Raw genomic sequence first — 72,089 nt, forward strand, 5'->3', positions numbered from 1 at the left:
CTGTATTGACGATGACATCCCAAAGTTTTAAAAGAAATGAAATACATTTCTTCATAAATGCTTTGATAACACATTTATCATGTTTTTTTAGGAACAAATTCCGCAACATTTTTATAAAAAGGGTACTCTGATTTTTTAAATAAAGCATAAACAAATTGGTCTTTTCTGGCTGTAAAAATGGGGATGTCACATGTTCCCACTTCCACATGGGAAACTCCAAAGGTTGCAGTTTGCCATTCGGCCTCTGGTGCTCGGTCTTGACCATCCTACTGGTCAAGAACCTATCAACGTAGTGAGAGGTACCAAGCTATCTCTCTCTTCATACACAACCACCAGTAACTTAGTATCAAATCCCGATACATCTTGGTAGCTCGCAGGTGTATCGAAAAGCAAGACTTATGTGCCTCCTACAAAATTGTATGTCTGACCCCACCAGAAACCGGAATCCAAACCCGACTGCACCGGGTCAACAATCCTCGACTATCGGTGACAAATCTATCGATCTCGCCCCTGATTCACTCATGTTTCTAGTTCTCCTTCTTGACTTCTTCTGCCTGTGCCCCTCTGATCGAATCCAAAAGTGGAGAATCAATGGATATCCTCATATACATATCCCTAGCTGAAGATCCAGCCGATTTGTGGCTCAAAGCATCTGCGACCACATTCGCTTCACCTGGATGGTAAAGGATCTCGCATTCATAATCCTTGACCACGTCAAGCCACTTGCGATGCCTCATGATCAGGTTCGGCTGGTCCATAAAATATCGCAAACTCTTATGATCCGTGTAGATATTACATCGGACCCCATACAAATATGCCACTAAATCTTGAGAGCAAACACTATTGCCCCCAACTCCAGATCATGAGTAGGATATCGTGCCTCATGTGGCTTCAGCTACTGGGAAGCATACACAATCACTCGTCCCCTCTGTATAAGAACCGCCCCCAAACCTTTGATGGATGCATCACAAAATACAACGAAATCCTTGACACCCTCCGGAAGGGTCAACATCGGGGCCTCACAAAAGTTCTGTCGTAGTGTCTCAAACGTCGTCTACTTCTCAGACCCCCAAAGGAAATCCACGCCCTTCCTCGTCAGACGAGTGAGGGGTACAATAATCTAGGAGAAATCCTGAATAAATCTTTGATAATACCCTACTAAACCCAAGAAACTCCTTATATCAGAAGGAGACTTCAGGACCTCCCACTACATAACCGCCTTGATCTTGGTTGGATCAACCAAAATCCCATCCTGGTTAACGAGGTGCCCCAAGAACTAGATGTCTCATAACCAAAACTCACACTTCGAGAACTTGGCGTATAGCTATTCTCGCCTCAAAACTCCAAGAAGCTCTCAAAGGTGCTCGGCCTGCTGCTCCCTAGTCTTGGAATATACCAAGATATCATCAATGAACACAATAAATAATCGTTCGAGCATCGGCCTACACTCCATAAACACCACAGGCGCATTGGTGAGCCCAAATGGAATCACCACGAACTCGTAATGACCATAACGAGTCTAAAACACGATTTTCTCCATGTCTTCCTCATTCCTCTCTAACCTTCAGTTGATGATACCCTAACCTCAAATCGATCTTGGAGAACCAAGATGCACCATGTAACTGATCAAAAGGGTCATCAATCCGCAGAAGGGGATAATGGTTCTTCACTGTCAACTTGTTCAACTCCTGTTAATCAATGCACATCCGATGTGAATCATCCTTCTTCTTGACAAACAATATCGATACTCCCGACGACGAATTGCTCTGTCTGATAAACTGCTTTGCCTAACAGCTCCTGAAGCTGAGAGGATAATTCTGTTGGATTAGTGTCTAAGTCCATAACAATTTTGGTATGTACTTGACCCGATTATGAGCATGGTCCTTTTGGGTTGCCTTCACCATAGCAATATGTAGGATGAATTAAGGAGAGAAAGGATTAATTATGATTTATTAATATATTATAAGAATAATATATTAAAGGAGAAATCATATTATTTAATTAATATTAGTCAAAAATTAATTAATTGTTAATTCTGTGACTAAAAGAGATTAATTAAACTTAGGGGACTGGAGTTGTAATTATAAGATAATTACAATTGGGCTATTGATCACCTAATAATATATAGGTTGGACGAATTCTATGGGAAGCCCATAAGGAATTCGTCCAAGGGATATGTTAAAGTTGTCTATGGGCTGCTTAGGGCCTAAGCAGTCAGATTAGGGTTTCCTAGTTGCAAACCCTAATAGCCTACATGTATATAATTGACCCCTATGCCCCAAAAACGTGGCTAAGTGTTCCTTTAGGGTTTCCAGCCGTTTTTGGTGCCTCCTCTCTCCTCCCTCTTCATCCAAGTTGCTTAGTGGTGTTTGTGACTCCATTAGATGTGCAGCACTTAAGGCACTAAGCTTTTTGAAGCCAAGGATTGATTATTATTGCTATATAACAATCAAAGGTAAGATCTAAACCCTAATTTCAGTTATAATTTATTAGATCTAGGGTTTATGAGCTTTGGATAATTTACATGTACAATTAGATAAACCTAGATCCAAAGTTTAGGGTTTTGCATGTGCACCATAAGATTGATGATTTGCTCTAAACCCATCAGTGGTATCAGAGCCTAGGGTGTTCTTCTATTGTATTTGATGCAAAATTAGGTTTTCAAAGCTAAAAATTTGCGAATTTCAAATCTGACCTGATTCACATCGTGAACACAGTGTGTTCACCTCGTGAATTAAGTCTAACAGCAGATTTTCGAATTAAACCAGACTCATGTCGTGAACACAGTGTGTTCACCTCGTGAATTCAGTCTGACAGCATGATTTCAAAAAATTTTCCTTAATTTGATTTGGATAATTACGATAAATTGTTTTTTCAAATAAAAATCAGATTTTTCAAGTTTGGTAATTGATATCCTAATCAAATTAATATATAATTGTCAAATTTAAGATAATTACTTGTTTTATATGATAAAGATTAATTATTTGTATTTTTTATTTGAATTATCTTGTAAGAAATTAAATTAGGTCAAATTAGATAATTCAAATTATTTGATTAATTTAATTATTTGTAATTTGATCTAGATAGTTTTAAAAAGTTTCAAAACTTGCCCTCAAGTTTTGGAATTTAAATTTTTTATTATAAAGTTTAATTTTGAAATATTTAAATTCTAAACCCTAATGATTTGAAATGTTTCAAAACTTGCCCTTAAGTTTTGGAATTTAAATTTTGATTAAAAGGTTTAATTTTAAAATGTTAAATTCTAAAACCCTAATTTTGAAAAATTCAAATTACACCCTTATGATTTTATTAAATTAATTAAGTGTATAATTAAAAGAGAATTAATAAATCCATAGCGATATGGTTTACATTTAATTAAATTAAAAGTATAATTTATTAAATTAGACCACCTAGTATTTTAAAAGTACAAAATACACCCTGTACTATATATATGTAACATTAAAGGTCTAATATTATATATATATATATATATATATATATATATATATATATATATATATATATATATATATATATGAGTAAAGAGTCAGTCTTACCGTAATTAGTAGGCCTCATTCACGAAGCTGGTCTATAAGGGGTGTTTAAGAAAATTGCCTATAAAATGGCGATTGAATAGGTATCCACTCTTACCCACCGCACTCTTGACTAGTGGAGGGTCGTTAGCTGAACGGGTAGGATAGGACAGAAACCTTCCATTATAAGTATAATGAAGTACAAAGTAACTAAATGTTTTTCAAATTCCCAAATCATAGTTACTTTAGGCAAAATGTGAAATTGTATGCTAATCCATGGAATTACACTTCGTACCCTTGTCAAACATTAGTGGAGCGTGTGTGGTTAACTAGCAAACTAATTTAGGTTTGGCATTGGTAGCAAAGGGTGACTCGATGTTTATCATAGATCAATGGAGTGTGTGTGGCTAACCGGCACATTGATTAGGTGATAGTAGCATTGAGTGCACCAGGTGATTCGCATGGTTATTCACACCTTGTTTGTGATCATCGGCATCCCAGTCGCAAACTTGAAGGGCATAATCAAGATTAAACATGTCATTGAAAGGTTCGATGAATCTCAAAAGATCTAGGAGTTTCAATTCATTTAAAACCTAAATTTCTTTTTTGTTTTTCATGGTGGAAATTGGTAAATCATCATTTACCTACCTTCAAATATTCTGCAACTAGATTACGTCATCCCTCTTCTAGGTTGTAGAGTATTGTGTTAGATCCTAGCTTTGATGTTTCTTTTGGGTGTTACATCAAGGGTTCTAATCAACTAGACTTGAATTTCTCCCGTTTTGTAGATGTGTGAATCTAACAATGGTCTTCCCAAATCCCATGGAACAAGTTTTCCAAATGGAGATGATATTCCACGATATGATTGAGGAACCAGAGATCATGCTTCACTTCCTCCACCTCCTCCAATTATTCTCCTTGACCCACAAGTTCGAAGGCTTGAAAAGTTCAAGCTCACTCAAGCCCTTTTGGCAAGTAAACACAAGGATGGGAAACTTGTGTGTGCACACGTCTTAGAGATGAAGTCACACATTGACAGGTTAAGGATGTAGGGTGTTGAGATTTCAGGTGAGTTGGCTGTTGACTAGGTTCTTCAGTCGCTTCCTAAATCATATAGTGAGTTCGTTACAGAGTACTATATGATGGATCATGACGTGACCCTCATTGATCTCACCTATTTGCTTATAGCTGCTAAATCAGCAATGATTTGGCGTGCTGGTCAAGCAAATTTTTCTGGTGAATCAAACTCCCAAACTACAATGGACACTGGCAACATTGGAAGTCCAGAAAGGACTAAGTATGAGATTATCTCATGTGCTGTGCCAAAGGATTCCAATTGCTTTTATTGCCAAGAGCAGGGGCATTGGAGACGAAGCTGCCCAAACTACCTGAGAGATCTAAGAGATGGCAGAGTCAAGACGTATGGCTCTACTTCAGGTAAAATCCAATAACTAACTCTATAAGTTCCTATTCTTTGATTTTCAATACATGATGTGATAAGATTACATTTTGATGTTTTGTAGGATCAAAGAAAAGAGAGGAAGCTTAAGGGAAGAAGTAAGTTGAATCTGATCATGAAGAAATGGATTTCGATCGCATTGCTTGAAGATCGGATTTTTGAGCTACTACTTTAGAGTTAGAATAGGTTGCTTAGAAATTGAAATAGCATAGTTTTCATTTGAATTCATTGTAAGGACAAGTTTTTCCGCAATAAAAATGAATTTTGATTTCGTCTTATTTATCCTTGCAATGGCATATGTGAAAATGGATGTTTATGTATTTCTAATTTTACCAATGTTGAATTGGATGTGATTCTTGATTATGTTATTTGTGAAATGTCAAGAATTTACCAAATAGGCAGAGTTTCTCATCGCACGAGTTTCAATTGGACAGAAACTTGGAATCATGCAACATGCATTGCGTGATGAATGAGAAACTTCATATTTGGAAATTAGACTAAATCTTTGGCAAAGTGTCAAGTGAAGGACTAAGAGATCGAGTACACTAGGTTGTACGTTAATCAAGTCCACCACAAGAGTGATAAATATTCGTCATGATTTTCTAAAGTTTAGTAAATATGATTATACTTATAAGATTAAGTGTAATTCTGAGTTGGTTGAAAGACTTTCAATGAAGAGCAGAACGAATAAAAAAGAATCAAGTAGGCAGAAAGATAAAAGTTTCTCCATTCTAAGAAGAAGGGAAAGTACCTTTTATTGTGTTTTATGATAAGTCTTAATGATTAAGAACCATATCTCAATTGATCCTCTAGACGAGTCTTAGTGCGTTTGTATGTCTAAGAAGAGGAATCGAGAATTATGGAAATGGTTAAATCAAGAAGTCAATCATACATCATTCCAATATCAAGTCTTAGAGTTATACTCCAAGATTGTGAATTGAGTAACACGTCTTTAGTAGGTTTATAACACTCAAAAAATGTGGAATTGGAAAAAGTATTCTTATTCCTGCACATTTGATATTGGTAAGTTGTGATGTCTTGGATAAGACAAAGACCAACTAAAACGAATTTTGTGAAGTAATAGTCTTGATAAAAACTACACTAACTCTTGAATATTTGTTTTGTCAATGAATGTTTCTTGACAAGAGAATCTTATATGTCAAGGAATCAGTGGGAGTCTTAATGGTCTTGAAAGGTTTCAAGAACAAATAAAGAGTTAAACCTAGTTGATCATCACTAGCACACTACTTGAGGTTTAAAGCCTATCGTGGATGACATAATCCTTTTCTGTGCCATTCCAGTTGAGTTAATTATGCATGTGAGTTCTATGATTTCTCATATGAATGCACAAAGACAAAGCATCTTGATCAATGGAAAGTATATTGATATGAAAGGGTGAGTTCCTTGGAAGACATGGTGGGCATTCATGTTACCATGAGGCAAGAAATCGAGACTGAGCACGTTCGGTCCATATGAGTTTGGATTTGTCGCAAACGTTGGTTTTGGCAAATTCACATGGATAGGAACACATACACTTTAAAATCTAAGTGTCATGAGGTTTCCCTCCTTCATGAAAATGATTGTAACGAAATGCTTTCACTAACAAATATTTTAAGAAGATTGCAATTGTGAAAATTGTATTCTCAAATTCGATTATGATTACGACATCCCTCTTCATAGTTCGAATTGTGAGATTTGGCAATTAGTTTGAACATTTGGAACTTAGTAACATAAGTTCTGAATTTCTTTAGACACACATGTGAGCTTTCTAAGGCAAAGGTGTATGAGGTTAAGAAGCTTAGATAAAGGCTTATCAAAGCCTCAGGTATTTAGAAATATGAACTTAAGGAATTCAATAAACATTGTTTTCTGGAAGTTCAGATGTTTTCTGAATATATGTCAAAGCTAGTGAGAGCATAAGTGTATTGCAAGTTAGCAATATTAATTATAGAAAACAAAGATTCAGTTTGCCAAGTTGTAGGGGTTGAAAAGTTGTTTTTCTATTATTAAGGGAGAAAATATTATACTTCATTTCAAATCTAAAGGCTTAGATTGTGGAATTTTAATCAAATTTAGTCAAATATATATGAATGTTGTGTTGGAATGGTTCAACATGAGGAAATTCAATATATGGAAAGGATAATTGCATTCTCAAAATTTGGTTATGATTACGACATCCCTTTTCATAATCAAAATTGTGAGAACATGGCAATTAGAAATATTATATCAGAAGACTGGTAAAGTATCACGTCTTCATGTGAGACTATGAATTGTGTTCCATACGCCTCGGGTATAGGATCGATTGCATATGCTATAATGTTTGGACGTTCTAAAATTTTCCAAATGATTAGCGTATTAAGAGGGAAAAAAGGACTAGAACGGTTTTGGCTAAAATAACTAAACAACTATCAAAGGACGATCTAAGGTTCGCCAAGGATTTGTTGCTTGTGAGTACTTGGAAGTATAGTTTTGGATGGACCATATCGACATTATTATGAATAGATAAGATTCTATTTAGAATGAGTTGTCATTTGGCAAATATGGAAATGTTTCCATATTGGGAGTTGGATATTGAGAGTCTATGTCTAGATTAGAAACTTTTATGCAAGAAGGATGTTCAAAGGAATGTACTTTGAATGTGAGACTCCGCGTCTATGGAATTGTCTTGTAACAATTTCCGATAGAATAACTTCTAATTTCATTGGCCAAGTCTTGGTGACTTTTGTGCTATGACTTTGCGAAAGGGTCGTTGCATAAAATGTTAGAGTCTAACATATTCTAGTAGTGGCAAGAACCTTGTGTTCTTACACTAATGATAAGGATTGGGAATTGTGAAATGAGTTTCATTGGAAAAGTTTTCAATTGATCTATTTCACAAAGCATGGACCATAGGAAACATAGTGTGCATGCTCGAAGCATGGGACAACTATTGTTGTAATTCAAGTAATAAGTTGCTTATCCGAAACATTAAACAATGAATAATGAGTAGTCAAAATGGTGTTTAAATAAAAGTGTTTTATTTACGCTCAAAATTTTTGGAGCCATATAGGATTAATATTATTATTGCGTTTCACTCTGCATGTTTTGACTTCCAGAATAACTGGTCTAACGACCCACTTTTCACGTCCAAAAATTACTTTTTTGATTAAATGATTTGCAAAACATTTGTAACAAAATATCATCCGATCATGTCATTTAATAAAAACATGTCTCGTATCTAAAAACCGAATCGTAAAAACATAATAATGTCAGAGTACAAATCCCAGAAACTCATAGTGCGGAAATCAAAGAGTGTGTGTATAATGTGCCGCTACCGCACCAGCTCCTTCCCCTTCGCTGAAGAGGTACCTGAAACCAAAACTATAAACTGTAAGCACGAAGCTTAGTAAGTTCCCCCATCGTACAACATACCATACAATCACATAGCATACATACTGCCAGGCAATTCTGGGGTGCCTGACCTACCCGGTACGGCCATTCGGGGATGCCGACCTACCCGTGCGGCCATTCTGGGGTGCCGTCCTACCCATGCGGCCATTTTGGGGTGCCGTCCTACCCATGTCAAGCCATACTGGGGTGCTGACCTACCCATCGGTCCTAACAACCGACCCTCGGGGACTGTTCCACCCCCTACTGCTACTATCACATATATCATAACATAAACATATTATCAGACATATTCGGGGTGTCCGAACTACCCTTCGGTCCTAACAACCGAACTTGGGGACTATTCCCCTCCTACTACTACTATCACATATAACATATCATGCCAGCATATAAACATATCATCACATACTGCCAGACATATCTGGGGTGTCTGACCTATCCTTCGGTCCTAACAACCGAACTCTACTACTATCACATATAACATATCATGCCAGCATATAACATATCAGGTAGTAGCCAACCTAGATGATATCACAAAGACAATCATCTAACATATAACTCCTATTGGTGGGTCGGCATTGTGGCCGTAGACCCACCGCTACTGGAAGGTAACTCACCTCGTAGTAGCTGTTGAACTGCGCGGGAATCCTCTAACTGCTGCCGATGCTACTCCGGAAATCCTCCGGCTATAATTCCCACAAAACACTTAGTCATACACTGCTAACTGCTCTTAGGGTAAAATGACCATTTTACCCTTGACCAAGTCAAAGTCAAAGTCAACTTCCAGTTAACCTGACTCGCCGAGTTGGCTTGCCAACTCACCGAGTCCCTATCCTTCCATTTGTCCTTATGCTCGTCTATACTCGTCGAGTTAGGCGATGACTCGACGAGCTTTCCTTCTAAATGAACATCGACTGAATCCTCATCCGACTCGCCGAGTTGTATGAACAACTCGTCAAGTTCATCTTCAACTGATACACAAGTCATGTCCTTGACTCGCCGAGTTGTATGAACAACTCGTCGAGTTCATCTTCATCCTTAGAAGATTTCCTTGGAATCGCCGAGTCCGTTCATGCACTCGCCGAGTCCCATGAACTTCTAGAACAATGGCCTAGTCCAGAACGTTGGGTCACTCCCCGGGACCCTCCTAAAACCTTTCCATACTCAACTGGGTCCTTTAACCCTCATTGATATGGGACAGAACCCTTGGACTCGCCGAGTCCCAGAATGGACTCATCGATTTGGTCACAACCACTCACTGAATCTTCAATTTCTGACGTACAACCTTTGTTCAAAAGATAGATCTATGCTTCTACAATCGATCTAGCACGTAAAGTTACAACCTTTACGTGCTTGCATGGGACTTTGAGCTTAAAAGGTCATTAAACAAGCCCTCTCAAAGCATGGGGCCTTCTTTGAGTGCAAGAGCCACTCCTTTCTGCCTTGTAACCCCTCTAAGGGCCTAGATCTAAAACATCAACTCCAAACCATGCTTGCAATCATGGTTTGTGACCAAAATGGCTTAGAAAAGCCCTAAAACTTCACAAAATGGGATCAAGCAAATGGAAGAGCAAGGTACAGGCTTTTTACCTTCAATGAGCTGAAAATGGTGCACAAACTCGGATCCCTTTAGCCTCCTCTTGTTCCTTCAAGCTTTTCCTTCCCTCCTTGGATCACAAAAGCACCAAAGTCACTCCAAATGCCTTAGATTTCTTCAATAACGGCTAGGGTTTGCTATGGGGGTATTCTGGGAGCAAATGGTACGAAGGAGGTCGAGTTAAGGTGTTTAAATAGGGTGCAAACCCTCGGATTAGGGTTTTTGTCTAGACAGAGCCTACTCGCCGAGTCCGGGACCCGACTCGTCGAGTCCACTGCTTAAACCCTGCGTCTCATCCCGCTTCTACTCAGCGAGTTGGTCCTTCAACTCGCCAAGTCCAAGGCCAAAATGCAAAACATTTTAAAGAATTAATAAAATAATACGTACCAAGAACCAGGTGCTACAAATCTCCCCCACTTATTTTAGACTTCGTCCTCGAAGTCTGTTGCTCGATCCTGGAACAGCTCGGGGTAATGCTCCATCATATCGTCCACCGGCTCCCAAGTCCACTCCGACCCCTTCCGGTGCTGCCATTGCACCTTCACGAGTTCCATTCTTTTGTTCCTCAGATCCTTTGACTTCCGATCAAGGATCGCTACAGGCCACTCGATGTAATTCAGGATGTCATCAACCTGAATGTCCTCCAAGGGTACCACTGCTGAGTCGTCCACCAGGCACTTCCGCTGTTGAGAGACGTGGAAAGTGGTGTGGATCTGTCTGAGCTCAGCTGGCAGATCCAACCGGTACGCCACCTTGCCCACCCGGGCTACCACCTTGAAGGGTCCAATGTAACTGGGGCCCAACTTGCCCTGCTTACTGAATCGGATGACGCCCTTCCATGGCGACACCTTCAGGAGAACCATATCCCCGACCTGGAACTCCAGGTCTGATCGGCGCTTGTCGGCATAACTTTTCTGCCGACTCTGAGCAGTCTGAAGCCTGCTCCAGACCTGCTGAATCTTCTCTGTCGTCTTGAGCACTACTTCGGTGCTCCCCATGACCCTCTAGCCAACCTCACCCCAGCATATCGGGGTCCTGCACCTCCTCCCATACAACATCTCGAAAGGAGGACGGTCAATACTTGCATGATAGCTATTATTATACGAGAACTCTTCCAACGGAAAGTAGGTATCCCAGCTACCTCCGAAGTCTAAAACACATGCCCGCAGCATATCCTCTAATGTATGGATGGTTCTCTCGCTCTGACCATCTGTCTGCGGTTGAAAGGCTATGCTAAAATGCAGACGAGTACCCAGCTCGTCATGAAACTTCCTCCAAAACCTGGAGGTGAACCGCACATCCCTGTCCGTAATCACCGAAACTAGCACTCCATGCCGCACCACCACCTCCCTGATATAGATATCGGCCAATTTCTCGGCCGAGATGCTCTCCTGAATCGGGATAAAGTGGGCGCTCTTGGTTAATCAATCAACGATTACCCAGATCGAATCCACTCCCCGCGCGGTCCTGGGAAGCTTGGTGATAAAATCCATCGTAACATCCTCCCATTTCCACAGCGGAATATCCAACAGCTGCATCTTGCCGTGTGGTCTCTAATGCTCGACCTTGACCTTCCTGCAGGTCAAGCACCGCTCCACATACGATGCCACATCCCGCTTCATGCAGGGCCACCAATAGTCCAGACGAAGATCCCTATACATCTTCGTCACCCCAGGATGAATGGAGAATCAGGATTTGTACGCCTACTCCATCAGAACTTGGCGCACACCCCCATGATACGGCATCCACACTCTACAGTGTAGTGTCAACAGCCCTCGGCTATCATAATCGAAGGAGGAAACTTGCCCTATAATCTGATCGCTCTTTCGATGTTCCTCCTTCATGGCCTCCTGTTGGGCCTCCCGAATCCGCTCCAACAGCAGAGTCACCACTGTCATCCTCAAACAAATATCTCTGATCGGTGCTGCCTTGCGGCTAAGCGCGTCGGCCACCATATTGGCCTTCCCCGGGTGATAAAGGATCTCACAATCATAATCCTTCACTACATCAAGCCACCGACATTGCCTCATATTCAGATTTAGCTGGTCCACGAGATACCTCAGGCTCTTGTGGTCCGTGTAAATGGTAAAGCAAACCCCATAGAGGTAATGACGCCAAATCTTGAGGGTGAACACAACAGCCCCCAGCTCCAAATCATGCGTCGGGTAGTTCGCCTCGTGAGGCTTCAGCTGCCTCGACACGTAGGCGATGACATGCCCTCTTTGCATCAATATTACGCCCAAACCTGAGATGGACGCATCGCAGTACACAACAAAATCCTCGATGCCCTCTGGCAGGGCTAAGATTGGCGACTCGCACAATCTCTGTCTCAGTGTCTCGAACGCGGCCTGTTGCTCAGGCCCCCATCGAAAGACCACGGCCTTCCTTGTTAGCCTGGTCAGGGGTACGGCTATCTTGGGGAAATCCTGGATGAATCTCCGATAGTAGCCGGCTAATCCTAGGAAACTCTGAATCTCAGATGGAGACTTTGGAACCTCCCATCTCATCACGACCTCCCCTTTGGCCGGGTCCACTGAAATCCCGTTCTGGTTGATGAGATGCCCGAGGAACTGCACCTCGCGCAACGAGAACTCACACTTGGAGAACTTAGCATACAATTTCTCCCTCCTCAAGGTCTCCAGCACCTCCCGCAGATGCTCCTCGTGCTCCTCCTGCGTCTTGGAATAAACCAATATATCATCAATAAACATTATCACCGACCGGTCTAACATCGGTCTACACACGCGGTTCATGAGGTCTATGAACGCGGCAGGAGCATTGGTGATCCCGAAGGGCATCACCACAAACTCGTAGTGGCCATAGCGCGTCCGAAACGCAGTCTTCTGTACATCCTCCTCTCTGACCCTCATCTGATGATATCCTGAACGTAAATCAATCTTGGAGAACCAAGATGCTCCCTGCAGCTGGTCAAAGAGGTCATCAATCCTCGGGAGTGGGTAACGGTTCTTCATCGTTACCTTGTTCAGCTCCCGATAATCTATACACATCTGATGCGACCCGTCCTTCTTCCTCACAAACAGAATCGGGGCTCCCCAAGGAGAACTACTTGGTCGAATGAATCCCTTGTCTAACAGCTCCTGCAGCTGTGTAAACAACTCCAGCATCTCAGGAGGAGCCAACCAATACGGTGCCTTGGCTATCGAAGCCGCACCAGGGACTAGGTCGATCCTGAACTCCACCTGCCTCTCCGGAGGTATCCCTGGCAACTCCTCGGGGAATACATCTGTAAACTCTCGCACTACAGGCACATCGCCCACTGTCGCCTTACCCACCTCCCGGGTGTCCATGACATAAGAGACATATCCTGCGCAACCCTGCTGAAGTTAAAGCTGCTGAACATACCGCTGGTCCTTGTTGTGGCCTCTCGCCCTGAACTACCAACTCTCCCCCACTTGGGGTCCTTATCCGAACCAGCTACTGCGTGCAATCTATCACTACCCCATTGGGTCTCAACCAATCCATGCCTATAATCACCTTGTTCCCTCTCCACATAATAGGAACCAGGTCCACCAGATAACACTCCTCGAATATTCTCAGCACACAGTCTCGGAATACCGTTGATGCTCGCACCGATCGGTCATCTGCAATCTCTACCTCTAAACGGCAATCCAACATGCCCGAAGACTCAAGGAACTTCTTGCTAAGCGCAAGAGAGACAAATGATCGAGTAGCACCCGAATCAAACAATACCTGAACTAGAAAACCGTTCACATGGAACGATCCTAAACAGAGCACATACATAACATATCAAAATCACAGCAGCATATCATAACAGCATAAATAAGAAATCATATCCGTCTCCACATCGGGTGCAGCGCGTGCCTCATCGGTAGTCAATTGGAATGCCCGACTCCTCACCACTGGAGCCTCTGCCTTGCCCTGCCATCCATCAGTGATCTGCAGGGTCGCTGGAGCTGGCGCCTTCACTGGCGCTGATGCTGCTGTCAACTGGGGGCAATTGGCCTTCTTGTGGCCCCTCTGGTTGCAGTGGAAACACAGCAACTCGTACATCCGAACAACCGGTGCAGGGGCAGTACAGTCCCTGCTGAAGTGCCCCGTCTTGCCGCACTTATAGCAGCCCGACGATCCCAATCTACATGCCCCCTCATGTGGCCTGCCACATTTCCTACAGCGGCCTGGTCCTGACTGGCCTTTCGGCCTACCGTCTGATCCCTTGGGCTTCTTCCCCGAAGCCCCAGTCGTCTGACCCTCCTCAATCTTCCTCTTCCGGACATGCTCCAGATCGATCTCCCTCTCCCTTTCCCTGGCAATCATGGAATCCAGGGTAGGGCACGCTGAAAAACTAACATGCTCCCGAATGTCGGCCCGCAGCATGTCATGATAGCGGGTCCTACTCATATCCTCATCTCCCGCTTACTGGGGCACCAGCAATGCCTTCTCCCGAAACTTAGCGGTGATCTCCGCCACAGTCTCTGTAGTCTGCCTCATGTCCAAAAACTCTTTGGCCAGCTGCTGAAGCTCTACAGCTGGCGCAAACTCCGCCCTAAATCTGGTCACAAAGTCCAACCAGGTCATAGCCTCCACAGCCGAGGCTCCCAATGAGTCACCAACGGACTCCCACTAGTCTCTAGCTCTGTCTCTTAAACATCCTGCTGCATATCTCACCTTCGACCCCTCGGGGCAGAAGCTAGTCAACTGTGCGGACACAATGTCCGCAATCCATCGTCTGGAAGCAATGGGGTCTTTCGCCTCTTGGAAATACGGCGCACCACTGCCCTGAAGTCCTTAAAGGACAGTGTGCGGGATCCTGACTGGACAGACGCCATATCACTCCTGAACGCCCTGAGGCGATCCTCCATCAGCTCAACTATCCCTTCCTTGATCAACCCGAAGATGATGGGGGTCGACTCAAGGATGCCTCTGGTGATCTTTGACGCGATGAACTCGCGTAGCCTTTCATCTACTGGCTCGGAACCTAACCCCGAACCCGATCCCTCTGCTAAACTGCCAACTACTGGCCTCTGTCGTAGTACCACCATTCTGCAAGACATAATACCAACCGTTAGTGATACCGATACCTCTAGAGGGATCACATCAACTACAAGTTCCCTGGTCTTGCCTCAGTCTTCCTTAATTCGGGTACGGATCCTCAGCTTTCAGTAGTACGGGCCCATACTACCTTCCAAATCTATCCGTACCTTCCTCAAGGTCTGCCTTGACTCCGCCAAGTCCCTTTCACCACTATTGATTCTCTGCTATTCCTATTCTAGGCTTGCTCTATGGAAAATCTCAGACTCCACCCAACCCGGTCCTCAGCTGCTGAAGGCCTCCTTATAATGCCAATTAGCCATTACCTGAATACCATCACATGTGATGAGGCTCAGATAATCTTTCGAGTAACACACTCGTCCCTACAACGATTAGACTCAAACGAGAGCTACGCAATATGTAACGTCCGTAGATCCGGGCTAGTCAATTTAGAGGCAATAGGGGTCGAAAACGACTTTTCGACAAAAGATTATTTAGAATAAATAATCTTAACCAAGTTTTATAATATGCCTCAAGGTTTCCGTACATATAAAGAACGCCGAAATCCGAGTTATAACGAAGAAGTTATGGCCCGTCGAAGTTTTACGGCAAAACCGGCACGGCACCGGGAAGCGTAAATAGTGAATTTACGATAGAGCGAGTTTTAGCCTTAACGATATAAACGTAAATTGTAGAGTGTGTTAAACTAAGAACATCGATAAAAAGAACTCCCAAATCTGACTTCGTATGAAGAAGTTATGATTTTTCGAAGTTTCGGATTAGCGGTGTACAGCCCGAAATTCGAATTTTAGTTCGAGCGGTTTTTAGCTTACGCGACCTAAATGAGAGTTGAAGATCTCATTAATAGGAACTCAACGGTAAAAAGACAGACGAAAACGGAGTCCGTATGAAGGAGTTACGAATTCTTCGCGGTCATTTGGCAGTCTAATCTCCTCCTACTGTTAAATTTAAGATCGGTCAAGAATTATCCGACGGAGTCTAAATGAAAGTTGTAGATCTTGTTTTTACCTACGCGTGGAAAAAAATAACGTCAAAAACGGAGCTCGTATGCGAGAGTTATGATTTTTCTAAGTCGGGAGGCTGCTGTGCGAAATCGGGTGACGTGGCGCAATCCTGGCCGTTGCTTCCTCCCCAAGGCTAGCCACCAGATGGTGACACCTGGCCATAAAATTCGATGAGTTTGAGGTAAACTCGACGATTTTTGGTGATTTCCAGCCTATAAAAAGGGTGCTGGGGCATCCTCATTTCTCACACCTTCCAACTTTTCTTTCTCTCTCTAGAATCTCTCTCTAAGCCTCCTTAAGCCCCCTAAAGTCTAGGAAAACCCCCTAGCACCCGAAGGAAGCCCCGAGGCTCCCGGAGTCCCGAGAAAAGGGGTCTTTCGACTCGGGAACACTGCTCCAGCGAAGCCCGGTTTTCGAGAAAACTCGTTGTAAGTGAGCTACGCCTAACCTATCTTTAGTTTAGCTTACGTTTTAATATAGTAATGTTATTAGGACCTTATAATAAGTACTTGGGCTATTATTATGGGTTATATAAGTATCATTTAAAGCTTATATAATAATAATAATAATAGCTAGAGTATTAATTAATCGCGGTTATCGTTAGACTAAACCCTAGTGGCAATGATACTAGGGTTTGCCAAAGGAAAAGTGTGTTAAGAGTAACGAAGTGTTGTCCAAGCGCCGAGTCACCACCTACTCAAGTGAGTGCATAGTTACTTTCAGCTTACACATAGATATGAAGTATTTTATATAAATTACGTGCTATGTGTGCATATTATCTGAATACTTGCTATCTATGCTGGATGAACATTGTTATACATGTTTTCAATGATTTAAACTGTATATGTATTGTATATCTACAAAATGTGTTGGGTAAAACATGGGTAGATGTAATAGTTGTTGTGTGACGAAATAAAATAATGAGAGGCCTCGTTATAGATGTTATTGATGAATCAGTCATCTAGCGGAGTATAGATGATGACCACAGACTATTCTAGACAGTCCAGTGGAACACTAGCAGGCTCGCAACCTGTAGGTGTTTATTCGAACTGTGTGTTTATTTGAACTGTGTGCTCACCAGATGTACTCCATCCCCCACATGGTTGCCTCAAGGACATTTATTGCTGAGGAATCCCCTTAGCAGTAGTGTTCGTCCCGATGATAATCCTTAGGGTAGGTCCCTTATGATAGATGCTTAGGGACGTAATGTGAGGATAACGGGAACGGGTAATCGGGTTTGTTTAATTTAATGAAGTTAATAAACTTATTTATTGTGGGTTGAAAACCCTATGTGCTCACCAGGCTCCCAAGCCTGACCCACTCAGTTTCTTGTATTACAGGTAGTGGCGCATGAGCATAGATGTGATGTCTTGGGATGAGAGATTAATCGGATATAGGCCTGTAGATATGAAATAATGTAGCAAGGCTTATATTGTACTGTTTATGCTTTTGATCTGTACGAACATGACATCCCAAGTCTTTTAATGAAATACATTTCTATGGAAATGCTTTTGATAAATCTTTATCATATTTTGTTTTGGGACAAATCCGCAACACTTTTATTTAAAATGTTACTCTGATTTTTAAACAAAGCATAAACAAACCGGTCTTTTCTGGCCGTGATTTTGGGGATGTCACACAATAGGGTCAATCCAGCACTCTGAGATTATTCAACCCTGACCACATGTGACGTGACGTATTCACCTAATGGCTAACTCCCATCACTCAGAGTCCCATAAGCACAAAGCAAGCAGCTTTCGGATGTAGGAAAACTATTCAAGCAAATATGTTCTCATAGTGAGAAACTTCACTAGTATACAATGCTAAGCTTATACTATCAGTCATAACCTAAATAGGCTATCCTACTGCTGTCTACTCAATACTAGCATGCAATTCACATAAGTTGAAGCACATAAGGCAAGCACAAATGGCATCATTCCTAGATCCTTAGTCCTATTCTAGCATGTTGTTCTACTGAAACTGATAAACATAAGATAACTTGTATGGGTACTATGGGGAATACTTACTTGAGCTCGGCCGGTTTCGCACATCACACACTTGTTCCTTCTCAAAACTCTTTTACCTTAGCTTTTAGAAAGACATTTTCCTTGTAAAAATCTTTTAATCCCTTGGTTTGAGTCCAGACACCCCCGAAGGTGTGCCCGAATCCCTCAAACCAGGGCTCTGATACCAACTTGTAACGACCCAATTTTCACGTCCAAAAATTTCATTTTTGATTAAGTGATTTGCAAAACATTTGTAACAAAATATCATCCGATCATGTCATTTGATAAAAACATGTCTCGTATCTGAAAACCGAATCGTAAAAACATAATAATGTCAGAGTACAAATCCAAGAATAACTCATAGTGCGGAAAACAAAGAGTGTGTGTATGATGTGCCGCTACCGCGCCAACTCCTTCCCCTTCGCTGAAGAGGTACCTGAAACCAAAACTGTAAGCACGAAGCTTAGTGAGTTCCCCCATCGTACCACATACCATACAATCACATAGCATACATACTGTAAGGCAATTCTGGGGTGCCCGACCTACTCGGTACGGCCATTCTGGGGTGCCGACCTACCCGTGCGGCCATTCTGGGGTGCCGACCTACCCATGCAGCCATTCTGGGATGCCGTCCTACCCATTCGGCCATTCTGGGGTGCCCTCCTACCCGTGTCAAGCCATTCTTGGGTGCTGACCTACCCGTCGGTCCTAACAACCGACCCTCGGGGACTATTCCACCCCCTACTCCTACTATCACATATATCATAACATAAACATATTATCAGACATATCTGGGGTGTCCAAACTACCCTTCGGTCCTAACAACCGAACTTGGGGACTATTCCCCTCCTACTACTACTATCACATATTGCATATCATGCCAGCATATAAACATATCATCACATACTGTCAGACATATTTGGGGTGTTTGACCTACCCTTCGGTCCTAACAACCGAACTCTACTACTATCACATATAACATATCATTCCAGCATATAACATATCAGGTAGTAGCCAACCTAGATGATATCACAAAGACAATCGTCTAACATATAACTCCTATTGGTGGCCCGGCATTGTGGTCGTAGACCCACCGCTACTGGAAGGTAACTCACCTCGTAGTAGCTGCTGAATTGCGCGGGAATCCTCTAACTGCTGCCGCTATTGCTCCAGAAATCCTCTGGCTATAAATCCCACAAAACACTTAGTCATACACTGCTAACTGCTCTTAGGGTAAAATGACCATTTTACCCCTAACCAAGTCAAAGTCAAAGTCAACTTCCAGTTGACCTGACTCGCCGATTTGGCTTGCCAACTCGCCGAGTCCCTATCCTTCCATTTGCCCTTATGCTCGTCTATACTCGTCGAGTTAGGTAATGACTCGACGAGTTTTCCTTCTAAATGAACATCGACTGAATCCTCATCCGACTCGCCGAGTTGTATGAACAACTCGTCGAGTTCATCTTCAACTGATACACAAGTCCTGTCCTTGACTCGCCGAGTTGTATGAACAACTCGTCGAGTTCATCTTCATCCTTAGAAGATTGCCTTGGACTCGCCGAGTCCGTTCATGCACTCGCCGAGTCCCATGAACTTCTAGAACAATGGCCTAGTCCAGAACGTTGGGTCACTCCCCGGGACCCTCCTAAAACCTTTCCACACTCAACTGGGTCCTTTGACCCTCATTGATATGGGACAGAACCCTTGGACTCGCCGAGTCCCAGAATGGACTCATCGAGTTGGTCACAACCACTCACTGAATCTTCAATTTCTGACGTACAACCTTTGATCAAAAGATAGATCTATGCTTCTACAATCGATCTAGCACGTAAAGTTACAACCTTTACGTGCTTACATGGGACTTTAAGCTTAAAAGGTCCTTAAACAAGCCCTCTCAAAGCATGGGGCCTTCTTTGAGTGCAAGAGCCACTCCTTTCTGCCTTGTAACCCCTCTAAGGGCCTAGATCCGAAAAATCAACTCCAAACCATGCTTACAATCATGGTTGGTGACCAAAATGTCTTAGGAAAGCCCTAAAACTTCACAAAATGGGATCTAGCAAATGGAAGAGCAAGGTACAGGCTTTTTACCTTCAATGAGCTGAAAATGGTGCACAAACTCGGATCCCTTTAGCCTCCTCTTGTTCCTTCAATCTTTTCCTTCCCTCCTTGGATCACAAAAGCACCAAAGTCGCTCCAAATGCCTTAAATTGCTTCAATAACGGCTAGGGTTTGCTATGGGGGTCTTCTGGGAGCAAATGGTACGAAGGAGGCCGAGTTAAGGTGTTTAAATAGGGTGCAAACCCTCGGATTAGGGTTTTTGTCCAGACAGGGCCTACTCGTCGAGTCCGGGACCCGACTCGTCGAGTCCACTGCTTAAACCCCGCGTCTCATCCCGCTTCTACTCGGCGAGTTGGTCCTTCAACTCGCCGAGTCCAAGGCCAAAATGCAAAACATTTTAAAGAATTAATAAAAGAATACGTACCAAGAACCAGGTGCTACAAACTGGGCTATTCGAACCTCCACAGTCGGTCATACGTTGGAAGTAGGTATGAAAGAATATTGTCATGAATCTGTCTATAAATTGTCTGAAGTTTTTAGACCTAGCACAAGTTTGTTGCAGAGTTCATGAGTGCTTTGATAAGATTAGAGTATTGTATTAAACCCACGCTCACTTGAATCACTTCATGGATTTATCACGGGTGATTAGTGAGACGATAACATTGTATATTCTTGAAACCGAGACGTGTGAGTTGTTGTTTGCTGGTCAGTTGCACATTGATGATAAGTAAACGCATCAGTAACTTGGTGTTATAAAACTTATTGTTGTGTACAATTCAATTAGTAGGTGCAAGCAAGCATTTGAGTCAAAGTTTATCCATTCCTTTTACTCAAGGTGGGATAAAAGCGATATATGTGGGCCCCTCGACGATTTAGTGATGACACCCTAAGCGCTTGGCCAAGCCGGGACTAAGTTGATGTGTTCAATTGTAGTCTGTTGTCAGTCGTCATAAATCAGATGTCGGGAAACAATACATAGACAGAGAGAATGATTTAAATCCATGTCTCGTGTTTATACAATATCTTGAGAATGGAGGAATATATAATCCCTTATCTAAAGGACACACGTATCTGATAAGATCAGAGTTGACAGCAGCTTTTGAAAGCTACGATTGTTGATCAGATTCTGAAGTTATGCAAAATAGTTATTAAACTTATCTAAGTGGGAGACTGTTGGATTAGTGTCTGAGTCCATAACTATTTTGGTATGTACTTGACCCGATTATGAGCATGGTCCTTTTGGGTTGTCTTCAACATAGCAATATGTAGGATGAATTAAGGATAGAAAGGATTAATTATGATTTATTAATATATTATAAAAATAATATATTAAAGGACAAATCATATTGTTTAATTAATATTAGTCAAGAATTAATTAATTATTAATTCTGTGACTAAAAGAGATTAATTAAACTTAGGGGACTGGAGTTGTAATTATAAGATAATTACAATTGGGCTATGGATCACCTAATAATATATAGGTTGGACGAATTCTATGGGAAGCCCATAAGGAATTCGTCCAAGGGATATGTTAAAGGAGTCCATGGGCTGCTTAGGGCCTAAGCAGTCAGCTTAGGGTTTCCTAATTGCAAACCCTAATAGCCTGCATGTATATAATGGACCCCTATGCCCCAAAAACGTGGCTAAGTGTTCATTTAGGGTTTCCAGCCGTTTTTGGTGCCTCCTCTCTCCTCCCTCTTCATCCAAGTTACTTAGTGGTGTTTGTGACTCCATTAGAGGTGCAGCACTTGAGGTACTAAGCTTTCTGAAGCCAATGATTGATTGTTATTGCTATATAACAATCAAAGGTAAGATCTAAACCCTAATTTCAGTTATAGTTTATTAGATCTAGGGTTTATGAGCTTTGGATAATTTTCATGTATAATTAGATAAACCTAGATCCAAAGTTGTCACACCCCCAAACCAAGGATGGCGGAAACGTCCGGGGGTGGCGGACTTCATGTATAGTATCACAACAATGAGTATAATAGTGCTCAAAGTAAATACAACCAATGACAAATATAATCAGAAAAGAATTACATGGTTTCAAGTGTTACATATTTCAATGATTGATTACAACATCATATAAAAATAGTTGTTCAACGTCGTAGCGTTCCATCCTCAAAAGCTTGTGGTTACCTGGTTTTGTTGATTTCCTGAGAATACAAGTAGTTTTGAAAAAGTGTCAACAATTAAGTTGGTGAGTTCATAAGCTTTTTAGATGAAGAGTTTGGAAACCGATCTTTATAATGAGTTGTGTGTTACCAAGAAAAATCCAATATTTTCCTTACAAGTGTGATGTGTAGTCTTAAATACCAAAAACGAAATGTACAAGTAATATCCATACTTATTGATATAAATTGTGATTTAAATTGACATAAAACCCTTTTTGATTTGAGAAACTCCCCGTAAACTTTATGTGTTGTTAACTCCCTATGTGAGTTGCTATAACCATACTATGACTAATGAACCTGCCACGACGTTTCTCAGACGTCGAAAAAGATAATGACACTTGTCACCCCAGACCTGCCGGTCTAGCTATTGCATGCAACTCAGGTTTGGGTTTGTCAGACCCAATATAGATCTATACACAACTATCACGTTCTCCCTCAAGAGACTCTGGTTATAACTACCAGGAATTTTAACCTGTACTCTAGGAGTACTGAGAAGAATGTCTCGCAATTTACATTAACAAGTTTACGTGTAGTGTGCGTGAGTGTAAAACCTTTTTCCATGGGAATAAAACCTTCCGAAATGTGTTGGTTGTGTTAATGGAAGCATAAACTATACCTATTATAGTTTATCAAAGCGTTTAAATATAACGGTTATAACTTTGTTTATTATAGTTAACTACTATATTTGTAAAGGTAAAAACCCTTTTGTTTACTGATATATACATTTTACTAAGGTGAAATAACATGTAATATAACATGTATTTACATAAGAGTACACACCTTGCTCAGCAAGTTACAAGGTGTAAATTAATTTGTTAACATTTTTGTAATTATAACATTTCTAGTTTTAGCTTTTCTGTTCCTGCTCTTAGAAAAATTATACAAAAATCATGAAGAGTCAAAACCTGAATTCGTAAATTCTGAGAGTTTAGAAAATGTTTCTAGTTTGTTCATAAATTTTATTGTGATTTTTAGATGTCTCTAACTTGTGTGAAAAAGTCCATATTCACAGACTGGTCCGGATTTGTTCTGGAAATGATAGGCAGTTTTGTAAAAATCACCATAAATTGTAGAAAAATCGTATGGAGATGTGCAAGTATTCATTTTAAAGGTATGAACCTGAACTATTTGCACCTAAAATATTCTTGAAAACTAAAAAGTTTAAGATGTTGAAAACAGTCCGTGAATGGATTTAAACTTTTCTGATGAAAGCTGATGAATGAGTTTAGTTGTGTTCTTGGTATTTTAACTTGTATCCCCCCCCCCCCCTTTAAAACTTAAGAAAAATATGAAAAGATAGGGGTATGAACTCACCTTGTGTCTTCTTAGTGGATGGATGTTGAATAAAAGAAGTGTTCAACTCAAGAATACTTAGAAGATGCCTTGAAGGTTCGAAGATCTAACACAAATGTGATGGAATTTGTGTAAGTATTCTATGATTTTGGGTAGAAGGAAGTGAAATAATCATAAGGAGGATAATATCACTTACCAAAAGTGGAAGAAAACTTGATGATCAGCCCTTGAATCTCGAATTTGAGAGAGAGAGAGAGAAGTGAGAGAGAAAGGTGTTTGTTCTTTGGTGGAGAATGAGAGAAGAGTGAGGAGAGATAAGAGTTTTCTAGACCTTGACCAAGAGTATGGCTGGAATTATGGTAGGAAGAGGACAATGATTGACTAGGTATGGTGGAATAGTGACTGGGGATGGTCAAGGAGTGGGTATGGGAGGTTGCTTATGTTACACACTAAGGTAAAGTCAACACTCCACCTCAAATATTCACCCACTAGATTTTTTTCTTAAATAAAGATTTCCATAAACATGTGCTTAGATTATGGAAATATGGGGCCTTATATGTCACAATATAAGTTCGGGTGAAAAACCCGCGTTAAAATCACGAAAAACGGGCTTAAAACGCTAGAAATATTGAAAACCGGGCAAAAATTGTCAAAATCCAAAATTCTTGGTTGAAGGTTCGGTCCCAGCTCTTAGAACCGAAAGTAGATAGGGGAACCGAGAGTAGGGTTCGGTCATTGAAGAGGAACCGAGAGAAGACAAGGAAGAACCGAAGGTGCGAAGAAGGGAAGGGAGCAGAAGGCGAGGCTCGGTCTTCGGCTGCTTCTCCAGGAGGAGGCTCGGTTCAGGAGGGGGTTCGGCTCCTTAAGAGGGTTCGGCTCCTTAAGGCTGTTTTTCGCGTAGACTTCCGTTTTCGATTGGTTTTCGTCTAATTCAAAGGTCGGGATACCCCAAGTGATTATAAAAAGTTGAGAGAGATTTTGAGTGAGATTTGGGAGAGATTTCACATACTTGGATAGATTTCTCATACTTAGAGAGATTTGGGAGAGATTTCACATACTTAGAGAGATTTGGGAGAGATTTCTCATACTTAGAGAGATTTGGGAGAGATTTCACATACTTGGAGAGATTTCTCATACGTAGAGAGATTTGGGAGAGATTTCACATACTTAGAGAGATTTGGGAGAGATTTCTCATACTTAGAGAGATTTGGGAGAGATTTGTGGTAGCTAGAGAGATCGAGAGAGACTTAGTTTGTGACCTTTGCGAGTTGTTTAATTTAGAAAGGCAAGGTTTGTACACCCCGTTTAGCCTCTTCATGAGTGTTATATGTCCCCGTAGGGTATGAAATAGTGTTTTGCTGAATAGTTTCATCACTTACCCCGAAAAGGGTTTAGAATTTCTGAACGTACGAACTTTCCAAGTGATAACTTCTTATTAAATAGCGAGTTGAACAACTTTAAGCATAAGGAAAAACCTAATATACAAGGGTTAGATGAGTTGACCGGTTTGACCCGTTGACTTAATCGGTATGGTGTTTTGGCAATCAGAGCCGCACCTAGAACTAAATCAATCTTGAACTCATCCTGCCTCTCGAGAGGCACTCCGGGTAATTCCTCCGGAAACACATCATCAAATTCTCTAACAACCAACACATCTAAAACTGAAGCCTGCTCCCCAACCCGAGTGCCAACCATGTATGCAAGATAACCCATACAACCATGTTGAATATATTGTCGAGCCCTGGCAGCAGAACAAAAAAATGACCTGATCCTGGTGTCTTCTCCGTAGATAACCAGTTCTCCCCTAATTGGAGTTCGAACCACCCTCACTGACCCTCGTAGTCTATCATAGCACCAAACCTGATCAGCTAATCCATCCCCACTATCACATACACATCCCCTATGGGGATCGGAATCAAATCGATCGAATAAGGTACCCCAAAAATCTCCAAAACTTAACCCTGATAAACCCTGGATGCAGAAATCCTGTACTCGTGGCGATAGAAACCCGCAACGGACACTCTAACTCCCCAATAGGCATATCAAATCCCCTACTGAATGTTTGGGATGCCAAAGATCGACCCGCACCTGATTCAAAAAGCATAAGAGCAGGCAAAGAGTTCACTAAGAAGGTACCTAAAAGAATCATAGCATAAGCATATCATAAAATAACTTAACATAATATAAACAGAAACATACCAGTAATGACGTCTGACGCCGCCACGGCCTCCTCGGCGGTGAGCTGGAAAGCACAACCTCGAGCCCTCGGGGGCTCCGCTCTACCCTGGCGCCCATCTGTAATCCTCATAGTGGTTGGCGCTAGAGACTGCACAGGCTTGGCGGCGAGCAACCGACAATTGACCTTCAATGGCCAACCTGATCACAAAGGTAACAAATCTTGGCACTCAGTACTGGGGCTGGCTAGCGACAATCCCTCGTAAAGTGCCCCTCCTTGCCACATTTGTTGCATCCATCAGATGATCAGCAAGAACCCTCATGCACCTTGCCGCACTTCCCATAAGCGTGGCCCCTTTGTCCTCCAGACCTCGAATCAGCGAGCTTGAACTGCTTTGCCACAGGCTGCGACTGAATAGGGGCTTGCCTCAACTCCCTCGACTGGAGCTCCATCTCAATCTCCCGCCTCATCACGGCCTCCTGTAACTCAATGAGTGAGCCATATCGTTGAGCGGACACAAAATGACGGATATCCGCCATGATCATGCTCAAGTACCAGGTCATTTGAGCTTGCTTAGAAGCAGAAAACTCAGGACAGAAAAGAGCCCACTCGCTAAACATCTTGGTGATCTCAGTCAATGTCTTTGTCCCTTGCCTCAAATCCAGATACTCCTAAGTTAACCTCTCCTTCTCCACCAAAGGGACATATCTCGTGTGAAACATCTCAGTAAACTACTCCCATGTAACAACACTCTGCTCAGGAATGTATGAGCCAGTAACGAACCTCCACCAATCCTTCACACCTAACCGAAGAAGGTTCAGGGCACACTTGACCTTCTAGTCAGTGGGACAAGAGCATGTGAAGAAACAACCCTCCATATTAGATAGCCATTTCATCGCAACTATCGGATCCTAAACTTCATCAAACCCCGGGGGCTTTGTATTGTCGAAGTCCCGATACTATAAGGCTCCCCCCCCCCCACCAATCCCTGCAGCAGTGACAACTGCGAAAGCTGCAACAGCGACAGCCTCAATAAGAGCAGCGTATCGCTCATCAAAAAGCTCGATCACAACGGTCTTGATAGATCCAAACGTCTCCAGCATAGATCTTCGGACAGCAACAACCACCTCAGTGGCGATGACCTCCCAAATCTGGTTATTAATCATCCCTAGACCATTTTGGCCGCTCGCTCCAGATCCTAAACCTGGTCCCTGTGTGAACACCATACTGGTTTATACCAGAGCATATCAGAATTCCACAATTCATAAAATCACACTATTTCCGACAGACGGACCCTTAGGTGTTGTGACTTCCTTGAGACGCATACGGGTCCTGTGCTTTCAGTAGTACGGGCCCATACTACCTTATACACCTTCCTGTATTTATCCCAACGATCGTCACAACTACCCAAACTAGGATACACATTCATATTATCCTCTCCCTCTTAAGAGTGGCTAAACATTCTCCTCTAACTGGCTGCTCACGCAATACTCACCCATGAAACTTCCACCAACCATGTAGCACTCGCGTATGCTAATCATACATAACATTGGATCCTATAAACAGTTGAATACTTAATTCTATCCTAAGCCCACAACCAGAAAATGAACAGGAAATAGGGTCAAATCAAACATTCTCATGTTATAAAATCTTAGTTATGTATAATTGTGATGCATACACTAAGCAACTACAATAATTATGTCAATTTCATGCAAGAAATAACCCTAGGCTATCAAGCATCATACATCAGGCATTTCGATCATGCAATTCCTGAAGATCCCTAGCCTATCACTAGCATGTTGTTCTACCATAAACATCAAATCAAATAACAATGTGGTAACTTAGGGTATACTTACTGGCTCCGGCTGATCGTATACATCACATCCTAATTTCAATATAATACTATTATTTAAAATTATATAAATATCCAATTTCCTAATTATCTTCAACGGATATTATATAAACCCTAACTATATCCTCTAAAACCGACCACCACCTTTGGGAAGGTTCTTGAACCCTTTTGTTCAACTATTGAACAATTACAACTTAAGTCCTTGCACTTTTAATTAATCCAATTAATCCCAAAATTAATTCTAATTAATTTCTTATTAATTCTTAATTAAATAATATTATTTATAATTAATATATTATTCTCATAACATATTAATAAATCATTTATCACTATTTATTAATCATATAATAAATCAATAAATCAGTCTCTCTCTATAAAAGTCATCATATTCAATTACTATGTTTGAGGGCAACCCAAAGGACTTTGTTAATAGTTTAAGTATATACAAATTTAGTTATTGGCTTAGACACCTAATCCAACAAAAGGTTCTATTTATATTTATAGGTAACAAATCCTTAAAGAAGAGAGAGTAGAAACAAGAGAGATAGAGAGAGAGAGAGAGAGAGAGAGAGAGAAAGAGATAAGCCATGGCTAAAACGTATCGAGCTGGGCTCGAACCACGCACCCAGCATGGTGTAGATTGTAGGTGACGTGGCAAACCGCAATCACTACTGCAGCTACCCCACCGGCAGGGGCGGAACTACTATGTAGTCAAGCTACCCCTCAAAATTTTGCGTCAAATGTAAATTTAGTGATTTTTTTTTTCAAAAATCCGTTACAAATCCATTGAAAATTTGTCACTAATCCATTGGCAATCCATTACTTGTGAATTTAGTGTAAAATCGTCGTTTTAGTGACGATTTTGTGACACGAACTTTCTTCGGGAATGAGTTTTTTTCTAGTAGTGCAATCCCTAAAAAATTTGTGCAACCCCAAATTTTTATTTTTGGATTCGTCACTGCACACCGGCCTTAAAAATGTTCATATTATCATGTCAAGTATGTCTTAGGGGGTGTTTGGGATATCTTTTGAGAAGGCAAAAGAACTTTTAGGAAAAGATAACAAACAAAAGATGTTTGGGGAAAGCTCCTTAAAAGCTCCTTTTGGATTTTTTTAAAGAAGGAAAACTGACTTTTTGGAAAAGTCAGGGAAACCTAGCTTTTTGGAACTTTTCTCAAAAGTTTTTTTGCCCTCTGAAAAGATACCCCAAACACCCCCTTATTCTTCTTTGACATCATTAAACGTTTTATTATTCGTATCATCTTCGTGTTTCACAAATTTGTGGCTAACCTGTAAGGCTAACCTCAGTGAGAAGGAAAAAGACGTGTGAGCTGAGGTGGACAGTCAAATCATGCATGAACACCGCCCCGGTGTCCGGTGGCTTGGCTGTGACCATGAAGACGGACGAAAACATCCGGTGGGAAGAACATTGGCTTTCAACGGTCCAATGGAAGGAAGTTGTTCATTTTCTTTTAATCCATTGAAAAAAAAAATCAAATAGCTAGTGTTAAGATAGTGAGCTTATAACGGAGGTGATCGTACATGAGTGGCAACAATTTTTGAGTGGATTAAGTATAACTCGCCGTAGCCTAATGACACATAGACTCAGAGTGTCGTCGTGTCACAAACCGAAATCAAAGAAAATTGGGATTGATGTTGTCTAACGTCCAATTGCAGTTAGCTAATACTATGATGAATTTGATGAAGGTCCCCCTTTCATTGCATGATTCTAAACAAGTGTTTATAATCCGTCCAAAAGTAGTATAACTCACATCGACCATCAATCTCCGAGTGTCACCGGCGATTCAAATAGTACAGAGGATAGCATCTAGAATATTCTAGGGTTCGTCACATCAATTTCAATCGGATATGTTCTTTAAGATTGAAAATTTGGTGAAATGTTCGATTCCAACTAGTGTGGTATCCAAGATTCGCGCGAGGCTTCTTTTCTTCTTCTTCTTTAAAGCTTAAACCTGTTGTCGAGGTATGTATTTATGTACGTAACAGTTTGATGCTTGAAAAAACCTCATAAAGCTACGAATTCATATTATGTGGCAGAAATTTCTTGCTTGATCTCTATTCACTAAAGGATGTTCTTTTAGGGCACGAAATACACTCAGTTTGGGAACCAAATTGCAAAGTCATAGCAATAACCAGATATCTCAATTTTGAACAATATGAACACAAACAGAACTTGAACGATTGAAAAACGTAACCATTCCGAAACCCTAGAAGTATTTAATTATTGAGAAAAGTGAGAAATGTAGAATAACGGGAGTATAATTAATTAATGGATACATAGATGAACAGAGTCATTACATGAAAAAGAACGATGAAACAGTTCAGTACCAGGCTATATGATACATCTTTAGGTTATAACTATTTACGTGCATTAAGATTCTTCATCACCACCACCATCTTACCGGAGATTAAGAACGAACCCATACATACTCTGAATGGTGATGCCTGCACCTGAAGGAACCAGGGTGAATCGTAGGTGAACACAGACACTGTTTCTTCACTCCACCACCACCTGCTTCCCGGTGGTTGACGGCGGTGGCGAGAGCTGCCAACCGTCTAATTCTGATCTCCGATTCATGGCCGCTGATAGATGAAACACCGGCCGGATAGCACATATGTGGTGATGGTAGTGGTGGGGGTAGAGAATATTGAGTGAAGGATGGAAAAAGGAATTTGGGTGTTATAAATTAATCAAGAACACTTGGTTTATAAAGAGAGCAGGAGTTTTGATGACGCGCCAACCCAAGATTCAAACCACCTGTTTCTTGTTTGTCCTTATGTCAAATTATAAAATTAAGATCCAAGGAAGGATATATATAATATAATATATATGATATATGATATTTGATCATGGATTTCTTAGCGCAGAGGTTTTGTTTGGGTATGGCCCATCTTACTATCTTTTCCTTATTAATTTTACAAAGATACTTTTGTTAAATATGATTTGCTTCTTTCACTATATGCACTGGTATGTTCTAATCCTTCACAATTTTTTAATCACTTCGGTATTTGTTTATTTGGTTTTTTATCAAAATAGTAGCTTAATATCTTGTGTCGACATTCGTCAATATTCTTGTTTTATATTCCTTTTAAATGTGTTGTCCTATTAGAGTGTGCTTAGTGGATAGAGCAAATTAAAAATGAATATTAACTAAACTAATTATTATGAATTAAGTAATTAACAAAAAAATATCAAATTTTTTGTGTTTTGAAAAATAATCATTCTGTCCTAAATTATTTGTTCTTGACCCAAATGAGTCATTTCGGGTGTATTTTTTTCTCATTTCACCAAAACTTTCAAAAAGTTTTTTCTTTTTATGTCTGAAATTGTGACTTCGAATAGTTTAATATTACTGTTTTTCAATCAAATGTCACATTTTAAATCATTTTAGCATATTACTTTCCATTAGTTGTTTTCTTTTTAATTTTGAAAGATTTAAATTTAAAACGAAGTATTTTCTCAAAATCCAAGAATTGTTCATCTGATTTTTGAGTTGCTCTTGAAATTCCTAATTATTTATTTTATATAGAAAAGTCTGAAATGTATTTTTTTTTTCTTTTTTAAATATATAGTTGGTTTGAAATCGACCCATTGCAAACAAAATGGCCATTTTTTGAAAACACAAAAAACATTGTCATTGTTACAATAAAGAGAAAATACTCAAATTTAGTTAATATCATTTAAAAGACTACGCTTGAAAAGTCAAATTTTAAGAATTAATTATGAACACAAGAAAAATTATACATCGTCAAACTGATAAATTTCTTGCGGATTTACTTTTTGTATAAAAATACATTATTATTTTATGTATTTTAACTAGCAGACAAAGAGAAGATACATGCGAGTTTCTTAGAATTGGTTGTTTGTAACTTGTAAGCTATAAGTCGACCACAAACACCAAATACCAACCCAATCACATTTCATAAACAAACAAAACTCTGAAAGAAACAAATTCAAATAATTACAACATTATGTATGTCCTTATCAACTTCAAATTTTCATCTTAATAAATCATTTCCCAGCCAAAAGTTACACCAAACAACAAAATACACCTCAATTTCCGTTATTTCTTAGAAATAACTTTGCTTGTTAAATGATTATTTTCAAGACACATCATATAACTTTAATGATAATTAATGGTAGGGTAAATAATTTTACACAAGAACACTACCTTTTATAAAAGATCTACAGTTACTGCATCATTTGTTTTTGTTTTCTCCAAATACTCTTCATACAATGTATGGTATTTTGCAGGAATATAATCCTTAAATCTGTCAAATGTCAATACCAACACAAAAATTAGAAAAATAGATAATATCAAAAAAAATAAGAAGAAGAAGAAGAAAAAAATAATTCTAATACCTTTGGAGAAGATGAAGTCTATCTGGTGCAGAAAATAATCCCATGATACATTGAAGAACATGACCTATCTTCATTGCTTTAGATTTAAGTGCTTTCATAAATCCCACAAATTCTTTATATTCTCCATCACTAAGCTTCTCTCTAACCTGTAAATTTATAAAAACTTGCATAACTTATTCAAGAACAAAAAAAGATAATAATACTAATAATAATAAATCCCACTTTTGTTTTACCTGAATAAGAAAACTGGATCCCTTCTCCTGGTTTTCACAAGCCAAAGAAGTTGAATTTGAACTTGAACTACCCCTTACAGTTTCTAAATTGATCAACTCAGTCCTCCTTTCTACATCTATCTCCTTTTTAACTTCTCTGATTCCATTGTCACACTTTTGTAACAAGTTTTCGTTTTTAGGGTTTTCTATTTTACGTTTTTTTATAAAATAAGGTGCGGATAATTGACTGCTTGTTTCTTCATCTACCAAATCAATCACTTCATGTTTTTTGACTTCCACATTGCTATTATTATTATTATTATTATTCAAACTTGAAGTCTGATTTTGTGCATTGAAAGAAAGATTTGACCGGTTTGCAGGAAGTATTTGACTAAGCCGAGACGAAATGTTGACTCGCCTTAATTCACTCGAACATGGCAATGATGATGATGATGATGGTTCTATAGACTGAGATTTATCTGATGTGGCAATCTGTAAGACCCGTTGAGATATAATAAATATTTAATGAATAGAAGGAAAAAAAAACATGCAATTGAAAAAAATCGAAAAGAACATACTAAAGATTTGAGAAATTTGTCCTGATCAAGTTTGTCCAGAGATATGATCTTGTCCCTGCTACTTTTTTCTCCTGAAAAACGAAAACAAGTGTATTAAGATTGTATTTGAGTAAATTACATTTTTGGTCCCTTGAGTATAACTGATTTTTGAAATTTTGGTCCTTGTTTGAGGTTTTTATAACGTTTTTGGTTTCATGTTCCAAGAAAATGATTGTATCTTTGGGACCAAATTTGCAAAAAATAAGCTGTACCCAGGGACCAAAAATAGTCATTTTACTTGGAACAGGAACCAAAAACGTTACAAAAACCTTAAATGAGGACCAAAATTGAAAAGATCAGATATACTCAGGGACCAAATATGTAATTTCAAAGAGGTATTTTCTGGTCAACCTGGTTCTTGAATCTGAGTTGACTTTTGTTTCACTGGACAGCTAATTGCAGCATCACGAAAGAAACGGGTCAATGTAAAAACTACATCCCCAAATTTGGAGTAACACTGCGTAAGGAAGGACATGTCAGGTAAAGGGCAAAAGAGTAATTTCACAAGGTCGATGGTGTCTGTTAACCTTGAGGTGAGGCCGAATCCATAGTGAAATCTGGGACTGATGGTTTTGTTTTGAAAACCTGTATGTATATATAAACACATTAAAAAAGTCAAAACTCAATTGACCAAAACTAACATAATTTAATTATTTATTTTTATACCGACTAAAAAAAACAAAAAAAAAAAAACCTTTCATCACAAAAAATAATTGCCCCGTGATCATGGCGATGCCGAATGACACGGCCCACAGCTTGGTTGACCGCCCGTGACGCTTGTTGACTGTACCACTCTTCTCCTGTGAGAACCTGAAAAGGCAATCTACTTTCAAGATAATATAAAATAAAAAAATATAAATTTAAGTGAGTTTGACTTTGTTGACCAAAATGAATTACCTTGGATCCTTTTTGTGAGAGTGCTTGTTGGTCTAAAAACTCACGTTTTAAACGGATTTTTGGATCATTCCTCATTGCAAATGGAATTCCAGTCACAATCACAGCTCTTCCAGCTTGATCAGCAAAATCTAGTCCTTCACTTACCTATTTCCATTAAAAAAAAATAAAATTATAAAATTAAACTAAATAAATGTCATAGGAAGAAAATAGTCAAAACTATATGAAATACTAAATTACCTTTCCACGACATACAGCAAAAAACACTGCTCCAGTAGTCGAGTTGTCTCTTAGCTTAGCCATGTAGTCCTGTTCAAATTTTAAAATGAATTAAAGAAAATAAATTTGTTAACTGAAAGTGAATAAATAATTTACTCTTACATCAATTGCTTGGGGAAAAAGTGAAGATTGTCTAGGCTCCACAACTGGTAGCTTATGTTTACAGATTCTTTCCCAAATAGTACTCGAATTTGTTGAAGTTACACCCTGAAAACATGAAATTTGTTTTATTAAAAAGTACAAGAAATTATAATTTAAGATAATAAGATATTATTATTATTATAATTATTACCATGTTCTTCCAGAAATCAATGCATAGATTCAAAAGGTAGTAAGATGGAAAAAATACAAGAAGCCCATCTGGTACTATTCGAGCAAAATTCACTACAAAACAAAAAATATATATATTAATATTAACAAGTGATTTGACATGACATTTTTATAAAAATTGTCATATATATATAATATACTTACCAATGGAATTACCCAAATTCAGTTTATATTCAGGAGAATCGCGTGTTCTATAAGAAGAATTAAACGGATGACCAGAGGGACCCACTGGAACAATTCCAGCCCATAATTGATTGTCTTGTATGACATGAGGATTCTCCAAACGTATAGGAAAATTCCTATATTTTAATAAATAAAAAAGTAAGTAGCTATTAAAAAACATAAGGATTATATAGTATGATAAGTTCATACAGTTTCAGTTCCTCGGCAAATGAATCCATAGGTGATAAAGTGCCAGATGTCAAAATAATAGATCCAACATCTCTTTTTGCAAATTCTTCCATAGCAACACCAGGATTAAAACACCACCAGCTGAAGATTCTAGATGCTTTGCCTACATATGGTGTCATAAAATAGTGTCATAACTGTAATATAACAAAAACTAAACATAAACTTAAACATATTAATACATTTTTTACCTTTAAATGTATCACTTGATTTCACTTCAACTTCCTGAACATGAACCTGAATTCAACAATAAATAAAAGATTCTAAGTTACAAGAGGTTACTACAAGCTTCAAGGGTAGAAAAGTAAAATTTCAAAAACTTACACGATAATATTTGGCATGGGCGTCGTTTCCATCACTTTTGAAGATTATTTTAAGAATGTCTGATATACTCTCCAACCTATTCACAGTTCCCTTTGTCTTTTGAGGATCACTGGTTTTTGCATCTGTAAAAAAGAATAAACCAAACCTTAAAAAAATACTTATATAATAAAGACATGATACTGGGTGTGTAGTGTGTAGTGTGTAGTGTGTACCTTCTTCAAGTAATACAGTTGCATCTTCAATTGTGTCAATGAGCTTGGTGGCTGTTTTGTGTGTGATATTTAGCTCACCAAAAAGCTCATAGATGTAAGGACCAGGTTTGGTAAAGCCCAATTCTTTGGAGTCGATTTGAACTTCAGAAATTCGCTTCTCAAGCTTTAACAGAAGTGCTGCAGAATGCAAAAAAGTAAACTTTCTTATAATAAAGTTCAAATGATCATGGAGTTGATGAGAGAAAACAATATACCTCTGAGAATAGCAAAATTATCTGGATTATATGATGTGTCATTTGATTGATCTCTCCTGGAAACAGCAAGGTCTACACAGTTTTGTGCTTCAGAAATACATGAAGTTAAGAGGGAAGAAGGTAGGTCAAACGAGGCAGCATCTGCACATATTCCCTCCTGTATATTTCATAATGCAAAAAAAAAATAAAAGAGATCATTTATCATATCATCATATGTATTATATATATTTGACACTTACAAGATTGTGAGCTTCATCAAATATAAGTATACTGTTTGCCCATTCAATGCTCAAAGATTTTCTATTGCCAGGATCGATAAGATAGTTGTAAGGTGCAAATAAGATATCAACAACTTTATGGAGCTCACGTGACATATAATAAGGGCATCTGCATTGCGCATTCACAGTGAAATGTTAGACATATATTGCAGAAAAATGGTTAACATTTGTCATAAGTTACAAAAGGATAAAAAAAACTAACGGGCCACTCTGTTTCCCAATATTGACCAAGTCCTCTATGTCAATAGGTTCATCACCAAGACCAGGATTATTCTTCACAAATTCTATGAAACAAAAACAACAGATGTATATCAGTATCTCCCCAAATCAATGGATGAAAAGTGAAAAAAAGAATAGCTTACCTGAGACACGAGGAAAATGGGTACAATACCGTTTTGTGCGTTTTTGACATAGGAAATGACAGGCATTTGTCTGTGTTTTCCCATGAAGTAAACTTACATCAGGGTGAATGCATAATTGCTCACGAGATCCTAATACAACCATTTTGGGTCTGCATAAGTAATTGATATGTTTATATAGTCAAACCAGTGGAATCGACTTCTAAGTTCTAACATGGTCTGAAATTGTTTTTATCAAATATCAACCCTGACCTGTAGATGGTTCTTTTGAGCTCTTGAACCACTTGTCGAATCTGGCTGTGAGTGCGTGAAGTGTATATGATTGTGGGAAGCCGTGATGATTCTGACTGTGACGATGGTCCTTCTGAGTTTTTGCCTCCTATGTCCTGACTTCTTATTGCATTCCTACCGGTTGAGAAACTACCCAAACTCTTTCTCCAAGCTAAAGTGGCACACAGAAGACATAATGTTTTGCCAGTTCCGGTGGGACTCTCTAATAGGGCGTTAGACCTCTGCCACATGATGAAATGTGTCAACAACATATCAAGGTTAGCACAAAGATGAATATTATATTGACGTAAATTGGTTTGAGCTTCTTAAATTAGTTATCAAACAGTGGTGTTCGTCACAAATACGCAATTTGATTTTTGTGATGTTAGCAAGGTAAACCTCCAATGACTGTGAATAGCTATGCAACACCTTATAATTGAAATCGATGGAAATCAAGATATGTATTCGATTTGAGACGTGATGAAGTAGATTTAGGAGAGAAATCATACGTCTTGAAGAGATTGGATGACTTTTTCCATGTAAACGAGCTGGCAATCGTACGCCTCAAAGGGGAATTCGACATTGATTCCCCTGATCTTGTAGGTTGGCATCTCTACCTGCTTCTATGTGCGATAAAGAAAACAGATGATGAAATGCGAATGCCTGAGTGGCCTTTCGCAAACCCTAGATGAATGTTCCTCCAAAGTCCAAACTCTCTGTTTATGTTCCCGCCATTTTTGTGTTGAGTACGCTATCGAATCTAATAAAATTTTGAGTAAAATCACAAACATAGGCCAATAGCACCTAAAATAATTCAATTAAGGGAAATTTTAAGAACTTGTACTTAAAAATGGGTTAATCACAACAATATCAAAATAGGAGTATTCTTTTTAAAACTATAATAAAATAATTGGATAATAACTTAAAATGATAATATATTTTTCGATTTGTATATATTTGGTCATTGAGTTTTTCTTCGTCAACATTACCCCCTTCAACTTGTTAAACTGTACACATTCAGTACTTATGATCGGCTACTTCATATTAGCCGGTAAAAATGACTTAATAGGATAAAATATTTCTCACTTTGTACACATTTAATATTTAATATTTTTGTACACATTTAGTCCTTAATATATATATATAGCAAAATAAGTCAGTTTTGTTTTTATACTCATTCAGTGCTTATGGAAGATTTCTTTAGGTTTTTCTCACGGCAACTTATGAGGGACATTTATTAATGAGGTATTTGGGGCTTTTGATGCTTATGTCCATCGCGATCTCGAGTACTTGACTGCTTAGGTCATGTGTAATGAACATCATAATTTCTTCATATGATCTCGGATTTTAACGATTTATATATCAGTGCATTCGTATTTTAGTCTACTACAACTTTCATTTGGATTACTCGTATTAAAAAACAATATATTTTTACTTATGATCTTTATATCCATACGTTTTTTATGAATGCATGTATGAATGTTTTTTTTTATAAAATCGCAGGTAATGATGTATTACATTTTAACGGGAATACTCTTAACGAAAGTTGTAGTAGACTCAAAAAACGAACATGTGGATATAAAGATCGTTAAAATCCGATCTCGTATAAAGAAGTTGCGAAGTTCAAAATACAAAACCTAAACTAAACCATAAGACCTACGCAACCAAGCAGTCGAGATCGCGATGGACATAAACATCAATAATCCCAAATACCTCATAAATGACTGTCTTATATAAGATATCGTGAGAAAAACCTTAAGAAGTCATTCATAAGTATTGAATGAGTACAAAAACAAAAATGACTTATTTTGAAGAAAAAAATTATATTAAGGACTAAATATGTACAAAAAATATTAAGGATTGAATGTGTACAAAATGTGAAATATATTACCCTATTAAGTCATTTTTCCCGGCTAACCTGGAGTAACCGGTCATGAGGACTGAATGTGTACAGTTTAACAAGTTGAAAGGGTAAATATAAACAGGAAAAAAAAAAAAAAAAAAAAAAAACCTCAGTGACCAAATATGTACAAATCAAAAAATATATTTATCCATTCTAAAAAATCGTGCACAGTATTTATATAGATAGTTTATAAAATATTATTATTTAAAATAACAAAAAAATAAAAAATAAAAAATAAAAATTATACATAAACACGTTTTTTTTCTGATGAAAAATACAGCTTAATCATTTTTAACCAAACTAGTTTCTTAAAATTTTGACAAAATTGCAAAAATGGTCTATGGTATGCATTTTTTTAGGTTTTAGTCTAAACAACGACTTTTTTGGATTGATGGTCATTTTGAGATAGTTCCATCGTGTTTTTAGTCCCTCTGAATAGTGAAATGACTATAATACACTTGGGTTATTCATTTTTCATTTATTCTATTTTTTTAAATCTAAATACGTATTTATTTATTTAACTAATTAAAAAAAGAAAAGTCTCTCTCTCTCTCTCTCTCTCTCTCTCTCTCTCTCTCTTTCTCTATCTATCTCTCCGGGTCATATACCCATTTCTTTCTTTTGTTCCCGATTTCAACAAACAAGAAGGGGCTGCTACTTACGACAATCTGGAGATAGCCACCGCACCACCTGCTAGCCTCCATTCGACCACCAAACTCCACCGTGAACTGCTACATCTCCGCCCACCATAGAACCATTCCAACCTCACCCCATCTCTTTTTCTTTTATGTTGATTTGAGCAACCCCAAACAAACCCCAATCCTTGCTCCTTCTTTCCTATTCGATTACCGTTGTATTGGGAAAACGGAAGCAACGGAGCTGATGTGCTACCACTACTCGTCACCGTTGATGTGATCGTTAGTCCCCACCACCATCACTAATATTCCTTTCAACACCCATCAATGTTGTTGTCTCCGAACACCTCTCACCTTCAACGTTTTTCTTTCTTTCTTATTGATGACCCATTCAAATGTTCATATATTTTGCACGTGGCTTGATTACAGGTTTTAGGGGGTGGGGGGAAAGAGTTGCTTAACGAAGAAAACGAAGAATGGTTGATTGTTTTAGTTGGATTTTCCCTTCCCATTTCACATGTCCGTCATCTCATAATCTCAGGTATTCTACCAGTTTATGCTTTTCAATCGTAAATCGAATTGTGGTCTTTCATTTTGATTTTTTGCTTTAGAAACCCTTAAGGTTCAATCCCTGAATTGAAAATTGAATTATAGTCAAGGTATGGATTATTCTTTATTGTCTTCCTAATTTTTCTACAATTTAGAATTTTAAATCGGAAAATCTCCCAATCTCGCATGCTGATTTCTTGATTTTTCCATAAATTATTACCTTTTCCTCCCAAATCTCCAAACCCTTAAACGCCAACCTCATGGGATCAAAATTGAAATAGAAGAAGATTTACATGCCTATTTTGTTCTGATTTGAAAATCACAAACACAGACAAATGTTATGATTTTCAATCAGAGAGGATCTTGGCATGTAGTTAGTGATGCAAACTCTAGCAATCAAATGGTCAAAACGATACAGGTGATAAAGAACAAGAACAAAAGGTCTCAATACTTTTAATCTTGAGAACAAAGAAATTATGTCTCACATTTCCAGGAAAAAAAACAAACTTATAGGGCAAATAGAATTACCCTAGAAAAAACAGGAAATTAACAAAAATACTCCTAGAGATTTCGATTAGAGGATATACTCCAAAAATAGAGATAATCTTCTAAAGAAATCTTTATTATTTAAATAAGAAAGAAATAAACTTAAAAGGAAATAAAATCAGCCAAAATAAGGCTGTGATCGGATGCCCCTGCATCATCATCCCCTCCTTTGAAGAAACTCGCCTCCGAGTTTGCCACTTCTTCCAACCCTCCTTCAAATGGCGATAAATCTGCAACATTGAAAGTGGCTGAAACATTATAATGACCCGGGAGATCAATTTTATATGCATTATCATTAATCTTCTTAAGAACCCGAAAAGTACCATCAGCACGAGGCTTCAACTTCCCGAAACGACCCGTTGGAAAACGCTCTTTTCTCAGATGAATCCATACCATATTTGTAACGTCCCAAAATTTAAGACTAAAAATTTCTTTTAATAGAACATTACTTTAAGCAAATTCAACATTTTAAAACGTAAACAAAGTATTAATTTCCGAACACATGTTCGTTATCATAGTAAACCTTCCCAGTCTGTCTAATCTATGGTGTGTGCCATGCGATCACCCTGAGCTCTTCCCTCCGCTACCGGAAGTACCTGAAACCAAAACTGAAAACCGTAAGCACGAAGCTTAGTGAGTTCCACACCCTACCTCATACCATCCATAACCACATACTGCGCATATTGGGCCACGCCCGCTATCCTGGGCCTCACCCCCTACCTCGGGCCTCGCCCGATACAACGGCCCCGCCTGGCTTCGAGCCCCGCTCGGATACATATTTGTTTCACTTAGGCCTCGCCTGTCACAGAGCCTCGCCCCGCTAACATATAATAGCACATAATCATACTGCAAAACATAAGCTAAACATATACAATGGATCATGTCCTAAGGCCTCGTCTATCCTGGGCCTCGCCCTTGTCCTGCTACTGATGAGACATGGAACCCCGTCCATGCTCCTACTGATAGTGAGATACGGGCCTAGCCCACACTCACTCCTTCCCTAACTTGGGCCTCGCCCCTGCTCTGCTGCTAATGAGATGTGGAACACCATCCACACTCTGTTATTGGTGAGATACGGGACCTCGCCTACACTCACCTCCCTACCAAGCACATACATATATCACACAGACAACAAGTATAAACTATCATATAAACCAATCCTTGGGCACCTGCCCGCTATCATTGGACCTCGTCCTGAATATCATACTAGCATATTGTGCCTAGGGCTAACCCCCGGGTCTTCTACTCATAACTACATGGGCTGGCATTGTGGCTTTAGACCCATTCACACAAAGGGAAACTCACCTGCACTGGTTGAACTTGCTGATGATCCCACTAGCCGTTGCCCGACAACTCTCTGAACTCCTGCTCCACCCGCTCCCCGAGCTACCAATAACATTGTAACACTGAGTCTAACTGACCCCCGGGAGACAATCAAGTCAACTCTGGTCAAAGTCAAAGTCCTGGTCAAAGTCAACCTTCCAGGTCAACCCTACTCGCCGAGTCACCCTACTGACTCGCCAAGTTCATATGTTTAGAGTCCTTCCATTTGCGACTCGACTCGTTGAGTCAGTCCATGACTCGCCGAGTCTACCGATTTACGAGTCCTGTCCTGTCCAACTCACCGAGTCTCCACTCGACTCCCTGATTCGAGTCTCAACTCGAAGGGTTTAGGGCTTCGCGACCTGACTCGCTGAGTCCAAGAACAGACTCGCCGAGTCCAAGACAACCTTCAACAGACTCGCCGATTTGTTCATCCAACTCGTCGAGTTCCTGCCCAACTTCATCTGACTCGACGAGCTGTTCATCCCACTCGTCGAGTTCCTCCAAATCTTCATGCTACTCGCCGAGTCCACTCAAAGGACTCGCGAGTCCATTCAGATCTCCATACATGCAGAGGACTTTTGAGTCATGCATGGACTCCAAACTGTAGATCTACCTTTCCCAAGCCTATTCCTCACGTAAAGTTGCAAACTTTATGTGTAGAGAAGGAGATCTAGGCAAAATACACCATAAACTAGGGTTTAAGGCAAAGAGGCTCTATAATCAACTCAATGGTAGATACTTTATGCTTTCCAAGACCAAATGTAATGACCAAAAATTTCAACCAATTTAAAATTTTCGAAAACAATCCGATTCCATTAAAGTTATTACAAAAAGGTTTTCAATACAATTTATTTTAAGTATTCCCAGAATCTCATCACAACATAGACACGAGGAGCGGTACGATCACGCCTTCGCCTTGCCACGGGCTCCTGAAGAACCTGAACAACATTAAACCACAACTGTAAGCCCGAAAGCTTAATGAGATATCCCCAAAATACCAACCACATATACCATACACGCATAACATGCCATAACATATCCGATCACAGAACAGCCATGCACTTCGGGTCTACTGTGGGACTGGTCCGTCGCACCGGCCAACAGTCCACCTGGTCCACCCTCCGAGTCTAGCCATATACCCCGAGTTCATATGTTCAACAGGTTCAAAGCACACCTCACCCTCTGCTCAGCAGGGCATGAACACGTGAAGAAACACCCCTCCACGTCCGATAACCACCTCATAGCAACAATCGGGTCCTGAACTCCATCGAAGATGGGAGGCTTCGTATTATCGAAGTCTCGATACTAAAAGCCCCGACTAGCTCCTCCCCCTGCCGCTGCTACAGGTGTTGTAGCCGTCGCGGCAGCCGTCTCTATGAGAGCTGCATAGCGCTCATCAAAATACTCAACCATGGCGGTCTTGATCGACCCAAACAGCTCCGACAACTCAGCCCGGAACAACTCAACAATCTCATCACGCAGGATTTCACGAATCCTCGCATCCAACTCGCACGTGCTCATCTGACCAATAACCTCGGGCGGTACTGACCCGCCCGGAACTCCCTCTCCCGATCCTGATATGGATCCACTCCCAGCATGCCTCGGAATCTCCATACTGAAAAAACACCACACAAAATCTCAGACACTTCCCACTATCCCGGGAACCAACTCTCAACCCAACCCTAGAGGTCATGGTTTCCCTGATACGCGTATGGGTCCTGTGCTTTCAGTAGTACGGACCCATACTACCTTCCACACCTACCCATATTTGTATGAAGTACTACCACAACACCCTAGCGAAAACATGCATAACAACACTCAACCCTCACAACTAGAGGAACACTGGAAATCTCTCATAAGGAAACCCTAGGCTACAGGCATCACAAATCAGGCAACATTATCATGAAATCCTGAAGATCCCTAGCTTAGCACTAGCATGCTGTTCTAACAAAGCTCAAAAACAAATATCATGTATGGTATTTTGGGGTTACTTACTAGCTCCGACTGATCGTACCTCCGCGTCCTCCTTTACTCATTTGAAAACCATTTTAAATACTCTTTTGAAAATTCTCCTCGATTTGAGACTGGAGTCACACGAGTGTTCCTCCAATTCACTCAAACCAAGGCTTTGATACCAACTTGTAACGACCAAAAATTTCAACCAATTTAAAATTTTCGAAAACAACCCGATTCCATTAAAGTTATTACAAAAAGGTTTTCAATACATTTTATTTTAAGTATTCCCAGAATCTCATCACAACATAGACACGAGGAGCGGTACGATCACGCCTTCGCCTTGCCACGGTCTCCTGAAGAACCTGAAAAACATTAAACCACAACTGTAAGCCCGAAAGCTTAGTGAGATATCCCCAAAATACCAACCATATATACCATACACGCATAACATGTCATAACATATCCGATCACAGAACAACCATGCACTTCGGGTCTACTGTGGGACTAGTCCGCCGCACCGGCCAACAGTCCACCTGGTCCACCCTCCGAGTCTAGCCATATACCTCAAGTCTACAGTGTGATTGGTCCGCCCGCACCGGGCCTTCAATCCACCCGGTCCACTCTCCGAATCTAACCACCTAAATCGAGTCTGCAGTGTGATTGGTCCGCCCGCACCGGGCCTTCAATCCACCTGGTCCACTCTCTGAGTCTACAGTATGGCTGGTCCGCCCGCACCGGGTCTTCAGTCGGCCTGGTCCACTCTCTGAGCCTCGGCACGTCTGGTCCGCCCTCTTGGGGCCTACAGCCTATTCGGACCGCTCGCTGGGCCTTCGGGACAACCGGTCCGCCCTGGGTATCTTGGCCTACAGCACAAAGCAGGACCCGCCTCAACCCAACTCCAGTCCAAACAACCATGTGCACATAAACATACAATCATATAGCAATTCACAGTCAACAAGTCGATCAAACAGATCACATAACATATCATCATCCTAACCAGGATACCGACCTAACCGGTCACTAGCATAGCATCACCCTACATCTCAGAATACCGATCTCAATCAGGTCTCTAACATATACCATCCTAGCTACCAGGATGCAAACATATCAAAGAAATAACATAACAACAAATACCCGGATCTCAATCCGATAAGGGCCGGCCTTGGTGCCTTAGACCCTGTTGATATAGTGAGGATAACTCACCTCGAAACTGCCGACTGAACAGATAACCCAAGCTGCTCCGATTACTGATACGACCTCCACCACTGGACAACCACCAAGGCACTGAACTCAAAACAATATCCAACAATTACCAAAATTCCCCTGGAAATCACTGGTCAACCCTTGGTCAAAGTCAAAGTCAAAGTCAACCCCTGACTGACTCTACTCGTCGAGTCAACCCAATGACTCGTCGAGTCCCTATGCTCATAATTCCCCTAATCCGCGACTCAACTCGCCGAGTCACCCCGAGACTCACCGAGTCCAACAACTCTGAGTCCACTCACACACAACTCACCGAGTCATCCCTTGACTCACCGATTCACGGCTCAACCAGAAAAGATTGGGACTCTTCGACAAGACTCGCCGAGTCCAAGAACAGACTCGTCGAGTCTAAGGCTATCTTCAACCTACTCGCCGAGTTGTTCTTCCAACTCGTCGAGTTCCAGGCCATCTTCATCCAACTCGCCGAGTTGTTCTTCCAACTCGTCGAGTCCTAGCCTATCTTCAAGCAACTCGCCGAGTCCACCCATGTGACTCGCCGAGTACCACCGGGTCTGAGTCCATACAAAGGCTTTCCAAGCCATGCAGATGATCCAAACCATAGATCTACCCTTCCTAAGGCCATCCATCACATAAAGTGGCAAACTTTACGTGAATCCAAGGAGATCTAGGCACTTTGCACTCTAGGGCTAGGGTTTGGGACAAAATAACTCCTTCAAACACTCATCAACAGGGACTTTATGACATATAGGACCATCACAAGCTTAGATCTGAAGTAGCATCCTCATATACAAGCTTCCATCTCACTTTAGATGCCATACCAACCACCACACATGAATCCATGAAGAAAATAGGTTAAGGAAATGGTCCCTTACCCTTGGAATGAGCCCAACCAACTGTAGATTGATGTTTCCCCCAAGCTTCCTGATACAAGCCTCCAATCTTCAAGCTTAAAGCACCTTCTCCAAGCTCTAATTCACTCAATAATGGGATTTCCTCACGAAATTAGGGATTCTGGAACTCAAGGGGTGATAAGGAGGCTGGGGAGGAGACATAATGTTCTTTATATAAGGCTCAACCTCCGGATTTAGGGTTTTCTCCACTCAGCACCAACTCGCCGAGTCCACCCATGCTACTCGCCGAGTCGCTCCTTCCCATTTTACTCTTTTAGCCCTTCAACTTTACTCTTGCTATTCCGGGATGTTACACCAAAATATACTTAGATCTGAAGTAGCAACTCCAGATTCGGCTTATAACTCAAATGGATCACTACTCATGGCTAAAAGCCCCAATACTCACAACCAAAATAGATCTAAAGGAAGGGAAACGACTTAATACCTTCATATGTTCATAAATATCTTCCCAATCCCAGATCTATAGCCCCCTCCTTGCACATTCAAGATCCTTCTTCCTTCTCCAAGCTTTAATGCACTCCTCAAGACAACAATTGGCTCAATCAATGGATATGGCGGCTAGGGTTTGGCATTATGGGTTAAAGAGGCAGTAAAGGAACCCTAGGGAGGAGAATGAGGCACTTAAATAGGCCCCAAGTCCCAAATTTAGGGTTTTCCTCGAACAGACCTGACTCGTCGAGTCTCTTTGGCCGACTCGCCGAGTCGGTCACTTACTCCTCGACCCGAATCCCGCTTGGACTCGCCGAGTTCCTCCTTGGACTCGCCGAGCCCCCCCTTAAAGTTAGGATTTTCTTTCCTTTCTTGGCCTTCTAGATTTTGGGTGTTACAATATCACCCTCTTTGTAAATAACTTGCTTTCGATGCTTGTTGGCGGGGCTCTGGTATCCAGCATTATGTTTAAGGATCCGATCTCGAACCGTTTGATGCAGCTGCTTAATCTGTCGAGACTGGTTTTCCCCCTCCACACTAACATGCTCAACTAGAGGAAAAGGTGTTAAGTCAAGTGGCGTGAGCGGATTTCTCCCATAAACTATCATGAACGGACTCAACCCAGTCGTACGATTGGCAGAACGGTTATAAGCAAATTCTGCTTGAGCAAGGATGAGGTCCCACTACTTAGGGTTGTCCCCAATAAGGCTTCGCAACAGGTTCCCGAGACTCCTGTTTGTTATTTCCGTCTGACCATCCGTTTGGGGGTGGTAAGAACTACTAAATTGTAACCTTGAACCCAAGCTCTTCCAAAGTGTGCGCCATAAATGACTAACAAACTTCATGTCACGATCTGATGTTATAGTTTTTGGAACACCATGGAGCTTAACAATTTCAGAAAAATATAACCTTGCAATTTGACTAGCATCATAGTGATGGTTTTTAGCCAAAAGACATCCTATGTGCTCATGCAAACCCTAAAGCTTGGATCTAGGTTTCTCTATTGTACATGCTTTTAATCCAAGACTTAAAACCCTAGATCTAATCAATATAACATATGAATTAGGGTTTAGATCATACCTTGATTGTTATATAGCAATAACAATCTCAATTCCTTCTTGTATTGACTTTAGAAAGCTTAGAGTCACAAATGTCACTCCTCTAATGGCTCACAAACACCAAGAGCAAGAGGATGAAGAGGAGAAGAGAAGGAGGCTGCCCAAAACATGTGGAAACCCTAACTTATTCGTTCACCACGTTTTTGGGGCATAAGGGTTCCTTAAATAGTGAGGCTATTAGGGTTATCTAACAAGGAAACCCTAATTTGGATGCTTAAGCCCTAAGCAACCCATGGGCTCCCTCCTTAAAGGCCTTTGGACGATTTCTAATGGGTTTCCCCATAGAATTCGTCCACCCCTTTAATATGGAGTCCATTAGCTCAATATTCAACTATTATACAATTAACAGTTCAAGTCCCTTAAGTTTAATTAATCTCTTTTAGTCACAAAACTAATTACCAATTAATTCTTGACTAATATTAATTAAACTAAATGATTTCTCCTTTAATATATTATCCTCATAATATATTAATAAATCATATTTAATCCTTTCTCTCCATAATTCATCCTATCAAGTTGCTTTGGTGAAGGCAACCCAAAAGGACCATGCACCATCGGGTCAAGTACATACCAAAATAGTTATGGACTTAGACACTAATCCAACACATAGGTCTTGACACATGGCACAAAATGAGCCATTTTAGAGAAGCGGTCAACAACAACCATAACCGAATCTTTCTGCCTTTGAGTTCGAGGTAGACCCAACACAAAGTCTAAACTAACATCCTCCCAAGGCGCAACGGGTACGGGTAACGGAGTGTATAAACCTGCATTGGTGTGTTGAGTTTTGGCCACGTGACAAATGCGACAACGTGCGATCACGCGGGCAACATCTCGCTCCATTTTTGGCCAGTAAAAATGATCATGGATTAAGTTCAAAGTCTTGTCCCTTCCAAAATGACCTGCAAGACCTCCAGCATGACTTTCCAAAATAATTGAGTCCCTTAAGGAAATCACGAGAACACACAAACGAGCACCTTTGAAGAGATAGCCATCATGTTTTGAGAAATCTCGAAGGGAGTTGTTTTGACAGTTATTCCAGATTGTTTTGAAGTCAGGATCATCTTGGTACAACTCTCGAAAGGTGTCAAAACCACGGACCTGAATTTTCATCTCAGAAATGAGCACATGTCGTCGACTTAATGCATCAGCCACGGTATTTGACGACCCTGCTTTGTGTCTTATGACGAAGGAATAAGATTGCAAAAATTCGACCCATTTAGCATGACGAGGGTTGAGTTTTTGCTGCCCCTGGATATATTTGAGTGCTTCATGATCAGAATATAAAATGAACTCATTGGCTAACAAGTAATGACGCCAATATTCCAAACTCCGAACAATAGCATAAAACTCTTTGTCGTATGTAGAGTACTTGCGACGTGTTTTGTTGAATTTTTCGCTAAAAATGCAATGGGTTTTTGGTTCTGGCTTAGCACTCCCCCAATTCTGAGACCTGAGGCGTCACATTCAACCTGAAATATTTCATTAAAGTTAGGAAAAACCAAAACAGGGGCTTGTGTGACTTTGCGTTTTAACTCCTCAAACGCATTCTCATCCTCTTTTGTCCAACAAAACTTTCCCCCTTTCATGCATTGTGTCATGGGGGCAATGATACTACTAAAATTCCGTATGAAGCGCCGATAAAATGAGGCCAACCCGTGGAAACTACGAATGTCATGAATCGTAGTGGGTGTAGGCCAGCTCATAATGGCTTCAACCTTCGATTCGTCCATCCTTATGCCATCGCCTGAAACTAAATAACCAAGAAAAATAACTTTGCTAGTAAGGAAGTGACACTTCTTTTCGTTAGCGTACAACTTATGCTCCTGCAAGACCGTAAAAACCTGCCGAAGGTGTGCTACATGTTGCTCCACATTATTGCTGAAAACCAATATATGGTCGAAGTAAACAACAACGAAGCGGCCGATAAATTGTTTGAAAACATGGTTCATCAGGCGCATGAATGTGCTCGGTGCGTTGGACAAACCGAATGGCATTACCAGCCACTCATATAACCCGTCACGTGTCTTGAAAGCGGTCTTCCATTCATCACCGGGTCGCATACGAATCTGGTGGTACCCGCTGCGTAAGTCAATCTTGGAAAAAATTATTGAGCCATGCAACTGGTCGATCAAGTCATCGAATCGAGGAATTGGGAACCTGTATTTGACTGTTATTTTGTTGACAGCTCAATTGTCAATGCACATGCGAAAAGTTCCTCCTTGTTTCGAAACTAACAAGGCGGGAACGGCACACGGACTCATACTCTCCCGTATTAGCCCCTTTTCAAGTAACTCGTTGACTTGTCGGTGTAACTCTTCAAATTCTTTAGGGTTCATGCGGTAGGCAGGCTTATTTGGAATTGTGGAGCCTGGAAAGAAATCAATACAGTGTTGGATTTCCCTCATTAGTGGTAGACCAGATGGGATATCACTTGGAAAAACACCCTGAAACTCCTCGATTAAGGGTTGGATCAGTTTGGGGATGGGTGGGGCTTGTTTGTTTTCATCTGTTACCACTAGAGCATACATGTGGGTTTGAGGAGTAAGCTTCGTTAACCCCCTAATTTCAGCCTTCGATAAAAATAAATTGTCAATGGGGTTATCTCTTGTGTCGAGGGGTGCTAAGACTATATTTACTCCATCTTTCTTGAAACTATAAGTGTTTAAAAACCCATCATGTTTGGTCCTCCGATCATATTGCCAAGGTCTTCCCAGTAGGATGTGACACGCATCCATGGGAATTACCTCACACCAGACCTCATCAATATACTTTTTTCCAATCGAAAATTAAACCAAACAACACTTACTTACTTTGACGACATTTCCCTTCTTCAGCCATGTCAGTTGATACGGTTCTGGGTGATTTACCACCTCGAGGCCGAGCTTCTCTACCACTGTTGTTGCCACCATGTTGTCACAACTACCTCCATCGATTATGACACTGCAAAATTTCCCTTTCGTTGTACATTTGGTGCGAAAAATGTTATTTCGCAACCACGAGTTATCATCAATTGTTTTTGACACATCTACATTTAAAACACGTTGGGCAATCAGGAGTTCACCATTCAGCATATACTACTTCGGTTTCCTCCCCATCACTCTCCTTTTCATCTTCGGTCTCATAAATAGGAGCTGATTCTTCCACCAGGGTAACTAACTGCTTGTTCGGGCATTCTCTAGCGATGTGTCCCACACCCTAACACTTGAAGCATTGAAGAACACGGGGGCCTGGTGCGTTGTTGATAGTACTTGTTGGGGTGTCGAATTTAGGGTTGGGTGTTTTGTTGGTGTGCGTCGGTGGGGGTCGGGAAGAGGTTATAAACCTGCTGCCTCCTGGTTTGCCTCGGTTCTTTAACTGTTTTTCCACTTTTAAAGCTAAACGACAAACATCCGCATACGTCCAATACTGTTGTAGATGAACGATGTCTACAATTTCAGGTTTAAGAGCACCCAAAAATCGAGCGATAACCTGTTCTTCCTCTTCCTCAACAACACAACTCATTCTGAATCGATCAAACTCTGCGATAAAATCTTCAACGGAGGAACCCTTTTGGCCAACATTATGGTAATCTAAAAAGGCTTCTTGTCGGTGATTGACTGGAAGGAACTTACCTTGTAGCAACTTCTTCATCTTTGACCAAGTCTCGACCTTGGTCTTCCCGTCCCTCTGGCGTTGTTTTTTCTCGTGTTCCCACAAAAGCGAAGCAGACTTTTGAAGCTTTATGGCCACAAGCTTCACTTTAATTGGGTCAGGGATATATTTGAGATCAAAAACTCGCTCCACCGTGTTCACCCAATCAATAAAATCGTCTAGGTGGGTCTTACCGTCAAACTCAGGAATCTCTATCTTCATTCCCAGGTTACGCAAAGGGTCTTCATTGTTTTGTCTCTGGCCATGTCGTTGGTATGTTTCAAAGGCATTACGTCGGGGGGCACCGAAAGGGTTCTCTTCTTCATCTCCAAACTTGAGTTCCGAACTGGCCTCCTCTGAACTTCTCTCCTCCTGTCGCAGCTCCAACTCCATTATCCGTTGTTGCAATCTTTCAATTTCGATATCACGTGGGTTAGGTTGCTCACCGTCGTTGCCTCCATTGGCGTTTCTACGAGGGTTACGTCTGCCACGTCCGACCATTTGAAAGAAAACATGTGCGCTCTGATACCAAAATGATGCAAACTCTAGCAATCAAATGGTCAAAACGATACAGGTGATAAAGAACAAGAACAAAAGGTCTCGATACTTTTAATCTTGAGAACAAAAAAATTCTGTCTCACATTTCCAGGAAAAAAAAACAAACTTATAGGGCAAATAGAATTACCCTAGAAAAAACAGGAAATTAACAAAAATACTCCTAGAGATTTCGATTAGAGGATATACTCCAAAAATATAGATAATCTTCTAAAGAAATCTTTATTATTTAAATAAGAAAGAAATAAACTTAAAAGGAAATAAAATCAGCCAAAATAAGGTTGTGATCGGATGCCCCTGCATCAGTTAGGCTGCAGAAAGAACTGGCGATATGTCCTTCACCAAAAAACTGATTTCAGTTTTAATTTTGCCCTTCTTGATTTGATCCCATAAAACAGTATATCTCCTCTTTTCTATAAACCTATCCACCACTGCATTTGTTATTTCAAAGCACTACATCTCTTCTTCACCAAAAACTTATTTCAATCAGATACACCGTTGATAAGCCACCCCTCCTTTGGTTTGGTTGATCTTCGTATTCCGTCTACTTTCAACTCCCTAATATTGTATGCTCTCATCTAATTTTCTAGGGTTCTTACACGCATTTTCATATTCTTTAGCCCCAACTTTCATTCGTTCTTTTTTTTTGTCATTTTTTCATCCATTCCCCACAATCCCATTATCATTGTGATGAAATTCTTTCTATTTCAATTTTATTTCCATTATTCGATATAGGTTGCAAGTGTAAAATATGATAATCAAGTCTTTTTTTGTTATGGGTTAAGATTATGGGTGTGGTATAGAAAAAATTTGGCAGAATTAGGTTTTTCTGTCTGCAACGAAGACAAGGTTCAATTTCTCGCTTTTTTTCTTAATTTTCTATCTGCAATTATACATATTTTCAAGTTTGGTCCTATGGGTTGTTGGTTGTGTAAAGGCGGACTGGTTCTGATCCATATTTACCCCACCAGCGAAACAATATTGGATAAGATATGGTCCTACCATCTCCTTTAATCATTAATTACATCAATTAGATGTGTTGCATCTAAATATGTGTGTGCTTCAGATAAATATCAATAAACCCATAGAAAATGGTATTTTTAGCTTTGTATTTCTCATTAATCTTTTGGTTTCTTACAATTTCATACTATAGATTTCTCAAGCTTTTGAGCAAACCCGACAAGTTTATTGTGCTCCATGGTAATATGATGTAAAACCCACTCCCACTTGTAATAGTTACAAATGAAAGTAAGATTCTATGTTACACTAATAAATGAAAGTGCATTGCTATTTACTGCTAAGGTTTTGGTTCGAAAATTGAAGGTAAGGCCCGCTGATGGGGAGATGACTTACTCCAATAAGCTATACATTTGAATTTCTCTCTGACTTGATCAAGAAAGATAAAGTGATAGACTTAACATTAGGAGTGTTCGCGGTGCGGCTTGGTGCAGTTTAGAGTTGAAACCGCAAACCGCACCGCACATGCGGTTTGAGTTTTTTGGAAACTGCAAACCGCACCACAAAAGCTCTAAACCGCATTATGCGGTGCGGTTTCATGCGGGCGGTTTGTGCGGTTTGATAAGTTGTTTCGATTTATAACTTTGGTTGTTATTCATTCTATTTATACACTTTCAAAATTTATTAATTATATTGCATATTCTTTAAAAGGCATAGATATTGCAAACAAAAAAACCACATAATGTTTTGCTAAGTTGTTATGACTTATGAAATTTGATATCATAGTCTTTTAAGCCTTTAATTACCATATTTAACCATCATGATGTAGAAAAAAGTTATTGAACAATATGAAGTATTTGGTGATTGGAAACTTTGATATATATATATATATATATATATATATATATATATATATATATATATATATACACACGACGCGGTGCGGTTTGAACCGCGGTTTGGTAACTATAAACCGCGCACCGCACCGCATAGTGCGGTTTGACAAAATTACAAAAAACCGCACCACGAAATTCTAAACTGCATTATGCGGTGCGGTTTGGTGCGGTTTATGCGGTTTTTTGCACACCCCTACTTAACATATATAGTCAACGGAAATGAGGCTTTCCTCCTTAAGCCCTAACTTTTTACAAATTTGGCATCATATATTTTTTTCTTTCCATTTTCATTTTCCAAATGTGCCATCATTTTCTTAAATATCTTGCAAACATCATTTATATAGAAGAAACTTAATAACTAAAAAAAAGGTGTTTTTCCTTTTACTTTCAAATTTCCCGTAATAATTATGATTAAATTTTTGTATAACTTACTAATATCTTTGTATGTTGGCTTGCTACAGGTCTATGTATTTATGTTTTGAGATATCTGAGATGGGTATGAAGAGTTGTATGAAAATTAGAGGCAACATCTAGAATTGAATCATGATGTGTTGCTCATTTAGGTTCAAGGTATGAATTATGATATGTGTCATGGCTTGAAATATGTGGTATCATGGATATTATCGATGATTGTCTTATATTATGTTATTGTTGTAATTACAAAGTGTCTAAACCTTTCAAGAATCCTCTAAACATATGGAAAAATACATCTACACAATTAGTATGAATGAGTTTGCTTCAAACTATACTCCATTGAATCCAGGTATAAATATTTTCAAATGTAATAAGGGTTAATATAGTAATTTGGTTTCAATTTAAAATTTTCAATCTATATGTGTATTTTAATGGTATATAGTGCTTTCAAAGAGTTTTGTGGCCCACTGGAATGTCATGTTAATATTTGTCACTTTCATATTTTTCATTTATGGATGTCTTTTAACATTACAGCTAAAATTGCAAATAAATGAATACATTTTTGTTTATTTATCTGTTGCAGATGGTTTTGATGCTATAAAATGCAAAAAATAGCAAGTTACATTGATAAACCACAAACTTTCTTTAAAGCATTTTTAATTTTAGCATCTTGTTTTGCTTTTATTTTAAGTTAACTTATTAAAATATTGTACTTTGAAAGTACAATGTCATAATTCGGTAGCATTTTGAAAGTGTATACAAGCAACTAAATATGAAAAACCAAAAAAGCCATTCTTATAAAAAAAAATAGAAATTGGAGGTCAATATGTGACCTATAAGAGGTATGTTTCATGTAACCAAATATGAAATACAAATGCAAAGGACCAAAGCAACTGTTGATGATAATTTTTTGTGATAAGTAACTTGAGTCTACATACATTTATAAAGATGATTAAATTTTCAAAAAAATTATAATATAAAATATCTGATTTAAAAATTGCATAATTTGTTGACTGTGTCTCTTTTTCTCTTAATGTTTTAGTTGTTACTAATATTGATACAACTGAGATCAATAACTTGGAAAAATTATATGGCAGACTTCAAAAAAAGGATATTTATGTAACTAAGCTAACCACCATCAACCTATTGTACTTTTGATCACTTGATTACCTATTATGACATGAATAAGATGTTGCTTCTTTTTTTCACATTATGATAAATTATGTTCAAAAAATAGAAAGAAAATAGATAAAGACAAGTTCATAAAAAAAATTACGATTGAATAGATAAAACTTTGGACGTTTGGCTCACTCTGCAGCAAACTTCATTTTTTTTTAATTTTTTATACTTAAGATGAACATCTATTTAACATATTCCAATTTTGTTTCTATCTTATTCATTAGCTACTAGAGCAAAAGTTACTTACCATGTCAATTGCCACCATTAACTTTACCAATTACCTATAATTTTTAAAAAAAAAAACTGTTCTCCAAATTAATTAATCAAGATTTCTGTATTTTTATTGTTTTTGAAAATTATTATTCTAAATCAATATCTTTTAAAGTACAATGTTCTAATAAGATATTAAAGTTAATAACCCTTACCTTGATGTAACTCATAATAACAATGTACTTAATTAAGACATTGTACAAAAAGAATCTTGTACCTTATAGTATTGTCAACATTTATGTTATACGGGTCCCAAGGTGGTTTTTGTTGCTTACGTAGATGTGAATGATCAAATTTCCATGTTTGATTTTAGGAAAGTTCAAAACGTCGATGGTGACTATTATTGACTTTAATGTTTTGTCTTTTTCCTTTTTAATCATTTAATTTTCTTATTATTTCTAACAAAACTTGCAGCAAAAGTCAAACCAATTAGTTTTTATTGCAAAATTAACAACAATTTGTGATGATTCAGACACTTCAACATCAGGAAGCATTTTGAGCTAGCAATAAGCTCATCAATGTCAAATTTGAATTTGAAATATAAAAAGTTTGACTTTTCAATACATGTTCTTTATAGCAACCTCGTGCTTATCTTCATGCAGAATGACTTAGTAGTATGCAGTACATCATACCAAGTAGTCACCATAATACATGTAATTTGTAGTCGAACTATGGTATCTCAACATGCATAATGTCTGAAACCTTGATGCACTTTTGATTTCATGAATGAAGAATTCAACAGGACAATCATATAAAGGTGTGGAAACAGAGAACCATTAGTAGGTTGTTATTTCTTTTAGTAAATTCCTACACTGTTATTATTAATGCTCTTGGGGGTGATTTTACTGCTGCTGATGTACAGATCTGAAATCCAACACCAAATGACCATGGAGAACCTCCCGGCTGATCTTTTATTAAACATATTCATCCGACTTTTGGCAAAACAACTTGCTGAAATATATTTATCCTTTTTTCAATTGTTAACTTACTTTAAAATAGAATATCCCACTTCATATTTTACAAAATCCTCACTTTTTTTTATAATAGCTTCTATAAAAGAAGTTATCTTTTAAAAAGATGGTAGCTTACCTAGCTTGACATCAGAAATCAACAAAACTTTAATGAGTTAGTTTCAATCTGCATTTTAGTTTTTATAGCTCTTAGTTATGTCATTAATTAGTCGCTCTTGATCTAGAATAAGAGCCTGTTAATGATACTATTCAACTTTCTTCTAGATGCTGTCTTCTTTTTATTTATGTAGATTTTTCCCTTTTTTTCATAATTAATTATATAAAATATCTTCGAAATATGCTTTACCCCATCTGTTAAACTTTATAAATAACAACATGTGAAGGTGTATTGAATCAACGATGATGGAAAATGGGATGATCAAGGAACTGGTCATGTCACTGTTGACTATTTAGAGGTCTGTCTTTAATCTTTATATTATGAAAATTTTCCAACTTTTTATACTTTTCAACTTTTATTGACATTCTTACCCTCATTTTTTACAACAGATATTTGAAGAATTGGGCTTGTTTGTTGTTGATGAAAAAGACAATGAAACCCTGCTAATGCACCGAATTTGCTCTGATGATATATATCGCAAATAAGAAGGTATTTTTAAGTTTCAGAAACACATTCTATATCTTTCTTTCTTTAAAAAAAACAAATTAATTTTATTTTGTTCTATTATCCAGACACTATACTTTCATTGAGGGATTCAAAGTTTTCAAGTGAAATAACTCTTAGCTTTCAAGAAACCACATGGTGCTCATACATGTGGTACCTAATAAATCATATAATTTACATTTTGATACTATTCCCATTAAGTTATTATTACTATTTTATTTTTTTATTTATTTTAAATATCATTATCATCTGTCATGATTTATTAATTACTTTATTTCTCTTCAGATGAGTCATATCATTGGGCTAACAATGAGTTAAGGGAGCTACCAGCGGTAGAACTATCAACACTCCCTTTAGACTGTAATTACTTTTCCATTTCTTTTTGCTCTCATGTTTGGGGATTGTGGACATTGAATATGCTTATTGATAGGTGCATTAGTTCTCATAGCACGTGGAGGAAAGCTTAGTACTCAGGTGCAACACAATCTCTAAAAAAGAAAATCCTGATTTTATTTTTATAAATAAATTCAAATTACTCTTATTAAAATTTTATATATATATATATATATATATATATATATATATATTTATTTATTTATTTATTTCTGGCAGAAACTTGGGAGCTTCATGGAGGTGTTATTTGGTGGTCGTTATGTACTTCTTTTGATGTCATTTTTTCCCATCTACTGTGGTCTAATTTACAACGAATTCTTTTCTGTTCCTTATCATATATTTGGTGCATCTGCATATATATGTCGTGACCCCACGTGCAGGTATATTTATTATTTCATTTTCTTTACCAAAAAAAGAAAAAGAAAAAAGTATCGCCAACTGTCACTATACAATCATTTTCCGTTTCCACTTTCCATCAACAGTGATGCATATACAATTGGTTTAATCAGTGTTATCGATAGCGATAGCGATGTAATAGCGATAACCTACCTATATGCTATGTAGCGATAGCGATAGAATAGCGACGACTATTTCATTTTAGCGATTGCCTATTAAGAAATTGATACTATTTATACCTTCACCTATTTAACAATTATAACTAATAAATAAGCTAAAAACCAATACTAGTGGCACAAATAAGTTCTAAAACATGAATATTAAATAACTGATTCACAGTAAGCATTCAAACTATAACTGAGAAGAACAGAAATTGTAAGTACATAGGTGTACAACAAGGAAAGAAACGAAATGTAAAAGAATCTAGAACAAAAACCTTTGAAGCTGATATGGAGAGAAGGAGAAGTGCAGGAAAACTTTCTTCTATCACACTACTTGGCATCAAACTAACATAAATCTCATAAAACTTTGCTCCTATTTGTTTTAATAACATTTAACATAATAAAAAAAAATTCAAGTTTCCTTAAAAATAGAACTTCTAACACTTCAAACCAAATTTCAAGCAACTAATACTTCAAACAACTTCAAACAGGGAAGCAGAACTGGAACAAAAGTGGTAACACTGGAATTGTGATATAGGCAATTAAAGGAATTGTAGAATAGGAGTACAGAAATATGGAATATATAATCAATTGAGTGTATTAGAAGCATTAATAATCATAACATCAGAAGTCATAAACTAAATCGAAGAGGTGAAGCACAATTTTTTTTTTCCGATCGATGTGCCAATCTCCAAATCGGTGATCCAAACACCAAATTGGCGATCCAAAATGCAAAATTGGCAATACCAATCAATAATTAGACCAATTCTGAGCAGTAAAAACATGTTCCAACAATCAATTTTTCCATTTTATAAAAAAAACCGATTTCATTAAAAAAACACATTATCTCGCTACGTCGCTATTACCTCACTATAAACCCCATAGCGACACACCAACGTCTCGCCTCGCTAATCGCAATAGCGATCGCTATTGACAACGTTGGGTTTAATCAAATATCGCGATGCACATCCATTTGGTGTGGATCCTATATGGCTTGTCAGTCGTTCAGAGTTACCCTTTTTAAACTCTTTCAAAATGAAAATGTCTCATTTTGCTTGGAATTGCTCAGATGAATCTTGGAATCATGTTGAGTTAATTTAATTCGATTTTCTTCAACAACTCATTGGATATAAGGTATATAGTACTTATATTTTATTTAAAATGTTTATAGATGAATTAATTTGTGGAACTTATTTTCAGGTACCAGTTAGGTACCAGTTTATCCCACAGACGGGAGGTTTGACTCTTTGACCTAAATCTTTATACTCCTACAGTTTTTTTTTGTCAAATGTTTTTTTTCTTGTTTAATTAATTAATTTATTTATTTATTTCAGCAAAGTAGAGGTTCAAAATTCAGGTGCTTTCACTGCAAACCCTGAAATACGCATGGTAGCTTCTTGGGAACCTACAGTACTTGCAACAATTATAATCCCTAGTGAGTAAGCTCTCAAAATCCCTAATCTTTTTTATCCCCAAATGGAAAATTATATAAATGACTTAAATACCGTATTCTAAAACCTTGTTTTTTTTTCCTTTTTTTTAATTGTAGATTTAAATTCACATTTATGCAATATAGCTTCATCTTTTTCCTATGCAACAAAGTGTTTTTACAGAATTTATACAAAATACGAAGTATGCAAAGTCGTTTCATTTCGTATAAATTATAAAAAAAGTGGAACATTTTTGCATAAGTTGGTAATAATCATAATTATTATTTGTAGGTGTGGGTTCTTAGGATTACTCTACATGGATGTTTTCCATCAACGGCTTGAGCAATGTTTTTTTCTTCTTTTCTAGGCTTTTAAAAAGGTAAAATTACATAAAAGCCATTACTTTTATCAACCTTTTAGCTAAAACGCCATTATGCAATATAGTTTATGTAAAAAATTTCATAATGGCTTTTCAAGTAAAATGTTGATAGTGTAATAGTTTTTCTGTAATATGCCCTTTCAAAAAAATGAAATAAGACTTTATTAACTAATCAAATGCTTGATGGAAATTTAACTTGTATAAAATTTTAGTTGGAAAGTATTATATGCATATTTGTGTTGTAATCTATTTTTGTAATTATATTTCATATTTATTGAAATCTTATATATTTATTATATTTTTTACTTATCCAACAAACTTTTTGAATTTACAGTTATAGTTTTTTTATATGCTAATTATTATCTTAAATTAGGTATGATTTTATCTATTTTTGTAATTATATTTGAAATATTATATTGATCTTATTTTCGATATCATGCCACACATAAGACATATTTTGAAATTAGGAAATGATATTATATTCCAAAATCTTTATGTCATATCAGCATTAACCAAATTTATATTTCCCTATAAATATAGGGTCTACGATTTTTCATTCCAAATCAATTTTCTCTCTAACTAAATATCTACTTTCGTTGCAGATAATAGTATTCAATGGCAACCAACAATGCGGATCAGGTCGTGTTTGATAAGGTTTCTAAAATTGATGCATCCAAAGTGTAACATCCTAAATTTCAAGCCAAAAATTTCATTTTTAAATACATCATTATAAAACCAACAGTGTAATAAAACATCTGTAATACCATGTCATGTCAAAACCAAAGTAGAAGCAATCAAACGTGTTATCATAAAACAATATCAGAGTGTAATCCCAAAGATCTCATGTGCGGAAAAACCATAGTGTGATGCGTTGTGATCAAGCCGGCTCCTTTCCATTAAACACGAAGTACCTGAAAGCAAAACTGAAAACCGTAAGCACGAAGCTTAGTGAGTTCCCCCATCATACCACATACCATACAATCACATAACATACATATATTGTCAGGCATATCTGGGTGCTCGACCTACCCCTTCGGTCCTCTCGACCGGATACTGGCTAACATATCTGGGTGCTGGCCTCCCCTTCAGTCCTCTCAACCGGATACTGACTAGCATATTTGGGTGTTGGTCTCCCCTTCGGTCCTCTCGACCGGATACTGACTAGCATATTTGGGTGTTGGTCTCCCCTTCGGTCCTCTCGACCGGATATTGGGGACTATTTCACCCTCCTACTACTACCACATAACACATATCACATAATCTATCTAGCATGGCTGGGCATGACTACCCCTTCGACCTATCCACCGGTACTCTGGGGACTATCTCCCCTATTGTCACTAGCACATAGCATTATATCATACTAGCACATAAACATATCAGGTAGTAGCAAACCTAGATGAATATCACAAAGACAATCATATAATCATACAACTCCTACCGGTGGGCCGACATTGTGGCCATAGACCCACCGCTACTGGAAGGTAACTCACCTCATACTGTTGAAGTCCCGTAGACACAATCCCACATTGCTGAAGTCCCGTAGACTAAACCCCAGCTGCTGGATGACAGATTCCTGATCTGTCAATATCAAAACATCACCCAATTAGCGATTGGGTTCCACTACCTAACCAAATACATACTTTGGGTAATTACTATATTACCCCCACCTTCACTTATTCAAGCCCAAGGCCCAATTCATAGGCCCAAAGTCGAATAGGACTCAAAGTCCAACATATGGCCCAATTTTCCAAATTGGGCCTAGGCCTATACATGGTCTCATTCTAAGGCCCAAACTATGGCCCATCTATGGCCCAATTTTCCAAATTGGGCCTAAAACCATTACATGGGCCTTGCCCTAGGCCCATTAAATTATTTTAGTCCACATGATTATTCTTGGATGGCCCATTAATAATCCAATCATCAAGGCCCAAAAGAAAGGCCCAACAATAAACCCAAGTGGAGTTAGGGTTTCTCATAAAATGTCGATTAGGGTTAAGTTTCCTACTTAACCCATTAAGGACTTAATCCACTAAGGACTTAATCCATTAAGTCCAATATTGCTTAGATTAGTTTTTGCCAATGGTTATTATTTAATATCTCCAGTTATTAAATAATTCTTTTGCGTGTCCCGATTAATTCTCAAAATTAAGGTTTTATCGCCATTAGGGTTTCCAACCCAAATACTAGTCCATTTATTAATTTGTTGGGCTTTTAGGTCAATTAGGGTTTTATTGGGCCTATTAAGCCCACTAGAATAATATTAAAGCCCATTAGGGTTTTCATTAAGCTCATTAGAGTCCATTAAGATTTATTGGGCCCATTTGAGCTTACAATGCCCATTAGGGTTTCAAGCACCCCCCCCCAAACGAATCAACTCACAGGGCAAACACACAGCCACCCGACACGGCGGCCGGTGGTGGCAGGAGGCGGCAGCCACCACCCTAAGGGGGTGGTTTTCAATTTCTTTCATTATTCCATTTACAATTACAATGAGAAATACCAAAAATAAACACACACCCACTACACTAAATAAACACACACACAACCACCCCTTGTGGGTGGCCGGTGGTGGTTCATTTTGGATTAATGTCTAAGTCCATAACTATAATTGGTAAGACTTGACCCGACCCGGCATGGTCCATTTGGGTTGAATGGCATCATGCACTTGGATAGACTAAAATGAGAGAAATAACACTTAAGTTTTATTAATATATTATAAGTTATAATATATTAATAAGATTATTTAATTAGTATTGATTAATAATTAATTTAGAATTGATTAATAATTAATTTAGAATTAATTATGTGATCAAAAGAAGACTAATTAAATATATGGGTTGATTGTGTAAATCATCCATACTTATATAGTGGGTTAATGCTCCATGGATTATCAAGTTGGGCTAAAACCCATTGGATGCTCCATGGTGTATTTGAACCCATGGATCCATGGAAATGGATAGCCATGACAATTAGGGTTTACCCTAATTGTAACACACTATATAATGATCTCTTTCTTGGGAAAATGGGCGACTATGATATGCATAGAGGGCAAGCCGATTATTGAAGTGTTCTAATTCCTCTCTAAGTTATTCCAAGTGCTTATGGTGTTGTGTGAACCATTTGAGGTGTCACACTTGGGGCACTAGGCACTCAAGCTTCATGAAGACAAGCACCGACAAAAGGTATGTTATTCTAACTTGTGTTATTCAAAGTTTTATATGCTAGAATAGAACAATACCTTGGAAAGTTGATATTTGCATGTATAATAGAGAAAACATAGATCCAAGGTATTTAGGGTTGCATGTACACTTAGGAGTGTTAGATTGCTCAAAACCTAACAGTGGTATCAGAGCCTAGGCTTGTTTTCTTGTTGTACTTGCTTAAACTGCTTAAAAATCGACTTTTGGTGTTGTCTGCCCAACAAACTCGCCGAGTCCATGAAGGGACTCGACGACTCCAAGGCAAAATGCATCCAACTCGCCAAGTTTGTTCATGCACTCGACGAGTTGGACCCCCAGACAGCATATTTTCGAGTTTTGGTGCTGGAATTGGTCTAGAATCATTACCTTTGACTGTTTTGGGCTTATAAAACTTGTTTTGAATGTGGTAATGATTATGTTAAACCAATTTCAATGCTATAATAAAATTTTCAAGTTTATATGTGTTCATGTTATTCTTGAAAATTGTTGATTATGAATGATCATGCTTATGAGTTTTGCTAGATCATAGGAATTGTGTGCAAATTGTTTGATGATATAATTCATGATCTTGTTGAAAATTGTATGGAGTTCATAACTTGTCCTCAAGTTATGAATTTTCAAGAATTTTATGTTTCCTTGATTTATGAGTTAGTTTAGATTGATAATGAAAAAATTATGTTTTAGTTGTTTTCAATCCATATTAGTCTAAAAGAAGTTCATAAAATATGTTTTTGTAACTTGTCTTCAAGTTATGTGAAAAGTCATATTTATGAATCTTAAAAACTCATAAAAGTTTTGTAGGTTACATAAAATGTAAGAGTTTTTTCCATTAAATAGTTTAATGACTCCATAACTTGTCCTCAAGTTATGGATGTTGAAGAGACACTTCTTTAAGGTGTTTTTAAAGAATAAGGGGTTACATTAAAATGAAGAGTCTTCATTTTAATGAACCATTAAACTCATAAGTTATGATTTAAAGAGTCTTGAAATAGTTTCAAAACTTGCCCTCAAGTTTTGGAATTTGAAAAGTTACTCCTCATGTATACTTTAATTCCAAATTAAACATTGAAATTTTAAAAAGTTTAAAATTCAACCCTTATACTATTATTATAATTTTATTATATAGATATGTATAAGAATATGTCATTCTTACCATTAGTAGGCCTCATTCACGAAGCCGGTCTATAAGGGGGGGGGGGGTATAAGGTTGTTGCCTATAAAATGGTGACTTAATGGGTGTCCACTCTCACCCACCGCTTCCTTGATCGGTGGAGGGTCGTTAGCCGAACGGGTAGGATACGACTTTAAATACTCATTAAAAGTATAATGAATTATAAAGTAACTATACATTATAAATTCCCAATCTTAGTTACTTTAGGAAAATGTGAAAAAGGTGCTAGCCCATAAATTTACACTTTATACCTTACCAAGTCGTTAGTGGAGCGTGTGTGGTTAACCGACACACTAACATGGACTAGTAAGAGTTGCAAAGGGTAACTTGGTTTTATTATAGATCGGTGGAGCGTGTGTGGTTAACCGGCACATCGATTAGGTAATATTGTTAAGGGTACCAAGTCAATTTGTATGGTTATTCACACCTTGTTTGTGATCCTCGGCATCCCAGTCACAAATTTGAGAGGGCACAATCGAGATTCAAACATGCCATTGAAAAGTTCAATGTATCTCAAAAGATCTAGGAGTTTCAAAACCAAAAAAACCTAATAATAAAATATTTCGTTTTCATGGTGGAAATTGGTAAATCGTCATTTACCTACCTTCAACTATTTTATAATTTGGATTACGGCATCCGTCTTCCAGTTATAAATAGGTTGTTGGGTCCTAGCCTTAATATTTCATATTGGGTGTTATATTAAGGACTTTAAATCAACTAACTTGAATTTCTCCCATTATAGATGTCTAGTTTAGACAGCTATGGTCTTCCCAAATCTTTAGGAGCAAAGCTTCCTAATGAAGATGATATCCCAAATGGCAATCAAGGTGAAAGATCAATCCCTTTGTTGGGCATTTGTGGGACGAGAAATCATACTTCACTTCATCCACCTCCTCCAATAAATCTCCCTATCCCACAAGTTTTAAGACTTGATAAATTCTAAGTCACTCAATCCCTATTGGCAAGCAAAGTCTATATGTGCTTAGATCTTGGGGATTAAGCCACATATTGACAAGTCGGGAGAGTCGGGTGTCGAAGTCTCGAGGTAGCTGGCTGCTGACTTGGTTCTTCAGTCACTCCCTGATGACAGGTCGCGACAAGACCCTTAATGATCTTACCTATTTGCTTGATGATGCTAAATCAGCAGTGATTTGGAGCATTAGTAAAGCAAACTGGATTGGAAGATCTACTTTCCAAACCTATTTGGACATTGAAAATGGTGACATTGGAGGTCCAGGAAAAACTTTCTCTTCCCAATGGAAAGGGACCAGCCATAGTCAACTTGGTTGACCAAATGGTAAAGAGAAAGGTTAAGTCTGTGATAGTCCCATGTACCGTTTCCAAAAAGTCCATATGATTCTGTTGCCAAAGGAAAGACATTGGTTGCGAAGCTGCTAAATTTACCTGAAACATCTGAAGGATGGTAAAGTCAATAGGTTTGACTCTACTTCAGGTAAAGTCCATTGTCTAACTCTATTAAGTTTCTATTCTGAGATTCTTATTGCATAATGTGACAAGGTCACATGTTGATGTTTTAAGAATCAAAGAAAAGGTGGAGAAACTTAAAGGAAGTATATGCTGATTCTGATCGCGAAGATGGATTTCGATCGCATGGTTCGGTGATCAGAATTTTGAGTTGTTACTTAAGAGTTATGATATATTGCTTAGGAATAGATAACAACAAGTTTTCCATATGGATTGTAAGGATAAATTTTTCCGCAAAGTTTTAAAATAAAAAGAAAAAAATGGTTTTGATTTTATTCATTTTAAGTATCCTTACAATGACATTTGTGAAAAATTGTTGATTATATGTTTCCATTGATAAGCAATATGGGTAAATGGATTTGATTCTTTCATTAGTGGAAGTGTCATAATTTACCAAATAAGGAAAGATTCTCATCACCCAAGTTTCAGTTGGATAGAAACTTGGAATCATGCAACTTGTATTGTATGATCATGAGAATTTTTTTTTATATATTTGGGAAATTAAGTCTAATTCCTTGTTCACATGTATATGTGAATAAAGTGAAGGACAAAGGGATCGGATACACTTGGGTGTGCGCTGATCAGGTCCACCACAAAGTTGATAAGATTATTCATTATGATTTACTAAAGTTTAGTAAATATGGTTATACTTACAAGTTTAAGTATAGTTCTGGATCATTGGAGAAGTTTCAATGATAGACATAATGAGTAAGAAGAATCAAATAAGGCAGAAAGATAAAAGTTTCTCTAATCTGAAGAGATGGGAGAGTACTTGAGTATCTTGCTTTATGATTATCTTAGTGATTATGAAACCATGCCGCAATTGATCCTCTAAGGACACCTTAGTTCATTTTGTTTGGCTAAGGAGAGGAATCGTGAATTGTTGAAATGGTTAGATCAAAAGATAAATTATACTTCGTTCCAAAATTAAATCTTAGAGTCATACTCCAAGATTAAGCCTTGAGTGACATAATCTTAAGAAAGGTTTAAAACACTTGTTAAATGTAGAGTAAAATGTGTTATTACTCTTATACATTTGAAATTGGTAAGTTGTGATATTTTGGATAAAACAAAGACCAACTAAGACCAATTGTGAGAAGTGTTTAACTTGATAAGAATCTGCACTAACTCTTGAATATTCGTTTTTGTCAAGGAATGGTTCTTCACAAAGAGAATCTTATATGTCAAGAGGTCAGTGGGAGTATTAAAAGGATCTTAAGATAGATTCAAGAACTAATCAAGAGTTTTGTTAATCACTAGACCACGACTTGAGGTTTGTAACCTATCGTGTTGACATATTCTGTGCCCATTCCAGTTAAAGTTGGTTTTGCATTAGAGTTCTGAGAGTTCTCAACTGGTTGCATAACAACTTGGAAGCAATGACAGGCCCTTGTGCTACCAGGTGGCAAGAAATTAAGATTGCACAAGTTCAGTCCATATGAATTTGGATTTGTCATTAACCTTGTCGTGTGATTATGATTATGTCAAATTCACATGGATAGGGACACATACACCATCAAAATCTAAGTGTCATAAGGTTTCTCTCCGATTCATGAAAATGATAGTGAGGAAACTCTTTCACTAAGTAGATTTAGGTGGATAGCAAGTGTGAAGTTTGCATTCTCATGTCGTTAGTGGAGCGTGCGTGGTTAACCGACACACTAACTAATGAGAATGGCAAAGGTTTAGACTCACATGTGGGCTATCTAAGGAAAGGTTTTGACTCCAGGTGTATGATTTGATAAAGTCTTATCAAGGCAATCTAGTATCAGAAATCTGACTGATTTCTAGGTATATGTTGTGACATCCCCATTTTCACGGCCAGAAAAGACCGATTTGCTTATGCTTTGTTTTATAAATCAGAGTGATCGTTTAAAGAAAACGGTTGCGGAATTTGTTCCCAAAATAAAATATGATAACCATTTATCAAAACATTTCTCAAAGAGAATGTATTTCCATTAAATAATAAAACCTCGGGATGTCATGTTCCGATACAGACCAAAAGCATAAACAATATAAAATAGACCTTACAATAGTTATTCAACTACTGATCTATAATCCAAAACCTCTCGTCAAGTCCACCAACTTATACTCTTGTGTCATTACCTGTAATGCAAAGAAAACTGAGTGGGTCAGGCTTGGGAGCCTGGTGAGCATATAGGGTTTTCAACCCACAATAATACAATTATTATATTCAACCATCAAACAATCAACTCAATTACTCATCCCTATTATGTTTCTTAGGATTTTACCCTAGGAATTCAACTACTCGTCATTCCTTCATTCCTAAGGATTGACCTAAGGAATTTACACAAACTTCCATTGCAACATAAGGCGCATCTGCCAACATTATCCTTTAAGCGCCTCTGCCAGGATTACGTCATACACTATGAGGCGCGACTGCCAGGTTTATGACATTCTCTTTTAGGCACATCTGCCGACATTATCTTATAAGCGCATCTGCCAAGATTATCCTATAAGCGCATCTGCTATTATTATGACAATCTCTATTTGGCGCATCTGCCGACATTATCCTATAAGCGCATCTGCCAGGATTATGACATTCGCTACTTGGTGCATCTACCGATATTATTCTCCAGCACATCTGCTAGCTTTATGACATTCTTTAATTGTGCGTCTACCAATATCATTCTTAATTATCTTTCATACCTCATCACTTTATCACATACCAACTATCTCATCTACCCAACATATTTGTAGATATAGAATACACATACAGTTTATCTCTTTTAAAACTATATAAAACATTCATTCCATACTCATCTCAAATAAACAACAATATATAAACACATAGCACGTATTTTATACCAAATACTTCATATTTATGTGTTAGAAGAAAGTAACCATACACTCTCCCAAACATACACTTAATACATTCAAACAATACTTGTATTATACCCGTGTTTATGAAAGGGACTATACACCCACACATATAAACAACCTCATATTATACACGTAGCACGTATTTCATAGAAAATACTTAATAATTATGCGTTAGAAGAAAATAACCACACACTCACTTGATCAGAAGATGATCGGACAACACTACGGCTTATAGAAGTAGTAATCCACAGCAGATCTGGAAGATCTTCACAAAAATCGAACTTCTCGCGGGCAGAGCTTCGAATCGGGAACCGCACTTCTCGGGATCTTCGGGATCTCGGGACTTGCCTCGGGGCTAGAGTATGATACCGGGGCTTCGGGGTGGAATCAGGAGTAAAAATGCAGAGCTTCGGCACAAAGATGAGAAGAAATGAGCAAATAAACCCTGAACCCTCGCATCCTATTTATAGTGAAAATATCTGATGTACTCGCCGAGTAGGGGACACCTACTCGCCGAGTTGGTCCATGTGGCGGCTTTCTGGTGGTGCCACGTGTCAAACTCTGGGTGGTGCCACGTCACCCCTATCGCGTATTAGCCTTCGAACTTAGAAAAATCATAACTCTCGCATACGAGCTCCGTTTTTGACGTTCTTTATATCCACGCGTAGGTAAAATCAAGATCTACAACTTTCGTTTAGACTCCGTCAGCTAAATCTTGACCGATCTCAAATTTAACAGTAGGAGGCGTTTAGACTGTTAAATGACCGCGAAGAATTCGTAACTCCTTCATACGAACTCTGTTTTCGTCCATATTTTTACCGTTGAGTTCCTATTAATGAGACCTTCAACTCTCATTTAGGTCGCGTAAGCCAAAAACCGCTCGAACTAAAATTCGAGTTTCGGGTCGTGCACTGCTAAGCCGAATCTTAGAAAAATCATAACTTCCTCATACGAAGTCAGATTTGGGTGTTCTTTTTATTGACGCTCTTATCTTAACATATTCTACAACTTTTGTTTAGATTGATAAGGCTAAATCTCGCTCTATCGTAAATTCACTATTTACGCTTCCCGGTGCCGTGCCGGTTTTGCCGTAAAACTTCGACAGGTCATAACTTCTTTGTTATAACTCGGATTTTGGCGTTCTTTATATGCACGAAAACCTTGTAACATATACTAAAACTTAGTTAGGATTATTCATCCTAAATAATCTTCTATCAAAAAGTCATTTTTGACGCTTAGCGTCTCTAAATTGACCAGCCCTGATCTACGGGCGTTACAATTATCTCCCCCTTAGGATGATTACGTCCCGGAATCATCAACGAAATAGGATTTGCATACTGACTCCATAAGTTATCTCTCCATTCTAAGTAATAACCTTGATGGGTCGTGCTCTATTGACCTCTCATTGCACGATGCGACGCTTAGACTCGGTCTTTAATAAAGTTAAATTCCATAATGGAATATACCTTCCTTCATATTCTAATGTGATATAATCACATTTCAGCATGTATCACTTCTACCTGCAAACTTCTTTTAACAACGAGAGCGACACTATCAATCGCATTAACTTCAACCTTCTGACTTAAGTCAGATGTTACATCTAACTTGGTCCTCTAGACCACGTAACATACTCCTCGTAGTCGAACTCAAATTTAAACATGACCACTAGGTTCGGAACAAGAACCATCTTACTAGTCATTACCGAAACAATGGTAATGACATACCAGAATAAAATTGAATCAATCACTAGCTTCTTGGTAACCTTGTGACTTTCCCTGATCCAAGTGCGAGTCCTGTGCTTCCGGTAGTATATGCATCTACCTCCTTTCACACCTACTCATACTCGTCCCAAGTATTGTCTCGTAGTCGACCAAGTCACCATACAAGAAAATCAGACAATCATTCAACACATCAGTTAACAGAACTAGGGTTTATATTAATTCCTTGAAACGATTACACAAAAGTTCAAGTTCACCCTATACTATGCCTCTAATAGGCTACACCACATGTTACTTTTCATATCGCTACTTTATAACTTGATCTTTAGATATAAGATCCTTATTCCTGATTCCTTGCATTGCCATCTGCTTCATCAAGGATCATTTGAAATGCTCTTGCCTTTAGCTTTGGCGGCGCCTCTAGCCTTGCTGCTTGATTTTTCCTTGGGCAGTCTTGCTTGAAGTGCCCCTCTTCGTTACATTCGTAACACACCTTTTTGTTGAAAATACATTCATCGGCGTAATGCCCATGCTTTCCACACTTGAAACATGTCACTTCCACGCCACATTTTCCTGAGTGCTTCTTCTTGCACTTATCGCACCACCGTGCCTCATCTCTCCCTCCTCCTCCAGACTTCGAGGATTTTCCTTTCTCATTAGAACCTGAAGTTCCTTCTAACTTTCTCTTCTCGCCAACTTCAACCTTACTGTCAGTCCTCCCCTTGATCATATTCTCAACAGACTTGGCAGCCCAAATAGCTGCCTCTAAGGTAGGTGCCTGACGCACTGGCACCGCATACTCCCAAGGGAGTCCCTTTGCGTACCGGTCGACTTTTGTCAGTTCGTCTGGGACGATGCGTAAAGCAAACTCCATCTTGTCTGTGAAGGCATTAGTGTATTCATCCACTGACATGCTGCCTTTCTTCAATATCAGAAACTTATTCTCCAACTCCAATAGATTTTGAGCAGAGCAGAACTTGCGCTTGAATTGCACCAAGAACTCTGCCCAGGTCAGTTGCAGTGGCTCATTAGGACTTAGGATCTTCCCCAAATTGTTCCACCAACGAACAGCCCCACCCCTGAACTGACGTACTGCATAGATAGTTTGCAACTTGCCTCTGCAACCACAAGTCATGAAGGCTAACTCCATTTCGGAAATCCAATCCATAACTCCAATCGGATCCTCCTTTCCATTGAAGGTCGATGGTTTGCAAGTTAGAAAGTCCTTGTACTTGCATCCCATTCCATCATTCCTTCCACCATGGTTGTCTTGCCTAACTATCGGCGGGTTGGCTTGACCAACAGACCCACTGAAGTTTCCACCTTCTGAGTGCCCTTCATTTAATTCAGGCTCCTCCACACGAATTGACAGTTCTTCACGATTCTGTTGAAGCAACCGTCTAGTTTCATCCATCTGAGGATCCAACATCGTCTGAATCATCATTTGCACACCAGCCATGGTTATTGGCTCAGGTGCTGCTGCTACGACAGGTACTTGTTCAATCACTGGTGGTTGATTCCTGTTTTCATCAGCATTTCCAACTCCACTTCTTGTTCTCACCATTTTTGATATATACACCGAATAAGGTGAAATTAGATCCTCATTCACGATAGATATTTAAATCATCCTTATCACTCCGAAACGTTTACATGCTAGTTCTAACATCGTAGACGTACGCTTAGAATCCTACACACATAAGGTTTCCAGATCCGGTCGACAACAGACCATAGATCCAAACAAATAATAGCATCAATATAGCTATCACACAAAACATTTTGCACATAAGAGCATTTTAGGCATCATTCCTAAAATAACTAGTGCTTGTGTCAATTTAAGGTGTACTACCTAACATATTTTAGACACACTCCTCACAACCATTACTTAGCACTCTAAGTTTAAGTCTAGAAATCCTACAAATTCCTAGTTCGCTTAAACTAATGCTCTGATACCAACTGTGACATCCCCATTTTCACGGCCAGAAAAGACCGATTTGCTTATGCTTTGTTTTATAAATCAGAGTGATCGTTTAAAGAAAACGGTTGCGGAATTTGTTCCCAAAATAAAATATGATAACCATTTATCAAAACATTTCTCAAAGAGAATGTATTTCCATTAAATAATAAAACCTCGGGATGTCATGTTCCGATACAGACCAAAAGCATAAACAATATAAAATAGACCTTACAATAGTTATTCAACTACTGATCTATAATCCAAAACCTCTCGTCAAGTCCACCAACTTATACTCTTGTGTCATTACCTGTAATGCAAAGAAAACTGAGTGGGTCAGGCTTGGGAGCCTGGTGAGCATATAGGGTTTTCAACCCACAATAATACAATTATTATATTCAACCATCAAACAATCAACTCAATTACTCATCCCTATT

The 72,089-nt window shown here is 38.7% G+C and overlaps 2 protein-coding genes across 2 annotated transcripts; both read right to left on the bottom strand.

Moving 5' to 3' along the window:
- Positions 1–31,510: 31,510 nt before the first annotated feature.
- Positions 31,511–37,145, bottom strand: LOC145103018 (RAD3-like DNA-binding helicase protein). Its single transcript, XM_079040552.1, has 22 exons — positions 36,901–37,145; positions 36,374–36,633; positions 36,125–36,273; positions 35,965–36,046; positions 35,724–35,871; positions 35,485–35,641; positions 35,231–35,407; positions 35,019–35,140; positions 34,886–34,931; positions 34,659–34,800; positions 34,431–34,585; positions 34,249–34,340; positions 34,059–34,163; positions 33,918–33,986; positions 33,681–33,824; positions 33,478–33,593; positions 33,311–33,368; positions 33,135–33,240; positions 32,745–32,815; positions 32,188–32,658; positions 31,955–32,100; positions 31,511–31,863 (listed from the first exon to the last, which is right to left on the bottom strand). Exons 1-22 carry the CDS (start codon positions 37,000–37,002, stop codon positions 31,767–31,769), a joined length of 3,015 nt encoding a protein of 1,004 aa, XP_078896678.1. The 5' UTR covers positions 37,003–37,145; the 3' UTR covers positions 31,511–31,766.
- A 10,437-nt stretch (positions 37,146–47,582) lies between these two features.
- LOC145099056 (uncharacterized) lies at positions 47,583–51,122 on the bottom strand. Its single transcript, XM_079036642.1, has 4 exons — positions 50,314–51,122; positions 49,802–49,931; positions 49,227–49,759; positions 47,583–48,441 (listed from the first exon to the last, which is right to left on the bottom strand). The coding sequence occupies exons 1-4, from the start codon at positions 51,120–51,122 to the stop codon at positions 47,583–47,585; spliced, it is 2,331 nt and encodes a 776-aa protein (XP_078892768.1).
- Between the last annotated feature and the right edge of the window lie 20,967 nt (positions 51,123–72,089).

Source organism: Lactuca serriola, chromosome 4 (assembly GCF_051521515.1).
Source record: "Lactuca serriola cultivar US96UC23 chromosome 4, Lser_US96UC23_V15, whole genome shotgun sequence".
In the NCBI taxonomy this organism is placed as follows: domain Eukaryota; kingdom Viridiplantae; phylum Streptophyta; class Magnoliopsida; order Asterales; family Asteraceae; genus Lactuca; species Lactuca serriola.

Excerpts from the sequence above, each read along its gene's own strand:
- LOC145099056 (XM_079036642.1), bottom strand. The coding sequence starts at position 51,122 with ATGGTCGGACGTGGCAGACGTAACCCTCGTAGAAACGCCAATGGAGGC. Across the intron at positions 49,932-50,313 it reads GGCAAACCAGGAGGCAGCAG|TGTCATAATCGATGGAGGTA; the intron begins GTTTATAACCTC and ends GAAATTTTGCAG. Across the intron at positions 49,760-49,801 it reads AGAAGGGAAATGTCGTCAAA|TATATTGATGAGGTCTGGTG; the intron begins GTAAGTAAGTGT and ends ATTGGAAAAAAG.
- LOC145103018 (XM_079040552.1), bottom strand. The coding sequence starts at position 37,002 with ATGCCAACCTACAAGATCAGGGGAATCAATGTCGAATTCCCCTTTGAG. Across the intron at positions 36,274-36,373 it reads CTCAAAAGAACCATCTACAG|ACCCAAAATGGTTGTATTAG; the intron begins GTCAGGGTTGAT and ends TTACTTATGCAG. Across the intron at positions 35,408-35,484 it reads TAATTTTGCTATTCTCAGAG|CACTTCTGTTAAAGCTTGAG; the intron begins GTATATTGTTTT and ends TGCATTCTGCAG.